This window comes from Anabrus simplex, chromosome 4 (assembly GCF_040414725.1).
Source record: "Anabrus simplex isolate iqAnaSimp1 chromosome 4, ASM4041472v1, whole genome shotgun sequence".
In the NCBI taxonomy this organism is placed as follows: domain Eukaryota; kingdom Metazoa; phylum Arthropoda; class Insecta; order Orthoptera; family Tettigoniidae; genus Anabrus; species Anabrus simplex.
In genome coordinates this window covers 33,132,116-33,204,204 of record NC_090268.1, presented here as the reverse complement: position 1 = coordinate 33,204,204, position 72,089 = coordinate 33,132,116, and the positions used below count along the sequence as shown (strand labels likewise).

Sequence of the window (72,089 nt, the reverse complement as noted above, 5' to 3'; positions counted from 1 at the left end):
TATTAGATGTATGTATTCTCATACAATTAAGCCTATTAATTTTTCAATTTCTCCCTCCCCCCTTCATTGGATTTTCCGAGAATACGTGTTTCTTTACTTTTAAAGCAGATTGCAAATATCAAATTTCACGTCTGTAACGTCTTCATTTTTGTGATATCAGTAGCCTAATTAAAAGAAGTCAACACCATTTTCAGTCACTTTTACCACCCCCTCCACCCAAGTGGTATTTCCGAAAACTAAAAACACACGTTTCCTTATGTTTAATAGAGATAAAAAATACCTTCACTTCTGTGACATGTTAAGTTTTTTTTAGATATACTGTAAAAATTCTCATTTTAAAATTTCACCCCTTTTGAGTTCCCCTTAAGTGGAGTTTCCAAAAACAAATCACCTATGTTTATTTACATTTACAGGAGATTCCAAACACCCACTTTTTACGTCTGTAACATTTTACGTTTCCAAGATATTCAAAAAATTCACCCCAACTTGTCACTCCTGTTTAACCGCCATTAATTGGATTTCCCAAAAACAAAGAATTACGTGTTTCTTTATTTTTAAAGGAGATCCCATATACAAATTTTCAGTTCTGTAATATCTTTCGTTTCTGAGATATATGTATCCCAATTAAAGGCATTCGACCCATTTTTCACCCCTTTTACACCCCTCCTATTAGGATTTACAGGAAACAAAAAATACGTGTTCCAATATTTTTAGAGGAGATTCTAACTACCAATTTTTACATCTGTAAATTTTAAAGTTTTAAGATGTAGACGCACTCATTTTAAAAAATTCACCCCCCCTTTTCACCGCCCAATATTTGGATTTTCCAAAAACGAAAAAATACGTGTTTCTTTACTTTTAAAGTAGATCCAAAATACCACTTTTCAGGTCTGTAATATCTTCAGGTTCTGAAATATAAGTAGCCTCATTAAAGGCATTCAACCCATTTTTCACCCTTTTACACCCTTCCTATTGGGATTTTCCGAAAACAAAAGAATACGTGTTTCTTTATTTTTAAAGGAGATTCTAAATACCAATTTTTACATCTATAAACTTTAAAAGTTTTGAGATATAGATACACTCATTTTAAAAAATCACCCACTTTTCACCCCCCCACCCATTAATTGGATTTTCCACAAACAAAATAATACGTGTTTCTTTATTTTTAAAGGAGATCCCAAACACCAATTTTCAGGTCTGTAATATTTTCAGGTTCTGAAATATAAGTAGCCTCATTAAAGGCATTCAACCCATTTTTCACCCTTTTTCACTCCTCCTATTGCGATTTTCCGAAAACAAAAAAATACGTGTTTCTTTATTTTTAATGAAGATTCTAAATACCAATTTTTACATCAGCAAACTTTAAAAGTTTCGAGAAATAGATTCACTCATTTTAAAAATTCACCCCCTTTTCACCCTCCCATTAATTGGATTTTCCAAAAACAAAAAAATACGTGTTTCTTTATTTTTAAAAGAGATCAAAATTACCAATTTTGAGGTCTGTAGTATCTTCAGTTTCTGATATATAAGTACCGGTATCCTGATTAAAGGCATTCAACCCATTTCCCCCCCATTTTCACTGTTTTCACCCCTCCTATTGGGATTTTCTGAAAACAAAAAAATACGTATTTCCTTATTTTTAAAGAAGATTCTAAATACCAATTTTCACATCTATAAACGTTTAAAGTTTTGAGATATAGATACACTCATTTTAAAATTTCACCCTCCCTTTTCACCCCCTTACCGAAGGAATATCCAAAAATCCTCTCTTAGCGAGCACCTACATCATAATGTGAATATATCCCCAAAATTTCATTTCTTTATGTCCAGTAGTTTTGGCTCGGCGATGATGAATCAGTCAGTCAGTCAGGACAAGCTATTTTATATATATAGATTACCAAAATATGTACATGGTTGCCAAAGTAAAAAAATACCTCGTAATTATGAATAAAATCCGGAATAGTATGTAGAGTTTTGATAAATTTTTATTCCCATAGATGTGGAGTTTTGCAAAATTTCCTAACATGTGAAGCTCTGCTACAGTGGTAGATGTTCAGTTTAGCTCAATTCTGATGAGTGCAATTGATTTCTTTCTTATTAAACACCCTGACCTTATAAAAGGTATATAACTCATTTTTGGAAATGTTGTAGTTGTTGAGCTTTGCTGAATCGGTCCTCAATTTCTCTCCATCATACCCTCTGCAAAATGAAATTATTATTATTATTATTATTATTATTATTATTATTATTATTATTATTATTATTATTATTATTATTATTATTATTATTATTATTATTTGCTAGTGGCTTTACGTTGCAGCGACACAGATAGGTATTATGGCGACGACGGGATAGGAAAGATCTAGACGTTGGAAGGAAGCGGCCGTGGCCTTAATTAAGGTACAGACCCAGCATTTGGCTGGTGTGAAAATGGGAAATGAAATAACAAACAGCCCTGAAATATATGTAAAGATTTGCGCTTTAAATTACGTGATTACCCAGGCTATAATGATTATAGAAATTGCTAAGAAAAAAAATAGTCCGCCTCCGTGGTGTAGTGGTTAGCGTGATCAGCCCCCACCCCAGGAGGCCTGGGTCCGATTCCCAGCTCTGCCATGACATTCGAAAAGTGTTACGAGGACTGGAATGGGGTCCACTTAGCCTCGGGAGGTCAACTGAGTAGAGGTGGGCTCGATTCCCACCTCAGCCATCCTCTAAGCGGTTTTCCGTGGTGGTGGTAGTGATTATTGTTTTAAGAGGAAGTACAACTAAGCAAGCATCCTCTATATAACACTAATCGGAGGGAAAAAATGGAAGGGATCCGACACTTCGCAAATGAAGATATCGGCCAAAGGAAGACAAGGGCCACGAAGGGCGTGAAAATGAAAGACTCCTTAGGCCTCGGAAACCTAATACTGTCGGGGTCGGAAAAGAACAAGAGTTGAACAAGGGAGGTGGGGTAGGATAGATGAAAGCTAGGAGTCTGTCAGAAGTAAGTGGAAGCAATGCCAGGACTCAGCTAATAGCCCCGTGGTCGCCCACCCACGCTCCATAGTTTAGAGCCCATTGGCCCCTTTTAGTCACCCCTTACGACAGGCAGGAGATACCGTGGGTGTTATTCTACCACCCCCAGCCACGGGGGGTTGGTTTTCCGTGGTTTCCCACTTCTCCTCCAGGCAAACGCCGGGATGGTACCGAACTTAAGGCCACGGCCGCTCCCTCTTCCTTGTCTATCCCTTGCAATCTTCCTATCCCCCCACAAGGCCCCTGCTCGGCATAGCAGGAGAGACCGCCTATGCGAGGTACTGGTCCTTCTTTCCAGTTGTATACCCCGACCCGATGACTGACGCTCCAGGACACTGCCCTTGAGGCGGTAGAGGTGGGATCCCTCGCTGAGTCCGAGGGAAAAACCAACCCTGGAGGCTAAACAGATTAAGAAAGAAATAGTATGGAGATATTAAATTTTTATATGTTTATTCCCGTAGATGTGGAGTTTTGCGAAAACTCCTAACATTTGAAGCTCTATTACACTGGTAGATGTTCAGTTTACCTAATTCTGATGAATGCAATTGATTTCTCTCTTATTAAACTCGTTTTTGGACATTTAGTAGTTTGAGGTTTATCCCGATCATACCCGCTGTAAAATGGATAAAATAAAGTAACAAACTACCCTGAATGTATGTGAAGTGGTGGTGATTATTGTTTTAAGAGGAGGTACAGATACAACTAGGCAACCATTCTATATGTAGCACTAATCAGAGAGAAAATGGAAGGGATCCGACAGTTCGAAAAGTGAAGGTATCGGCCAAAGGAAGTCAAGGGCCACGAAGGGCATGAAAATGAAAGACTCCCTAGGGCTCGAGTGCTCTAATAGCCTCGGAGTCGGAGAAGAACAAGAGTTGACCAAGGTAGGTCCGATAGGATAGATGAAAGTGAGGAGCCTGGCACAAATATGTGGAATCTATCAAAGAAACTATTTAAAATAGTTTGTGTTGGGTCCACCTTGTCAATTCACTTTTAATAACTAAAAATTTAACTCAACTATGGGCCCCACGGTCGCCAACCCAAGCTCCCAAGATAAGAGCCCCTGGGGCCCCGCTCAGTTTCCTCTTATGGCAGGCAGGGGATATCGTGGGTGTTATTCTACCACCCCCACCCATAGGGGGATATATGTGCAGATTTGCGCTTTTAACTGTGTGATTATCCAGGCTCTAACAATTATAGAAATTGCCAAGAAAAAGTAACTATAATTAAATCGTATGTTTCTAGATGGCTTCCTGAGCTCAAGAGAGCGAGTTCGATGCCGGCTCACACCGGTGATATTTGAAAGTGCTTAAATACGCCAGTCTCGTGTCAGTAAATACCAGTGCATAAAATAACTCCTAAAGTACTGACACAATCGCAGGCCTATACAGACTGTTTGCAGAACGTAAAACTAATAATTAGTGAAAAGATTTTAACGTGCAGACAAAGACACCTCCGTACCATTGTTAAGCGCGGCACGTGATGGGGTAGAGCGGTTAGCTCTACGCCCAGTCACCTTTGCCCCCAGGAATTCACCTGGTACTCATTGTAGGCTGAGTGAACCTCAGGGCCATATGCACCTCCGGAAGTGGAAATCTTGTTTCTTAAATTTTACGACTTCCTGACGGGGATTCGAACCTACGTCCTTCCGGGCGAACCGTGCACGCCTTTACCGCCTCGGCCAGGCAGCCCCTTTTAACGTGCAGCGCCTTTAAAAAATATAGCTGTTTTCTTACAGACAGGTCAAAATATGTATTTAGGGTCATGAAATGAAGCAAAAACTCAGTTTGTTGAATCAATCAAATAAATCACTACTGATCTGCATTTAAGGCAGTCGCCCAGGTGGAAGATTCCCTCTCTGTTGTTTTTCTAGCCTTTTCTTAAATACAAAGAAATTGGAAATTCATTGAACATCTCCCTTGGTAAGTTACTTCACTCCCTAATTCCCCTTCCTATAAACTAATATTTGTCATCATCATCATCATCTGTATCTGTTTACCCTCCAGGTTCGGTTTTTCCCTCGGACTTAGCGAGGGATCCCACCTCTACCGCCTCAAGGGCAGTGTCCTGGAGCTTCAGACTCTTGGTCGGGGGATACAACTGGGGAGTATGACCAGTACCTCGCCCAGGCGGCCTCACCTGCTATGCTGAACAGGGGCCTTATGGAGGGATGGGAAGATTGGAAGGGATAGGCAAGGAAGAGGGAAGGAAGCGGCCGTGGCCTTAAGTTAGGTACCATCCCGGCATTCGCCTGGAGGAGAAGTGGGAAACCAAGGAAAACCACTTCCAGGATGGCTGAGGTGGGAATCGAACCCACCTCTACTCAGTTGACCTCCCGAGGCTGAGTGGATCCCGTTCCAGCCCTCGTACCACTTTTCAAATTTCGTGGCAGAGCCGGGAATCGAACCCGGGCCTCCGGGGGTGGCAGCTAATCACGCTAACCACTACACCACAGAGGCGGACACTAATATTTGTCCCCATTTAATTACTGCGTTGGGTAAACAAATAACAATTGGTAGGGTATGTATAGGCACTTTAAGACAGATACAGGTTCCAAGGATGACATTCCAGGAATAATTAATGAACAAGGGGAGTATGTATGCGAGGATCTTCAAAAGGCAGAAGTATTCAGTCAGCAGTGGCACCTTTCTTGTGAGATAACTATATTTTGCCGTATTTTCCCTTCTATTTCTTGCTTCAGCATCTTTTACCCCAACATTTTTATGGGCGCTTTTAAAAGATTATACAGAATCTTTTTTTCTCTTCTTGAACAGATTTTTAAAAATTTTATTTAATCAGAACTCAACAACAGCCAATAAATAAATATTAAAATATAATTTATGGAAACCACAATTAATTCATATCCCAGCAAGAATGGCAACCTGCTGCTATGAAATCAAATTAAAATTTAAACAATGATGCTGCAACAGTTTAAATTAAGTCTAGTTAGTACTGGCATGTATTTTTTTTTTTTTTACAATTTGCTTTACGTCGCACCGACACAGATAGGTCTTACAGCGACGATGGGATAGGAAAGGGCTAGGAGTGACACCGCAAGCCTCACTGCATTGCTACCAGGTTGTAGTCCTTATAGACACTTCCTGTAATACGGTCGCTTCCTTCCTACTCGTAAAACTACAGTATAGCATTTGAAGAAGCAATACGCAAATAACGTTAATTTCAATTCGAAGGTCACATACTGAACCCTTGAACTTACCGTTCCATCGTTGGTCGTCTGCCTCGGCTGCTTCGGTAGAGCAATGTGTACTCTCGGATCTTGGAGTCGTTACGAGACAGGTTTAATTAAGGTTAGCCACTAGTCGACTATCATATCGGATACTGAAACATCCCCCGAATGGATCCTTAATCGAACCAAATCGACTATCAGTTGCTTTGGATGGGTTGCGAAACATTACTTGAAAAGCATGGTGTTCATTACAAGTTAAGAGCAATTGTCACAATCAAAAATAAAATTAAACCATGTATTGTCATCTCGAGATTTTTCTGTCGTTTCATAGACCAAACGATAGTGTTCAGAGAAGAGCATAACTATTTCAAATGAGGAGCAACATTGTGCTTACTAAAATATTTATTCAATGTAAATCACGATAATTTGTTTATTAAATAGGAACGAAAGGTCAGTTAAATTGTTCACAACTTGTTATAACGCTGTCAAAATCCATAAACTGAGTGGCAAATATATTTTTGAAATTGTTTTTATTGTCTTCCAAAGAATGAAAATGCAATGTAAAATTCGTGGACAGCAAAAACCAGAAACAAGAATAGAAAAACCTGAAAATCGGGCACCATTGATCCAAACGATAACTGAGAGTTAACCCACACGATCCGTGGAAAATCTGACCTTTAACAATTAGAATTCCAGATTTACATTTAATTAAGGTTAGCCACTAGTCGACTATCATACCGGATATTGGAACATCCCCCGAATGGATCCTTAATCGAACCAAATCGACTATCAGTTGCTTTGGATGGGTTGCGAAACATTACTTGAAAGCATGGTATTCGTTACAAGTTAAGAGCAATTGTCACAATCAAAACTAAAATTAAACCATGTATTGTCATCTCGTGACACCCTTCAAGTTACAGAGGAATCCCAATGCTGAAACATTCATCACCCCAAACAGATGTTCAGAAGGAACCAACAACACTTGATCCGAGAGGATCTTACGTTACATCGTTCTGAAAGAACAAAACTGCGAAATGCAGGAGAACAATTATTCATTATGCATTTAGAAGAAACGCCAAACACTGAAGTTAAAGAAAAGTGATAAATCACTTGAAAATGTTCTTACTAAACCAACATTCAGGTTATGAAACAGTTACGTCGTTAAATTCATTAAAATACAAATCCACAATATAAAACAACAGGAAATCTTTCCAATTTTCTATAACTACGACTACAATTACAAATCGGTCTACCTACACTTTTCTCATTAAACCAAACTACAAGCGATCGGTAAATCAACGTCTCACAAAAATAATGTGAATTAAAAAAATGAAAATAAAATATTTTAAGAGCTGACGAATCGAAACCATATTCGTACTATAAATCCTACAAAAATCATGTAAGTGTCAACACACGGCACTATCATAATATACCAGACACCCGAACAAAGAAATCTTAAAGTAAAGAAAAGAAACAAATAGAAACGAAAGTTCATTGAACTTTAACACACGCGGCTAAGTAGTAGGGATCAGTCTCCTGCGCCCTGGTGGGGGTGTGATAAGCGTCATGCAATTATGATGAATTATTGAAGAATATATATTTCATTTTCAGAATAAAGAATATCTTACTGTACATACAGTAAGAGCAGGCCAGGCCGAGATGGTATGGTGAAACCTGCCACAGACTGTTGTCTCCAATAAGATTAAGAAACACAATGAGTGACAGAATTAGAATTCTCAGAAATTGTGACGACGAGGAAAGAGAGAGGATAATTTGTTGCCAAATTTTTCATAGCCCCAGGCAGAATTGGTAGCGGCAACAACGCATCGGGTCGTGCGGAAAATTCTGAGAAATGACGTAGGGGTATCTCCATGTACTAGCGGGAGTTGAACGCGAGGTTGGCACTTGGTCCCGTGGTTTATGTGGACCAATAGAAAAATTCATCGACCAGTCGCAGGTACGCCAACTTCGTATCGTAAGAAGCACGAGAAACCTGAACTCCACGGATTAAATTTATAAACGAAAGTGAATTATACATTCGAAATCAGGTGGAATTTATAAGCATAAACGTATAATAAAACTTACTGAAAGTTAATAATTGAGGGAGATTGCATGGCGTAATTCTAAGAATTAATGAATGCTATCCGCTGATTGGCTGAAGGCAAGGGACGCCACAATATAGCGCGAAGTCCCGAGCCGGGAGACGGCAGCTAAATTCGCAAATATATCAATTACCAGCGAACGATAATAGTTGAGAATTGGTATAGAGCCTTTGAGAACATAATTACATCATTGAATCCCATATTTAAGCCACGGGCCGAACCGCAAATTGTCGTATGAAGATATCTGGGCTGCGCGTCCTATGATGACCTCCCGTGAACTCGGAAGAGAGGAGATACAAGTAGAAATATAAGGTCGTGGACAAGGACTGACTACTACTTTTGACAAAGTGTTCGGGCTGATACCACGCCTGCGGTGCGTGACAACTTCTGATATTCTGTTCGAGCCGTGATTACGCCAGGGGTGCGTGTGTGTACTTACTCGTGGAGTAGGGTTCGAAGTATTATATTGTTACATAGTACAGTGGTTCATGACGTGATGTAGCTCATATTACAGTCTTGAGCAGTATACTAGTATGAAGTGTTTCAAATAGACAAGACTCAATAAAGCATAACTTACGGAGTGTGAGATACTACCAACAGATTAGGAAGTACGTTACGTGAGAACGGTCACGAGTGTTCGATATATTTCACCTAGTAATAGTCGATTATAAACTGATACCTGGTCAGCTACGCGGACGTGAGACGGGAAAATCAAGTGCGCGCCGGGCCGTTTGAATGTGATATCGAGGTGTCACCAGTTCCTTAGTGCCGGGGAAGGAATGAAGAATATGTGTATGAATTATGCGGGTCAGTAAAAGGCCAGAAGTGTAAAGTTTCAGTTCAATATTAGTGTGTGTAAATTTGTTAAAATGTTAAAATTTTAAATCTTGAAAATGAATGTGTAAATCTGAAAAGTGCATTGGATTACTTCTTCAAGCTGGCATGAAAACCAGCAGGATGCAGGGCTAAGACTGGACGGGGCCTGTGTTCCTCGTCCGGCTTAGCAGACTACAAAAAAGAGATGAGTAACCTTTTGAGATATTTGTAGATTGATATCGTTAGGAGGAGGGAATCATATTAATTCATCATGTAAATTGTGAAACGAGCCGATTCCGGCTCGTATAAATTCAAAGATAGATAGACAAAGGGACAAATTAATATGTACATAATTAGATCAAGCACTCATCATAATTTTGATTATTTAATAGAGTAGAGTAGGGTTTATTTGATCATTCAAGTGCTTGAGTTGTTTGATATGATATGTAGCACGTTAATGTTAATATTCATTTAGAAGTGCTTCCAAAGTGTTTTTCCGTTATCGGAAATTTTATAGATATTAAGGCATGTTGTTAAGATAATCCAGAGGTAGGGTTGCCAAGTGATTTAAATTGTTGTGGGACGGAATGAAGTCCATTGATTTGTTTGTAAACATCGCGAAGTTCGCCAGTGGACGAAATAATAATAATCGGTAGAAGTGTCGGAGTAATAAGTTAATATTGGGTAATGTGTAAAGGCGTGTTTAATAATAATCTTTGAGAATAAAGGCACGGGCCTAGTTGGATAGAATGATTGCAAATTAAACTAATTTAAATGTGGAGATATTATGTGGCATGAATATTTTATTTGGGCAGTGAATCCGATTTTAACACTAATTGTTGATTTAACGTTTTTGGACTCCATAATAATCATAAATAATTTTGGTAGAAACGAGATAGGCATTTTGATAATATGGTCACGCTATGTTTGGGGCCCAGAGTGATTTGAGCCAAAAGTTGAGATTTGGAGATTTGTGGGACAGAAATCCGGCCCGAAATGAAAGTGAATTGTACTGATGTTGATGAAGAAATAGATGGATCTTAAGGCCTACATAGAGGTACCTCTATGTAGGCCTTAAGATCCATCTATTTCTATACCGGTGATATGAGTGGTAGAAGAGAGTCCACGCACCGAGGGTTAATTAATGAAAATGTTTTGAAGAGTTCCGATGGATAAATGGACTGCAAAATGGAAAAGGAAGGAATAATTTAACACTTGCAGAGATTGGCGATATTTGCTCAACTGCGAGGTGTTATGGGATTTGAGAATCGTCTTAGGAGCATACGGTCTCCATGAATTAACGACACTACGAAAATAAGGTTGCGGGTTCGAACACTATTATGTCCCGACCGATGTGAATTCGGATCTTGGTGATTTCTGTTTGGGAGAGAACGTATGTGACTAAATTATAAAGATGGGGAATACAAATAAAAATTCTCGAAAGAATAAGAATATTAATAATAATAATAATAATAATAATCCAAGTAAATTATGTCTGGATTGATTAGTGCCAAAATAAATCGAAATTGTAAAAGGGGTTATGCGGTATACATATATAGAGTGGGCTACCGTGTAACAAGTGAAATTAATTTTTTAATTAAATAATGATAATATTTGAAGAATTAGAAGAAGAATTTTTTAAATTTTTATTTATGAACACAATAATGATGGTGGGAATTGAATTGAAAATATTGAAATTTTCAAACCACTTTAATAATAATATTTGAAGTATAAAAAAGGAAGCTACTTTTTTATTTTTTATTTTTTCTCAGATGAGAATAATAAGAGCGAGAAGCTGAAGTATTATAGCGAGGATGATTACGGGTTACGATAATCACGATCTCCACTATTAATAATAATGTTGATGATGATAATAATAATAATAATATTTTTTATTTATTTTTAATTTATTTTATTATTTCGGATGCTGATGATGAATGATACTAGGGAAGTCAGCTGGCGAATTAACGTAATAATGTCAAGTTGTTGTAAATAATAAGTTAAGTTAATAGTTGTAAAATGAAGGGAAATCCCTACATCTGTACCATTAGGTTATAGTCCCTTTGTCGTTTCCTTCAACTAACGATTAGCATATCTTGGTTAGGAACCCGGGGAGAGTTTGTAGTTTCCCGGGTTGGTCTCATCTCAATCAAAGTGGAGGCGATAACATGGTCCATGTGATCGCGCCTACTTAGCCAACAGGTAATTGGTCCACGACTAAATATGGTCATGGTGTTAACGAAGGTAAATCTGATACCTTCAGATATCAACGGTTCCACCACCCAAATGGAAGGGTGGTTAAAAGTGATAAATATTATGTAATCATTTTCAGGAATAATTTGCCAAATTACCGACAAATCAAGGATCAACAGATTTTGTTGTGTGTAAAAATAATTTTGTTTACTTAAATAAAATGCTCCTTTAGCATTTGCAAGGAAACAGTTCCAGGTTCTTGTTCTTGTAGAATAGTAAACCCTCGGTAACCATTTAAATATCCGTCCCCATTCCTAGGAGGAGCCTTCATAATTTCCCTTTGATCTGAATATACATATAATTTGTGTGTTTTATGATGAGGCTTAAAGTTAAAAATTAGGGTGTCCCGTTCAACCCTGTAGTACTGATTGGATGGCGCCATTACATTTAGTTTGAGATCTTATATCTCAATATATATTTTTATTGTTTATGAGTTGCGATAGATTCGGACCGTAACACTCCCTGAGATAAATACTGGTTGGGACTCAGGCTTTGAGCGGGTACACTCCATTAGCCAGGTTTCCACGCGAGACAACCCTTACATTCATGCCGCTCCTGATGAAACGCTATTATGTGAGCACCTTACGGCTAGTAAGGATTATGCCGAAACATGGCCTAAATAGTACCTGCTAATATCTTCCACACTCGTATCCACTACTACAAACACTAACATCGTTCAAGTCGATTCGAAAAAATGCCTACCTTATGACTTGGCTATGTGCTGGCAGCGTCCTAATCCTGTCGTTGAATGAACATTACTGAACTACTCATCCTTAATGATAATTAATATACACGCGACATCTTAAATCTATCGTTGAGCCAACGTTATGGTATCTACACATCACTCATACTGCAAGGCGAACTCGAAACTTTAACACCAACCTCGGATATTTAAATCTGATCCTCGTTGAAACGCTAACACATGAAGTGAAATTCGCTACAAAATGAACTCAAATCTGGAAATATTACTGTGTCTATTTCCTGTGATAAAGCGTGAAATCGAAATTAAACAACATGTTCGAATAATTTAATCTATTCCTCATTACAATTTAAACATATGTGGTGAAGTGCGCTAAATAAAAATAAACTCAAATCTCGTTTGCTATTACGTAACATCACTGACAACAATAAGCACAACCATCACGACATTCACGGCATAACTCGAGTGTGAGGTTCCAACTGACTTGCCACATCAACACTCCAAACATGAATCATCGTGAACTGTCCAGTGAAGTAACTTCTCAACAACCTACGCAAACTAAACTCTCATTCTAATAAAATTCGTTTTCGCACCCGCAATGTTTCTAGTCAGCGATGTTTTCGCCTTTTAAACATGCAGAATAGAATTCAATTTACAACAATTAAGTATTATCTTGACCGTGTGTCAGAATGTATTTTGTTCATGAGGTCGGCTATCACAAAATGCACTTCACTGGGATCAAATAGAATCGTCACCTAGATTTAACTGCCGTTACCTACGGTCTTACATAAAACAGTAATCATGAGAGAACATCAACTTGTACTTAAATAGGCGTTAAAACGCACTCACTTGGTTTTGACAACCGTTACATTCTTTTGTCGTTCTGGATTGCTACCGGGCATCGCTCCTCTTATACAGCCTGACTCAGAAATATTACACATTAACTTATACATCATGTCACAAAAATTCCTCCCAATCGAACTCTAGGGCCTCTTATTCTCGGCGTCCTGCTTATTCTGCATCACTCATAAAATACAGGCTTACTCTGCCTTTAACATCTTCCTAATTATTCTCATAATATTTCATTTCCATTACAATCCATTTTCTCCCTGCTTGAATCTTTTTAAACACAAGCGATTCCATGGCCAAACTACTTTATAATAATCTCACAATTAACTTCTCGAAAATTTCCGGACCTCAGGAGGAAAAAACATGCCGTGATTTTCTATATCACAAATACACGGTGTCACAACATTTAAATTTCCCAAAATGTCAACTTTATCATACTTCACTGGATTTCGATATAAACTGCAAATCTCGCTTACCTAACTGTTGAACGCATTGTTATTGTTACGGGGTTACCCGTAGACCAGCAGAGGTGAAAGAAGTTGCCGGGATGAATGGGTCTAACTACAAAGTCAAAGTTAATTTAAAATTTTAACAAAAGGTTATATTTTTTGAATTTCAACAATCAACAACAAAACTTTAACAACTTTTCACTTAGTGAGATAAGGATGACATAGCAAATTAGAAACAAGACTTAGAAAGATCCAAGTTTTCTGAATTTGAACATTCTTGGGCTACAAGCCTCTAGTTTTACAATTTTTGGGTACCCAGCTCGATTTTACAAAGAATATACATTTACCCAAAGGGCTAAAATCCCCTAATAACTGGAGCACTTGCTCCCAAAATTGCAATATCAGGCCTCCCAGAGGCAGTTTTACAACACTTGAAAAGAGCTGACGTGCTCTCAGTATTCCCAGCCTACTCAAGGTAACACAGTGTGAAAGCCTAATAATCACTGGCCTTACAAGGCACTACTTACAAATAGCAATCTTATTACACAGAGGTATCTAGTAGCCATCCTACGGGGCCTTAGTAAAAAAAGAACAGGTTCAATAAACGACCCGAGTACAACAGGAATGGAGTCGAAGATTGAGCTCCACACAAAAAAAAGAAATTACAGACCTATAGGGTACTTAACCAACGAAACAGGGGCTAATCCAATCTACTGAGGTAGCGCGGATGGAAATCACTTTAATACATTGCAGAAACAAATGCGGTACCTCAAACCAAGATGAAGGGGAGCTCGAGAGGGTATATCACTCTCTATCCCCGAATTACAGTTAAAGATTTATGAAATTTCACATGAACCTAACGGAGAATTACATTTTAAGGAAGTTGGTTACCTAGTTAAAGTTTCGAACCTTTCCTTCGGGGTAAACTGCGGAGCTAGCAAAAGTGAAGATGTTAAGTGGCCATACCTTGTCGGAGAACTGTTGCCTGATGAAAGAGGCGCCTCCCGCCCCCTGCTTGACACACACACTTTGTTAGCTGACGATGAAAAATGGCCAAGAGACGAAAAAATCCCCAGTTTATAAACCCTCGTGGAAAGTTCGAGACCTTTCACGAATGAAACAGCCACACCCTCACAATTTTATTGGTGAATGAAAAGTTTACACTCAAAATCGAAGAAGAAATACGGGATTGGTTGAAAATAAATTACAGAGATTCTTGATTGGCTAAATTCAAAACTGGCGGAAAGAAAAGATAAATATTGCCAACCCAAAGATGAATGAACAAAATTTAGTATGAAAAAACTTGTGAATAAAAAATTTCTTCAAAAAGGTTCTTTCACTTCGCACCAGGGTGCATGATCATAGTTTTATAGCAGTGATATCTATGGGAGAATGTCCCAACTTCTTGATGAATGGAAAACAAAAACGAGTTGAAATTCACACAGTACTGGAAACTTCACAATAACAAAATTTTAGTGGTGCCATCTTCAGAGAAAATTTATAAGTTGGACCAGTTTCAAGTTCACTCTTTCTCCTGTAGAGGCGTTCTTTAAGGCGCAAGATTTAAATGTGCGGCGTAGAGGCGTGCCTCCCGGTACAGTTATCATCTCTATTTAATCCTGTCGTGATTATTATTATTATTATTATTATTATTATTATTATTATTATTATTATTATTATTATTGCATACGTTGTCATTTGACTTTATCACACTCACAACGGTTATTTTATCGTTATCATTACTATAACTTTTACTGGCCCGAACAATATTTGATTGATTTTCATTGTAATATTTTACTTCACTTTTTTAAAAAGAAATTTTAACACAGTTTAACGTCTAGCGCGCTGACATAAATAACAGACAATTCACTTTTACAATGGAATAACGACAGTTCAGAGGTGGCTGGCGCAAGATGAAGCCAAGGTAATGCTATGCCAAGCGGCACAATTACAGATACGTCTAATTCAAATATTATGTTTTGATAGTTAGAGATGTAAATGTTTGTCCCTTTAAATTAATTAATTAATCATTACATTGCGTTGTATATGTGGCGTGTGTATAATTAAGTATGTTGCGATGACGATGATGTGTCTTGTCGTCATTCGAAACATAGTGGGTTCAAACCCCACTGTCGGCAGCCCTAAAGATGGTTTTCCGGTCAACTCGCCCGGTACTCTTCAAGTTTAACAAACCCGCAACTTAATTGAGTGACACATCATTAATTGCACCAATATGTCAATTATTTACATGCCATACCATCGGTGTAATTTCGTTGAAGCGGATATAATTTATGCAGTTGCAAAACTGTCTAGCGTACTAGTACTCAATCGAGGGAATGAAGGAATCAATAAAAACGCATAAAAATGATAATGCAGAGTGGGATTTACATTTTATTTAAAAGTACATATTACACTGTATATTAATTCCTATACGAGTAAATTATGACCCAGTAATCTTGACAAGATATCAAGACTGTTTACATCTGAGCACGGCTCGGCTTTTATCGGCCCTTGATTGACAGAGGAAAGTGCTTGCGGAGGAGGTGTTGAGCAATTGTCACTTCCGTCGCAGAGACTGCGGCCGCCAGCACTGCTCACTGCACCAGTGTCGCGGCTCAAGCTGCAATCGCCGCGAGTCGCAGACCAAATTCAAACTGCGCATGCGCGGAGATGGAGACTGCTGTCGCCGTGCGGCTACAATCGCAACGACTGGGGTCGCCATATACGTTGGTGACAGCAGCCGCAAGCGACGGGCACGTGGGGTGTTTTCTTAGACACGACTCCAGCCGCTAGTCCCGCAGTCCAGTCCGTCAGAAATGGACGAGAGCACGGGCGATTTCGTTAGTGGCAGGCATTTCCTTGACATTTTAATGGAAGAAGAAGAATAAGAAGGAGAAGAACTGTCAATGTGGTATCTCGGCCCAAACAGAAGGATAGACAACAGTATATTTGAATCCACTATGAGGAAGGACGCTATAACAATTTAATTAACAGGCATCTGTTCAGTGATGAGACAAAGTTCAAGAAGTATTTCAGACTAAGTGTTTAGTTACAGTACAATCTGTAACTTTTAAAAAGTGAAATTTTGAAAACCCCGTGCAATCGGTACAAGAAGCCTATCGGCCCAGCTGAGAAACTTGCACTCTCTCAGGTACGGATATTTTAATCTTATTTTAGCAGTGTTTAGCTCAGGTGAATAAGTGGTCGTAATAGACTTCAAGATTTTTTTGCTAGTGGCTTTATGTCGCACCGACACACATAGGTCCTATGGCGACGATAGCATAGGAAAGGCCTAGGAGCTAGAAGGAAGCGGCCATGGCTTCATTAAGGTACAGCCCCAGCATTTGCCTGGTGTAAAAATGGAAATGGTTGAATAAGAGGAGCAGCAACAGATAAGTAGTGCAGTGATAAAGTTGCAACGTGAGCAGAATACGTAGTAGCAGAATGTGAGTGCAGCGGAAGTATGGAATCAGCAACCCCGAGGGAGTCAAGTAGAGGAAATGTAGGAGGAATGGAATGTGAAAAGGTTTGCGTGTATACTCAGCAGGGGCATCAAGGTCTGTGACATTCACAATGCCGCTTAAATTGCATATCCGGGGAAGACAATAGAAATCTTCAGGAGAGAAGTTGGACGTGACATGGAGAGGCCTAGGATGACTACCGTGGTGACCTGCATTTAGGGGGTCAGGTTTCCGGAGTATCCGAGGGGATTCATGCCATGCCCAAGGAGTATCATTATTTTACTAAATTGTTCTATTCATTTTTTGTTCAGTGCGTGTATTATTTTCTTTTTTTCTGTACAGTACATGGAGTGTGAATTTTGGCTTAGGCTGGACATTGTTATTTTTCTCTTTAACTGATCAAATGGGTATTGTTACTGTAGATCTGAGAAAAATAATAATAAATCAATGGTAACCATCGTCTCAGAACGAAATAGATGGAGACAACAATAAAAAATAAAATTATTCAACGGAGGTACTTGATAATTAATTTAAAAATAAAACAAAACTATTTTATTAAGCCGTAAAGGACACAAAAGCATCAAATGGGAACGTACGTTTTCTGAGTCGCTCAGCCACGAAATTTGAAACATGGCACGAGGACTGGAACGAGATCCACTCAGCCTAGGGAGGTCAACTGAGTAGAGTGGATTCAGTTCCTACCTCGAAGTGGTTTTCCGTGGTTTCCCACTTCACTTCCAGGCAAATGCCGGAATGGTACCTATCTTAAGGCCACGGACGCTTCCTTCCCTCTTCCTTGTCTATCCCTTCCAATATTCCCATTCCCCATAAGGCCCAACATAGCAGGTGGAGCCGCCTAGGAGATTTACTGGCCCTTCCCCCTCAAAGTCTTACGCTCCAACACACTTCCCTTGAGGCGGTACAGGTGGGATCCCGCGCCGTGTCCGATGGAAAAACCAACCCTAGAGGGTAAACGGATTGAGAAAGAATGAAAATATTTTATGGCAGCATGACTATTTTACAAGTATTATTGTTATAATATTTGTGATATATAAGCATGACTATTACCATTAAGTGTATGATATCATAACTCATCGTCCTACCAACTAATCGGCCTAGTCCAACGCAACCAGTTCTCGTGTTAGAGGTGCAGCTAAATATTTTTCAAAAGTGGTTATGATATATTTTGTTCCTACGGTATACTTGGGTACCAAACCCTGATAAGGACTCTCCGACCTCCCTAGATAACCCGAGTTATGATTTTGATATAAAGAAGTACACGATATTAGCATGGGTTAACCACGTTCAGACCGACAGATGCTACAAAATTACCAGAATAAATATTGCGTGAACTTCCTAAAACGGCACTTCATAGTGAAAAATGAGAGCGACGTAAATTCGACGTAAACTTGTGTTAACTACTGCTATTCTCCATAGAGAGTTGAGCTTTAGGATATTCGAAGTTTATCTTATAAAACCGAATAAAATCAGTTAGCATAAGCTATCACCACTGATCTGCATTTAGGGCAGTCGCCCAGGTGGCAGATTCCCTATCTGTTTTTACGTAGCTTTTCTTAAATAATTGCAAAAAATTGCAAATTTATTGAACATCTCCGATCAGTAACTCCTCTTCCTATAAATGAATATTCCCCCCAATTTTTCGTCTTGAATTCCATCTTTATCTTCAAAATGTGATCCTTCCTACTCTTAAAAACACCACTCAAACTGTTCGTATACTAATGCCATTCCACGCCATCTCTCCACTGACAGCTAGGAACATACCATTTAGTCAAGCAGCTCGTCTCCTTTCTCCCGAGTCTTCCCAGCCCAAACTTTGCAACATTTTCGTAACGCTGCTCTTTTGTCAAAAATCACCCAGAACAAATCGAGCTGCTTTTCTTTGGATTTTTTCCAGTACTCGAATCAAGTAATACTGGTGAGAGTTCCGTACACTGGAACCATACTCTAGTTGGCGTTTTACCAGAGACTTATATGTCCTCACCTTTATATTCTTACTAGGTGCATATGGCCCTGAGGTTCACTCAGCCTACACCAAAAATGAGTACCAGGTTAATTCCTGGGGCAAAGGCGGCCGGGGCGTAGAGCTAACCACTCTACCCCATCAAGTGCCGAGGTTACGAATAGTGGAAGCCTTTACCTTCCACCACTCCCAGGGCCTTCATGGCCTGTACGGAGATGACTGTTTTTTTTTTTTTAATGTTCTTACTACAACCCCTAAATACCCTCATAATCATGTGCAGAAATCTGTACCCTTTGTTAACAATACCGTTTATGTGATTACCCCGATGAAGATCTTTCCTTATATTAACACGTAGGTACCGACAGTGATCCCCATAAGGAACGCTCACCCCATCAACGCAGTAATTAAAACTGAGAGGACTTTTCCTATTTGTGAAACTCACAACCTGACTTTTAACCCCGTTTATCATCATACCATTGCCTGCTGTCCATCTCACAACATTGTAGAGGTGTTTTTTGCAGTGTAACCTACCTATTACTCTGTACAGAAAAACACCATCTGCAAAAAGTCTTACCTCTGATACCAGTTCTTTACTCCTATCATTTATGTATATATAAGAAAACATAAAGGTCCAATAATACTACCTTGAGGAATTCCCCTCTATTATTACAGGGTCAGATAAAGCTTCACCTACTCTAATTCTCTGAGTTCTATTATCTATTTAGTCACACTTTTCTTTAGTCCAGGACCACTAGTCTAGTCTAGGACTACTAAGAATGTGCTGCATTAGAACACTAAAGTGGAAATTCACAGACGTAAGCCAGTTTCCAGCTGCACACGTCGTCATAGAGTTCTGCGGTGGAGCTTACACTCGCGCAGTTCTGATCTTTGTTGGCATTCGGTTGCCCAGGTGCCCATCGCGTATAGCCGGAAGCAGCTAGAGGCTCACCTGAAAATACATATACACATTTAATTATTAATTCATTTATTCATTAAAATGGAAAGTAACTGGCATATCTGTCTCCAGTTAGAACACATTAAGATGGTGGTGATTACTGCTTTATGGGGAAGTACAACTGGAGAACCAACATCTCTTAATAAGAATCAGAGGGAAAATGAAAGAGGTCCCACATTTCGAAAAATGATAGTATCGGGTAGAGAAAGGGAAGGACTCGAGTGCTCTAATACTGTTTGGGGCCGGAAAAGAACAAGAGTTGACCAAGGGAGGTCGGATAGGATAGATGAAAATGAGGAACGTGGCTCAGCGCATCATTTCAATGTGAGCGAACCGCGTGAGCTTGCATTCGGGATGCAGTGGGTTCGAGTTCCACTGTCCGTTGCGTTAATGATAGCTTTCCGTAGTTTTCCATTTTCATGCCAGACATACCCTGGGGCTGTATATTAGTTAAGGCCACAGTCGTTTCCTTTCCAGTCCTAGGAAGAGAATGTGGTACGGTATTCTCTCATTGCCATAACAGAAAGAAAGAAGGAAGAAGAAAATATTAACGCATGCCGTAGTAAGCACTTCCATCCCCAAATATACTTTCTTCATATCTGATATTATTCGCCGCGTATCGGAGCACATCGGGAATTTGTCCGTCTCCCTTTGCACAGGACGGAAAGAAGCGTGCCTAAATGAGCACAACAGTGCCATACTACAAGGAGTACAGTATAATTTAAGACTTCGCACTTCAGGTCAGAGGCCGCGGGAATCCTCAAGCGAACGCCATATGGCTTGTGTCAAGCTTGGCGTGATAAGAAGACGTGACAGTTGACGCAACAGTTCGCTAGTAACTGTTGGACTTTTAAAGTGTGTTGTGATGTTATTGTCGCGATGCTTAAGTACACTCAGCGCAGATAATATTTTTGGTTGAGTGTTATTTACAAAAAATAAGAAACCAGTTAAAATGTGGCTTCGAAAATTCCGTAGACAGTTACCCGATTCTGCAGTACCGTTACGTGCAACAACTCTTTCATAAGTGGTGTAGTTCTAGCTCAGTAACAATAAGCAAAAATAGCGAAGGAGAACAGCTCTCAGACAAGAGACGTCAGAAGATATACAGGGAATACTGCAAGTCAGTCCACATAAGACGCGTTAGAAAGTAGATCAGGAAATTGGGATTTTACGTTCGTCAGCAAGTAATAATACAAGTAATAATAAAAAATAAAAAAAAGCAGTATTATATTTACGATCTTACCGGACTCATCTAGTGGTGAGGTCAGTTTCATTTACTAGTTCATTTGTCTGATTTATTGATTTACTTATTTGTCCTGAGCATGAATATAGCTGGTGAGTTCAGTTTCGTTTAGGTTCTACAGGCGTAATCATGCCGCTTCTTTGAGAAGACCACGTCCGCTCACCCCTGCGAGCAGTGCTTCTCTGTCCTCATATGCCTCGGTACTTCTCTATGAAGTCTTGAATTAATCTCCCTGTACTATACCACCGCGTGCTGATCAGTTCTGTACTTCCGCGGTGATAACAGGATTTCAAGGAAACGGTCTAATGTACGTGTGTGTTCGCCAGTGCCTTATCGTATAACAAGAATACGTCAGTTATTAAGAAGCATTTACAAACAAAGCATTCCATACATATTGACTTTAGTGGCATGATACATAAAGGAAGTGAATTACACGGTCCAGAACTTCACTCAGGTAAACATAGTAATTAATTACTTTCAGTCTTACTGTAAGAGTGTAATGTGGAATTGCCACTCATACTAGAAATGTGTCTTTGTTTCAGAGGACTGTGCTTGTCACAAACTGCTAGATGAGGCTTTGGTCAAACCAATTACCGATGTTTTACAACCCTTATCTACTGTAGAAGACAAGCGATTTCGAATTGTTGGGAGTGCCACGTTACGTTCTACTTACACGAAAAAGATTAAGGCAGGCGATTGAGAGGTGGTGGTGATGGTTATTGTTTTAAGAGGAAGTACAGCTAGGCAACCATCCTCTATTAACACTCTTCTTCTTAAGCCGTCGTCTCCAAACGGAGGAAGACGATCCACACGGCCAGCTCCGATCTTGACGTTGCAGCCATGCCATGTGGATTTATTGGAATATCTCTCAGGATCTTTAATGCAATGGTTTCCCGTTGCCTTCTGCATCCTAATGCCGTTGACCAAACTGGTTCCTCCGCCTTTGGGAACAATTTCTTGTCCCCAGGACAATAGAGTGCCCTTACCCATACCCGCTCATCCACTCTCAAAGAGACTGTTGGCACTTGGTATAGGGCAGGGATGGCGAACCTTTTCCAACTAGTGTGCCATTTTAAGTCTGCTTTATTATTCTCAACTATCAACTGTGCCACTTGTTATTTTCCTTTAAGAAATTGCTACAACCTACAACCCCCCTCCCCCAACCGCGACTTCCTTTCCAAATTCCAATTATGTTTCATAATATTTATTTATTTTATTTATTTACTGATTTATTTACTTTTAGATATATATTTTGTAAATACATTTGATTGCATGTTCCGTGGTCCTATTTTGCAAATACCGCAAAAATATATTTTTTTAAATGTAAGTTTTTAGAATACCTAATATTTGTAAAAATATAAATAATAAGCTTCCATTGTAACACACTTCGTCAATAAATATTATTACCGGGCGAGTTGGCCGCGCGTTTAGGGCGCGCGGCTGTGAGCTTGCATCCGGGAAATAGTGGGTTCGAGACCCCCTGTCGGCAGCCCTGAAGATGGTTTTCGTGGTTTCCCATTTTCACACCAGGCAAATGGGGCTGTACCTCAATTAACGCCACGGCGGTTTCCTTCCTACTCGTAAGCCTTTCCTCCCCTATCGTCACCATAAGACAGGGCCTCTCAAACGCCCAAAATCTCACGCGTGCAGATAGAGGCGCAAGAGCTCCGTGCACTGTGCATCGCTGCCGCTCGGCATGGCTCGGATCAACGCTTCGTCTCTGGGCTACTCGGCTAAGCTCAGCTTAACTCGCCTATGCTCGGCTCAAGTCAGCTTGGATTTGGAGCGCCACGGCGCAAGTGGGGCAGAGGGAGACAGGCGGAGCGAGCGAGACAGGCGTGAGGAAAGAGAGAGTAAGCGCTATTGCTCCAAATCGAGGAGTGGGGGGTCTGCACTCTGGTCAACCAAGCCAAGTCGTCTCTTGCACCGTGCACAGTGCATGCACCACGCGCATGCACCCTGAGAGGCCCTGCCATAAGACCTATCTGTGTTGGTGCGACGTAAAACAAACTGTAAGAAAATAAATATTAGATATAAAATTGAAAAATACTAATATTGCCAATGGACTTCACTTCCTCCTTTAGCTTCATTATCTTTCTATGTTTATAGTTCTTATGCTCAACACATCTCCACAAGAAAACCGAAAAAACAGCTTTCATCAAAACATACTGCATACATCTGGGAGTTATCCAAATCAACTTTCAATTGCTCAGAAACTTCTTCACTCATTCTTATTATTATATCCTTGACAGCAGTTCAGCTGGCTGGCATTCCTTTAATTCTGTTAATTATTTGTTGTTTGTTAGGGAAGTTCTCAAATAATGTGTCGGACGTTTTTCAAGAACTCACTGTCAGAAAGCGGTTTTCCATGCATGCTGTACTATCCAGTGAGACAAATATAACAGCCGCACTGATATTACTCCTAGGGTGGATGTATGATACAAAAGAACTAGTTTGTTTTGTGTAGAGTTCGATATTTTGTGAAACGAACTTTCTTCATTTGGCATGGAACAAACATTTGAATGATTAGTCTCGAAATGGCGCTTTACATTAAATGAGGGGGAATACAATTGTTTTTGAACGCATGGCAATACATCTTTCTATTATTCCGAATTCCCTTGTCCACGGTTCTTGAAAAATCCGGTCATTACCTTTAAGTTGCTTTTCTTTTCGGCACTGAAAACATGTTTGCAAGGTCCGTATACAAAACCACCAGAAAACGACACTAATCTCACTTGACTTTCAGATCTATCATTGTAGCAGTGTTGCCATATTGCACGTCCGAATGGAACAAGTATTTAGATTTTCGATATTTATTTCTTACTCGTGAAGCACTATAAGATATGTATTGTCTGTAGAACAAGACGTATATTAAAACATTATGTTCATGTGGCGTGCCACCGAAATCATGTTCGCGTGTCACCTAGTGACACGCGTGGCATAGGTTCGCCATCCCTGGATAGGGGATCTCCTTATACTGGGAGATAATCGGTCCCTTCATTCGTTAGCCGCCTGTCGTTGCCCCCTCTCTACCGCGGGGAGGTGAATGTCAGGATTTCACCGTCATTGAAACAAGGACCAAATGGCATTTCCTTGTTTCTCTGGTTCTTTAGAGAGGTCTATAAACACTAATCAGAGTGAAAAGTGAATTGAAGGGATCCGACACTTCGAAAAATGAAGGTATCGATCAAAGAAAGATAAGAGCCACGAAGGGCGTGAAAAAGAAAGACTCCCTAGGCCTCGAGTGCTCTAATACTGTCAGGGTCAGAAAAGAAAAAGAGTTGACCAAGAGAGGTCTGATAGGTTAGATAAAAGTGAAGAGCCTGACACAAGTAAGTAGAGGTAATGCCAGGACTCAGCTGAGTGCCCCGTGGTCACCAACACACGCTCCCAAGTTAAGAGCCCCTGAGGCCCCTTTTAGTCGCCTCGTACGACAGGCAGGTGATACCGTGGATGTTATTCCACCGCTCCCACCCACAGGCGGGAAGATGATTGAGAAACAGGACAAGGAACAAGTTAGTGAGATAAAAAACTTGACCCAGTGCAACATTATTTTTAACAATTTGCTCTACGCCGCATCGACACAGATAGGCCTAATGGAGACGATGGGATAGGAAAACATGGATAGGATAGATGAAAGTGAGGAGCCTGGCACAAGTGGAAGTAATGCCAGGACATGGGCTGAATTTTATTTTCAAAACAATTAGAGATCCCCACGAAAAATGAAATAATGTAACCCAAGGTATAAAAAAAATTTCCTGGTGTGAAGATGGGAAACCAAGGAAAAAACACCTTCAGAGCTGCCGACAGTGGGGTTCGAACGCACTATCTCCCGAATGCAAGCTCACAGCTGCGCGCCCGTAACTGCACGGCCAACTAGCCCGGTAAGTGCAACGTGTAAACTCAACGAGTGATCTACGGACTTCTGTGTGTACAGAATCATATGTCGTCACTTATCATTTTGTTCATTTGAACTTCGAATTAGAAGCTGCTAACAGCGAGATTTTCAATACCTCTGTAAATATTAGCACAGAGCTATAAGTACTATTTCTGACTGGGATTTGAATGGAAATGTCCTTCGCATTGTCTATACTAATATTATCAAGAGAAAAAGATGTGTATGTTTGTATATTTGTTTGCATAAACTCAAAAACTCCTGAACCGATTTTAAAAATCATTTCACCTATACCAAGGTACATTACCAGTAACATGGGCTGAATTTTATTTTCAAAACAATTAGAGATCCCTATGAAAATTGAAATACCGTAATATAACCCAAGGTATCAAAAATTTGCCTATAAAAGTCATTATAGGCCAATATAGTCCGCCTCTGTGGTGTAGTGGTTAGCGTGATTAGCTGCCACCCCCGGAGGTCCGGGTTCGATTCCCGGCTCTGCCACGAAATTTGAAAAGTGGTACGAGGGCTGGAACGGGGTCCACTCAGCCTCGGGAGGTCAACTGAGTAGAGGTGGGTTCGATTCCCACCTCAGCCATCCTGGAAGTGGTTTTCCGTGGTTTCCCACTTCTCCTCCAGGCGAATGCCGGGATGGTACCTAACATAAGGCCACGGCCGCTTCCTTCCCTCTTCCTTGCCTATCCCTTCCAATCTTCCCATCCCTCCACAAGGCCCCTGTTCAGCATAGCAGGTGAGGCCGCCTGGGCGAGGTACTGGTCATACTCCCCAGTTGTATCCCCCGACCAAGAGTCTGAAGCTCCAGGACACTGCCCCTGAGGCGGTAGGGGTGGGATCCCTCGCTAAGTCCGAGGGAAAAACTGAACCTGGAGGGTAAACAGATGATGATGATGATGATGATGATGATGATAGGCCAATATAGACGAAATATCGAATTTGTCGCATAAAAACTAACCAAAGCTCATTTTAAGAACCAAACTCGGTTAGGCCATACGGGCCCAGAAAATAATGTTTTAAGGGCCTAAAACCAACCGATATGTAAATATTGACATCACACTACCCCACTCTAGGAATCGGATGAAGAAATGACCAGCCGTAACCATGGCAGCGTCAGCTCAAGGTTTCTACAGTAGAATAAAGGCCTGCGGTACGAAGTAGGCACCTGCGTAAATGTAGGCTAGACCAAGGAGAGATTCTGCTACTCCTATGACTGTCAGAAGATAAAAGTACTGTGGGGGTAAGCCACCCTATGGGTGGAGGTGGGACGGGGCTGGCATATAAAATAATCGAAAATATTGTCGAATTCATGGGTTTTGGGGTCGCTGAGATGAACAGTCACACTCCGCATGTCGTTTAAGTCCAAGTTCATCCCCATCGGCATGGGAGGAGGGGGGTGGGGTGAGAAGGGGTGAAAAAGTCCAGAATGGCCCAGATTATGGATTTATGTGTGTGCACCCCTCTGAGCGGGGATGGAAAGGGGCTGAAGTATCAGTCAACGTCACAATAACGAAATCTACAAAAATTCGCTCCACTCGTAATTAACAGGTAATAAAATACCTAAAAGTATACAATCAATTACGTGCCCGTGCAGCGCCGGGCAATATAGCTAGTTACTGATAACGCAGCAAATATAATAGTATCGTTGAACTTGTTACGTAATAAAGTAGCGCACATATCTTGCTTGGCACATACGATAAACATAACTGTAATATGTGTCCGCCTCTGGCGAGAGAGCCAGAAAAATGAAAAATAAAAATAAGATAGTGAAGGTAGAAATAGAAATTAAGAAAAAGAGCATAGACACCTCTCAGGAAATTCGGGACACACACCTTGTCAGTGTGTTCCTTTTTATTTTTAATGCTATTTGTTCGGGCCGTCGAACCATGTGGATCTTTTGCCCCTACTGGCACCATATTGTATGAACCTGCGCGTAATTGGAATGGCGGTAGTGTGGAATGTTGTGTGTGAGGAAAGGAAGATTAAAGACGTCACAAACACCCAGTTGCCAGGCCAGGGATATGAATCATTACAATTAAAAACCTCTGGCCCGGCTGTGAATCGAACCCGGAGCCGCCGGGTAAAAGGCGGACGGGTTGCCCCCTACACCGCGGGGCCGGACCAGTGTGGCCCTACTCCGAGGCTAATCCAGCATGGGTAACCCTGAGCTGACTCAGCCCTCGGGATCAACGATCTTAAGAGCCCCCATACAGACGTCAAGGTCTTGGCGTTCCTAAAGGATGTATACTTATGCAGATACGTAGAACTTCAATGTGGAGTCTGAATTTTAGATTGTAAGAGTTTCTGCCACAAAACAACATTTCAAACTGACACTGACTTCTGGTAATAAAGTGCATATATTGAATAGAATTTCTAGAGATTTGTAAGAAACATCGACATAGAATGTAAATCGTACATCTCTTACTTCTCAAATCATTCACCATTTTTCAATAAACTTGTGAAAATTGCTCAAAATTGTGCAAATGAAAATGTAAAAGAATAAATAAAACTATGTGGAAATGTTAACTTGTTTATTATTTCTAATTACAATATACCATAGACGTTTCATTTAAATAGCTCCAGCAGCAATTATAATTATAATAGAGTCTAACAGGCCGTTTATCCTGTTTCGTTTCGATAGCTGCAGTCGCTTAAGTGCGGCCAGTATCCAGTATTCGGGAGATAGTAGGTTCGAACCCCACTGTCGGCAGCCCTGAAAATGGTTTTCCGTGGTTTCCCATTTTCACACCAGGCAAATGCTAGGGCTGTACCTTAATTAAGGCCACGGCCGCTTCCTTCCCACTCCTAGCCGTTCCCTGTCCCATCGTCGCCATAAGACCTATCTGTGTCGGTGCGACGTAAAGCAACTAGCAAAAATATATATATATATATTTTTGAATTTCTGAGCACTTTATCGTTCTCAATGGATTTCATTTCGGTGTAATTAAATATAACACGAGACACGTTCACTTCCTTGCACAAAACTACTTTATTGTCACTGAGTCTATTCCTTACAACACACAGTTCCCACTCGGTTCGATTTATGACTACACAATGATACTAATAAGTTAAAAGAAAGTATAAAATGGTTCAACCTTTCAATACTATTAAAATTAGAAATGTAAGTTTACACTCCTGCTTAATTAAAACTGGTACCGGTTTCGACCAGTATTTTTGGAAATCATCAGCCGATCACAAACACGTGTAAAACAATGCACAGATAAATAAATTGTGAAGTATGAAGAATTCTGGAGGTTGCTGATAGTGAAACACTAAAACAGTCTAACCTAGTCAGCGTTCGGTGACAGACGTATTGTGTGGAGTTGTCAGGAGAGCCGGCGTGGAATGTGAACGGTGGCCAGTAAAGTAATTCGAGAGGGAAGAGGAAGATGATTGGCGTGGATCAATATCGTGTGGCTATTGGAAGATGGCAGATGAAAGGGAAAAAGGAGATAGCTAGAAATAAAGGAAGTATAATGGAAACAAGAATGATGGACGAGATGATATTGGCGGCAGTGGTGATTATGATATTACTAGTTATAGGAGGAGTAGAGGTAAACCCTGGCCCGACTTCTAGTGGCAACATGAACTGGGAAGACGTGGAGATCATTAGAAAAGTGGTGAAAGAAGTGCTGGAAGAAGTATGCCCGTTTGAGCAGATTAAGAATATGATGAAAGAGCAAATGAAAGAACTTGAGCATATAAGGCGGGGGATACAGGGAAAAACAGACGAGATAATGAGTAGAGTAGAAACCAACGAGAGAGAAATCATATCACTCAAGTCAAAAATAAGGGAGATGGAAGGAGAGGTGGTGAAGTTGCGAGCGGAAATTGAAGACTGTAACCGAGAACGGAGGAAGAAATGCCTATTCATATATGGAGTACCGGAAGATAAAGCAGAAGATAAAGTACTGACAACATACAAAGTTGTGGAAGTCATCCAGAAAATGATGAGAATTAATTTTAGCGAAGTCGATATTGATGATGTAGAAAGGATAGGTAAAAAACGGGGTGATAGACCGATCAAACTGAAGCTATTCTCCACCTTGATGGCGGAAGTAGTGAGAAGAAGTGCAGATAACATACGGAGTACAAAAATTTGGATTAAAGAAGACATTGGTAGAGAAGGGGTAAAGAACATAAACACTCTGAAGAAACATTTGGCCAGGGCTAAATTACAGGGGTTAAGAGCTCATATTAAGGGTCAAAAATTAGTAGTGACCAACGGTATTTGGACTAGAACATGGAATGCGAAGAAATTACGAGAAATGGAAGATGACAGGAATGACGAAGTAGTAGTGGGAAAGAGAGTGGAGGAAAGACAAGCCAGAGACTGTAAAGTGGGGGATGAAGGACAGGGGGGCAAAGAAAGAAACAAGGATAGTAAGGTAAAGGAACCAAGCTCGCAGCATGAAGGAAGTAACTTGATAGATTTGTTAACCATAGCGAACAGGGAGGTAATGGCAGAGATGAGGAATGTGACAAGGAAGGAAACCAGGGAGACCTGGGCATTAACGAAGGAGTCCAGGACGGAGGCCAGTGGGAGAAAAGATAGAAGGATACAGGGAGAGATTGTGGGAGTAGAAACACAAGACGTAACAAGAGTAAGCAAACGAAGTGAAAACACGTCTGGGAAGCAAGAAGAAGAAGCAAGAGGTGCCCTAGTGAGAGGGAGAAGTCTGAGCCTAAGAGAGTTATGGGGCAAAAAGAACAGAGTAGACGAAGGCATTGGGACAAGAAGCAAAAAGTTAATGTGTAGTGAGAAGTAAATGGCTATATACACGATAAGAGTGGAGTGTGTGCGTGTTATTCATAACTTTGTTAAGAGCGAGTAAACGACGGGTGTGATGGAAGAGAAGTTTCCAGGTGGTCAAGTGTGTAGTGAATGAGGAAGAGGGTGTGATAAATTGGTCAGATGATAAGGAGAAAGATAATATCTGGTGACGGTTGGTTTATGAGCTGGGGTCCTAGTTATCCCAGTTATCAGTGAGTGAACATGGCTTCATTTAAGGTGGTGAGTTGCATGGGTTCTAAAGTTAACAAATATAGTGAATTAATAGAGGTTGAAGAGTGATCAACAAGAAAGAAATGTGAAGTGTAATAACTGCACATCGGCACTACGGTGGAGATAACACGTAGTCAGGTTAGCAATATAAGTAGAATATAAGAAAGGTCAGTGTCTAAGAGAGAATGTGCTGAGTGCGAACCCGGCCGGAAGTGGAACAGTCAGTGGTCTAGCGCAGACTCAGCCCGACACAGCACTGTACTCTGCTCAGTTATATGTTGCCAGTTTTAGCTTCACATTGCCAATAATGCCATACAGTCTATAGATGGAATTACCCTGTTGCAATAGTTCTTTTAGTCTTCGTTTTATCCCTTTTCTTAATAGCAATATTGAGTTTTTACATTTTAATATTATTATTTTCAGTACTACTAGCTTTCATTTATCCCTGGTCTTAATAGCAATATTGAGATTTTTTGAGGTTTTGTTCATATCTGAAAAGATAACATTGACTCATGGACATTTGATTATTATTATTTCCAGCAACTTTGTTTTTCCACATTTGGTGTTAGCTATGTTTACTATACGAGCATTATTCTATGTGTATAGCCTAGTATTTTAAGCTGTCTAGGTTGGGCACTATTATTTTTCTCCCTTAATGGATCAATAAGGCCTCACCGCTGTAGATCTGGAAAAAAAATAAAGGCTTTACTTACTTACTTACTGAAACACTAAAAACTTTAGGGAGTACTGTCCGTTGAAAGATGCACAGATAAAAATATGAAGTTTAGATGATATTGTCCGATGCAGTTTTTAAGGCACTGTACAATTTTAAGGATACTGCGTGTCAATCATGAACGTTTGTAAGACATAAGCATTAGAGAGCACTGTACAGGAAGAAGTCCATAATCAAATACGTATCCAAATATAGTACTGAGCAAATTCTTGAAGAGTTCAATTGCATATTATGAGACACGTATAATTTTAGGGAATAGCACTGCCCGTCGATAGACCCAAAAATTATGAAGAGTGTCGCAGATTAAATATATAAATGTATTACGGAGCAAGTTCTTGGAACTAACACATCTAACTAGACTTTTAAAAACACAGTGCTGATCTACTCTTCGGAAACTTGCTCCGTAGTACATTTGCGTGTTTGATCGGCGACTTCTTCATAACTTTGGATCTATCGACGGGCAGTGCTATTCCATAAAATTATAGTGTCTCATAATATGCAATTGAACTCTTCAAGAATTTTCTCAGTTCTAAACGAGGGTTAGGGAAAACGTCATGGCAACTATTTTTTTCTTGAAGATACCAGTCCGGTTGGAAAATGTAGCATATACAGACGGACAAGGTGTTAACTACATGTGTGGACAATGAATAGCACTGAAATATCGTAACACACTAATTTATTGCGGTAGTATACAGGGCAATATGGCCTACCCGGTGCAAAAGAATGACAACACAGTACACATAAAGTTGACATGACAAACCTGGGCTTAAAGACCCTCAAAGTAGTCCCCTGCTACTGACACCACACGCTGCCAACGATGTGGGAGGCGCTGAATACCATCTGCCTCAGCATTTGCCGCACCATGTGTGAATCGGGTCACCTGTTGGCACACAGCATTAGCAATGTCCTCTCGTGTTGCAAACCGCCTACTACGTAGTGGTTCCTTAATCTTTCGAATGAGATCAAAGTCACAGGGCGAAATGTCGGGAGAGTACGGTGGGTGCTTCAATTCTTCCCATCCCCAACGTCGCAGTAGTTGCCCTATACACTCTGCTTTATGTGGTTTTGCATTGTCGTTCAGGATTATTGCACCGTCCACAAGATCCGGACGTTTCTCCCGAACGCCACGTCGTACCTGTCGCACCAGGAAGTCCCTGTAGTACTGTGCAGTCACTGTTCTGCCATGTGGAACAAAGTGGCAAACAATGACACCCCTGACGTCATACGCCACGATCACCATCAATTTGTCTGGGGAAGGATTCTGACGGACCTTCTGCCTCCTTGGTGATCCAGCATGTCGCCACTCCGCGGACTGACGTTTCAGTTCTGGTTTGTATGCCCTGGCCCAAAATTCATCGATGGCGATTATTCGTGACAAGATCGCCGTCCTGTTGCCAGCGTGCAAGGTGGTCAGAGCATACTGCATAGCGCACCCACCTTTGAACTTCCGTCAGTGCATGCGGTACGGTACCCAGCGCGATGCGATTTTGTGCAGTTGCAGCTCACTACGCAATATCCTGTGGACGGTCGTTTCTCGATGCCACTTGCCCTCTCTAACTCCAGTGGCGTCCATCGTCTGTCTTCATCCAAGAACTGCTCGATGACGGCACGTGCCACGTCGGTCCGCACACTGACAGGTCGTCCTGAACGTTGCTCATCACTGGTTGACACACGTCCTTGCTGAAACTTTCCCACCCACCGTGCTACTGTACAGTATGGTAGGGCATTATTCCCAAGGGCTTCCACTAATTCACTGTGACATTCCATCGCATTTCTCCCTCGGAAAACGGCTATTTTGATGTAAGCGCGCTGCTCAACAGGGGTTACTTCCATCTCGCACGAGACCCACCAAGTGACTGATTTCACAGCCCTCGCTGCGCTACTACCAGCTATCACAGAGCCATCTGTTGTTCTGCATACACAGTATGCCTGCAGAACTTCCACACGACACATACACGTTTGTGATCCGTTCACATATCTACAAGAAAAAAATAGTTGTCATGACTTTTACCCCCAATCCTCGTATTTGGATACGTATTTGATTAAGGACTTCTTTTCCTCCCGTGCTCTCTAACGCTTATGTCTTACTAACGTTCATGATTGACACTCAGTATCCTTAAAATTGTACAGTGACATTTAAACTGCAACTGATAAATACGTGTGTTATAGTGTTTCATAAACTGCATCTGACAGTATCATCTAAACTTCATATTTCTACCTGTGCATCTTTCAATGGACAGTACTCCCTAAAGTTTTTAGTGGATTCGAGACCCACTGTCGGCAGCCCTGAAGATGGTTTTCAGTGGTTTCCCATTTTCATACCAGGCAAATGCCGGGGCTGTACCTTAATTAAGGCCACGGCACTTCCTTCCACTTCCTAGGCCTTCCCTATCCCATCGTCAACATAAGACATATCTGTGTCGGTGCGACGTAAAGCAAGAAATTTTTTAGTGCTTCACTATCAGCAACCTACAGAATTCTTTATACTTCGCAATTTATGTATATGCATTGTTTCACCAATAGTTGTGATCGGCTGATGATGACCAAAAATACTGGTCGAACCCAGTACTAATTTAATTTAAATAGGAATGTAAACTTACTTTTCTTATTTTAATAGTATTGAAAGGTTGAACCATTTTATACTTTCTTTTAACTTACTGGTGAACTCACTTCAATACGGAACAATACGAAATTCTTATCTCTTAATTACACAATGATACACAATTTAACACTATTAAAGGAAACACACTGAAGCAATGTACTCTCGATTCTGTCACGTACTGTACAGATATCAACAAGTCCACGCACTGATTATTCACTTTACCATAACAAGGCAAGACTGAATACTCTCTAACTCACTCAAGTCGATTCTGACAACAGATATCAACCAAGTCCTCGACTCACTGTACCACCCACTGCAACCCACACTCTAACTCTGTCACTCACTCTCCAACACCCACTGGCCTCTCGGCCTGTCAAATCAATACATATACCATTCGACAAACAATATATAAATATCGACTTCTGTAAATGTTCTTGCAACACTCTAAATGGAACACATCCGACCATACAATTTACAAACACAAGCGAGAAATATATAACATTCCTAAAGTTTCTACATGTATCTGGATAATAAATCATAACAGTAAGTTTCCAAAAATATCCATATGCATCAAAAGTATGGTGGATTATGTCCAATATTCGAATATTACAGAGTTTTCTACGGTTTTCAACTACACGGATTTTGAGGTTAAACGTATTTTTTCTTCTTATTCCGCATTTCCCACACCTTGTGGGGTCGCGGGTGCGAACTGTATCACACATGTGGATTTTGCCTGTTTTACGACCGAATGCTCTTCCTGACGCCAACCCTATGTGCAGGAATGTAATCATTATTATGTGTTTATGCCTTTGCTGGCAGGACCTAGTGTTTACAGTGCACCGTGTCTTCTGGCATGGGCTAGAACAATTTTGTTACTTTCATTGCCCTGTCTCTGTCTTATCTTTGGCTTTGACAATATGAAAGTGACTGAGGTATGAGCGATGCTAGTAATGCCATTCCTTGCGTACCCAGTCCCTGCTATGAATGGTATGAACATTTCGCTCATAGGGTCGGTTGGTGCATGCATTTCAGTGGGCTTGGCAGACTGATATGTAATAGCAACTTCTAGCTCGGTGAGGAAAGCAACGGGAAACTAGCTCACTCCGCATTTCCCTAGTATGCCTCTTCAGTGATGTCTAGGCCATCTATGACAGCTGATGGCAGAGCTGTTGAGGATCCAACCAGCCTTATGGCTGAAGACTGAACATACATTATGTGTTTCTGTGATGGTTGGGAGTGTGTGTGTTGTCTGAATATGAAGAGGAGAGTGTTGGGACGAACACAAACAATCAGTCCCCGATCCAGAAGAATTAATCACACGCGACTAAAATCCCTGACCAGGCCGAGAATCGAACCCGGGACCCTCTGAACCGAATCCCCCATCGCTGACAATTCAACCAAGGAGTCGGTGGTGGTGGTGGTGGTGGTGATTATTGTTTTAAGAGGAAGTACAACTGGGCAACCATCCTCTATATAACACTAATCAGAGAGGAAAAATGGAAGGGTTCCGACACTTCGAAAAGTGAAGGTATCGGCCAAAGGGAGATAAGGGCCACGAAGGGCATGAAAATGAAAGACTCCCTAGCTCTCGCAAACCTAATAGCGTCGGGGTCGGAAAAGAACAAGAGTTGACCAAGAGAGGTCGGATAGGATAGATGAAAGTGAGGAGCCTGGCCAAGTAAGTGGAAGCAATGCCAGGACTCAGCTGAGGGCCTCGTGGTCGCCAGCCCACGCTCCAAAGTTCAGAGCCCATGAGGCCCCTTGTAGTCGCCTCTTACGACAGGCAGGGGATACCGTGGGTGTTATTCTACCGCCCCCACCCACAGGGGCACCAAGGAGTCGGACATTAACAATGCGTATTTGAGGTTATAAAAATGTACAATACATATGTACAGGGTATAGTCGTACATAGCATTTAATAAAACATTGTAATGAAATGAAATGGCGTATGGCTTTTAGTGCCGGGAGTGTCCGAGGACATGTTTGGCTCGCCAGGAGCAGGTCTGTTGATCTGACTCCCGTATGCGACCTGCGCCTCGTGAAGAGGATGAAATGATGATGAAGACGGCACATACACCCAGCCCCCGTGCCAGCGAAATTAAACAATGATGGATAAATTCCCGACCCTGCCTGAAATCGAACCCGGGACCCCTGTGGCCAAAGGCCAGCATGCTAACCACTTAGCCATGGAGCCGGACAATAAAACATAGTAACTGAAGGTTTTACAAGAGTTGGGTTATGTATAGGATGACGTACATACTACAACTTCCTCAATCTCTCGTAATTTCTATGAATGAATCCACGCGAAGGAATGATTCGTTTAATATTTTGAACTCAGCGTTATGAAAGTGCGCAGAACAATACTGTTACAGTACTGGTAGACTCACCTGTGATCGTAAAATATTCTCCTTCGCGATACAGGTCATGGAAGCCAATGTGCATGTAGTCAGTGTAGTCCGCGCCAACTATGCCTGGATTCTGAGCAAAAAAGTTCCGCAGAGCCTCAGCTTCTTTTTCGGAATTAAGGACAAGCATATGACCACCTTCCTTTGCACAGTTAATCACAGCATCCAGCCACGTAACTGGCACCTTGTGGAACTTGTAGTACCCCAGACCTTCAATGTGTGCGTAGTCTGGCGGTGCGTAGGAACCTACAACAAAACCAAAACTTAACACTCAGATGCATGGCAAGAGTGATAGTTACCTTTAATTTTGTCTAACGAATCAATGAAGATAAGCAGTCCTTCATAACAATAATTGAATAGTTTCAATGTGTACGAAAGGTGGTGGTGGTGGTGGTGGTGGTGGTGGTGGTGGTGGTGGTGGTGGTGATTTTTGTTTTAAGAAGAAGTACAACGAGGTAATCATCCTCTCTGAACAATTTAGTGCAAAAGAAATTTAAAATAAAAACAAAGTTATTTTCAACAAAGAAATATGGAAACGCAGTACAAAGCAAAACAAAAATTTACTGAATTAGGCCCAAAACTACTAACGAAGAAAAAAGGAACGTGTGTTCCCTGAGCTTTTTTTTTTTTTTTTTTTTTTTTGCTAGTTGCTTTACGTCGCACGGACACAAATAGGTCTTATGGCGACGATGGGACAGGAAAGGGCTAGGAGTGGGAAGGAAGCGGCCGTGGCCTTAATTAAGGTACAGCCCAGCATTTGCCTGGTGTGAAAATGGGAAACGACGGAAAACCATCTTCAGGGCTGCCGACAGTGGGGTTCGAACCTACTATCTCCCGAATCGTTCCCTGAGCAACAGTACACTTGTAATTTATATACCCTTGATTATTCCAGTGTCGCACATAAAGCGGATGAGGAGATCAGCAGTAGTCGTGTCATCAGCTAGTATGCGTTCGAGTGTTTCCTGCAGGCCGAGTGTACAAAGAGGGCATCGGCTAAAAAAAAAGGAAGGAACATCAAAGGTAGTGGTGGCGATTATTGTCTTAAGAGGAAGTACAACTAAGCAACCATCCTCTATATAAAACTAATCAGAGAGAAAAATGGAAGAGAGCCGACATTTCTAAAAATGAAAGAATCGGCCAAAGGAAGACAAAGGGCCACGAAGGGCGTGAAAATGAAATATTCCCTAGGACTCGAGTGCCCTAGTACCGTCGGGGTCGGAACAAGAGTTGACCAAGGAAGGTCGGTTAGGATAGATAAAAGTGAGGAGCCTGGCAGAAGTAAGTGGAAGCAATGCTAGGACTCAGCTAAGGGTCCCGTGGTCGCCAACCCACGCTCCCGAGTTCAGAGACCCTGGGACCCTTTTAGTCACCCACCTCTTACGACAGGCAAAGGATACCGTGGGTGTTATTCTGCCCGCTCCACCCACGGGAAGAAAACTAAGTGTGATATCGATTGTCTTATGTGTCCCTGATTGCTGGGAATTACGAAGGGCATACTGTATTGTTTTACACTTTATTTTTTTTCTACCCAAATGAAGTACATTACACATCAGTTGTTACGTCCACCTTCTTAACATAATCTTCTTGTAACTGTATGCACTTTTGCCATCTCTAGACCTTCCTGAAACCATTCTTTCGGAGTGCTACATACCCATGCCTTGACAGCTGTGTCCGGTTCTGCAAAATCCGCAAAACGGCGACCATGCAGAGGTTTCCTCGTGTTTCTGAATAGGTGATAATCACTTGGTGCCAAGTCGCGAGAGTATGCTGGGTGTGTTGTAGGGGTGTTGTTTCGTTTGTGGCTCATGGCAATGGAGCCATGTCTCATCACCAGTCACAAGCCTAGCCATGAAGTCGGCTGGATCTTGATCATGGCGTTGCAAAAGTTCTCTGCACACGTCCACACGCCTCTGCTTTTCGACTGCAGACAAGAGTCTAGGCACCCATGTGAATGACACCTTCTCCAACTGTAAGTAACCATGCACGATCCGCTGCAGGGTGTTTCGGCTAATTCCCGTGGCTGCCTCCATTTCCGTAAATGTGATATATTTGTTTCCTTGGATGGCCTGTTCGACCCGGGCAATGTTGGCAGGTGTTGACACTGTCACATTCCTTCCAGAACTGGTTCCCTTGTCCAGCGATGTGCGCCCTGTTTTACAACCTTCCACCCAGTTGTGACGGTACATGTTCTCCACAGGCTGCCACTAAGCCCCGATGAATTTCTGCAGTGGTCACTCCTTCTTTCCATAGGAAGCAACTCGTATAGCGCTGTCCCTGACGGTTGCTTTCCATGTTGTCTGCACCTACGCTGACAGTGTTGTTATTAAATGGCTATGACGATTGCATTCCTTGCCCTCTGTGCGTGTGCTGCTACCAAACGGTGCAACAAGACACTAGTTACACGTCACCACCTTCAAAAGTGAAATGTGAACCATACCCGGACGTACAAAAAATAAAGTGTAAAACAATATAGTATGCTCCTGGTATATAATTTGGATGCGAAACTTACCTGCTGTTATTCTCATGTATAAGGACGACCGATTTCGAGGCCTATGGCCAGGTTTTGCGAGTACATTGTCGCATCAAAGCAATTCTCTCACATTCTGAGATGTAAATTCATTCCTATAAGAGTTCGAGACTGGCCGTCACTTTGTGACCTGCATTTCCTTTGTATAGTTTGTGTTGATTTTTCATTGGGGATTTCGATCCGCATTCTATGTTTTGGTCGAATAAACCTGCTTTACCCCCTATCTACACAGTTCTTATTCACGTTTATGTATTTAGATCCCTGTCCTTGAATATTAGTTATTTTGGGGTACCCACTCCGGACGCTCCACGCTCTCTACCGTTGAGATAGCCAGGCGAAATTTAGGACAGGTGATATGGTACATTAAAATTAACTGATCTGAATTTTAAGGACTCCAGACAAACATGAAAATTTTATAAGAAGACACTCTTCAAGTTATTAAGAATGAATGTTCCCTAATTTAAATGGGAGAAAGTACCGACGTCTACTTTGTTCATACTCAAATGTTGGTGGATATCTACTTGGATTGTAACAGAAAGGATTGTAAATATTTCGCAATGGACAAAATAAAGAAAACTAAAACTAAAAAACAATCAAGCCCGCCTATTCTACAAGAGGAATCCAGCATTCAGATGGTCTGTGAATCTCGTACGTAAAAGGGGTGGTGGTGGTGATGGTGGTGGTGGTGGTGGTGGTGGGGGTAGTGATTATTGTCTTAGAGGAAGTACAACTAGGCAACCATCCTCTATACAACACTAATCAGAGAGAAAAAATGGAAGAGATCCGACACTTCAAAAAATGAAGATATCGGCCAAAGGAAGACAAGGGCCACGAAGGACGTGAACACGAAAGACTCCGCAGGACTCGCGACCTAATACCGTCGGGGTCGAAAAAGAACAAGTGTCCACCAAGGGAAGTCGGATGGGATAGATGAAAGTGAGGAGCCTTGCACAAGTAAGGGGAAGCAATGCCAGGACTCAGCTAAGGGACCCGTGGTTGCCAACTCACGCTCCCATGTTAAGAGCCCCTGGTGCCCCTTTTAGTCGCCTCTTACGGCATGCAGGGAATACCGTGGGTGTAATTCTACCCCCCCCCCACCCACAGCGGGACGTACGCAGTAGATGTTCTGGTGCTCGGAAAATTAAGGACGCGCATCGACAGATTACCTGACTGTTGGCGTGGGTACGACGTAGTTCGCCATGGCAGTTTTATGCATTGAATTGAAATATCCAATGACCACTTAGGTTGAAATGCTGTGGGTATATCTCAAGGAACGGAAGATTCAATTAAATCTCCACAAACATATGTATCGGAAGTTTATTTTACTTCTGTAATTTCATAAATGGAAATTATCACTACGATGTCCAGCAGGACAATAAGGAGATCTCTTGGACTGGGCACCGTTATCCAACCATTTGGGTCGAGATGAAACTGCCAACGTCAAAGTAAGTGCACACGCCCATTTTTCTTTTCAGTAGTATGTTGTGTTTTCTTCTTAACTTAGATCAATTAAGTTAATGTAATAGGTAGGTGCGACATGAGAGAACCGTAGGGTCATCTTTATCTTAATAAGGGAAGGATTAGTAGAATTAATGCTCTCCAGACTCGAGATTAATGTGAATAGATCGTCAAATTAAATCATCAAAAGGAAATAACGCTATACGTGTCTAAGATTTAGAATGAATCATCAGAATTGAATAGTGATCATCTGTGCATATTACAGTTCCTAGCTAAATGCGCGATTTTATTGTTGATGCCTGTTGTGCGTGTATTTAATTGTGATATTCAAGCATAGACAGATACACATGGCAGAGTCATCAGAAATAAACATGTTTAATAAAGTTACTGTAAATGAGATTGTTTTAAAGAGATTGTATATGAAATCGGAGAGACGAGCTTCTGTGAGAAAGAACTGAAGGCTAGGATAATTCATGTTAGTATGATGTTCAATAGGAGAAGCCTCCGTGGCTCAGGCGGCAGCGCGCCGGACTCTCACCACTGGGTTCCGTGGTTCAAATACCGGTCACTCTATGTAAGATTTGTGCTGGACAAAGTGGAGGCGGGACAGGTTTTCCTCCGGGTACTTCGGTTTTCCCTGTCATATTTCATTGCAGCAACACTCCCCAATATCATTTAATTTCATCCATCGTTCATGAATCATTGCCCCAAAGGAGTGCAACAGGCTTCGGCAGCCGGCGCAATTCCTATCCTCACCGCTGGAGGGGGCTTCATTCATTCCATTCCTGACCCGGTCGAATGACTGGGAACAGGCTGTGGGTTTTCATTTTTATGATGTTGCAGTCTTCGGCATCCGGCACAATCCCTATCCTCGCCGCTAGATGGGGGCTTCATTCATTCCATTCCTGACCCGGTCGAATGACTGGAAACAGGCTGTGGGTTTTCATTTTCATTATGTTGAATAGGCAGATTATAGTTGCATACGTCGTGAAGATAGGAGTAAATCTTCGATAATGTGCCATTGAAATGAGATGATATACGGAATATTCTGTTAATGTATCCTTGATATGATGATTTTATCAAAGGCAATGGTTCTTCGAAATGAGTTAATGAAGGTGATAATGCAGGGTAATGGTATTTAAAAATGAATCTTGGAAAGTATGTTGATAGAGATGATATAATTCTTCGTGTACTGTACCGTATCACCAGATCACGGTCCAAATAGCATCAATTTACATCATCAGTACATTCAAATATTGCACTATGCAGAGCCCGAAATCCGCACTTTAGGAGGAAGCGACCCCATAGCGCAAGCTCCAGTCCTTGCAATTACTTGTGGAGACCCCGAACGGGAAGCAAGCTTTATTTCAAACTTACTCGTGAAGACTCCGCAAGCCAGGGAGAGTGAGAGAAAGGAGATCGCGAGAGGGTGACAGAGATGTTTGAATTTGTCACGTGTAGTGCCAACTACACGTAGCCGAATATGAGCACTTCAGGCCTGGCAGCAAGCTATTAGACAAGTTATTTCCATACGAGTGCCAGTTCTATCATTTGGTGAACACTAAAACATATTGATTCAATTTATGGAGAGCTACTTGCACCATTGCGATGACAAGCAAGCAACTTAGTTTCCTCACTCAAATTCAAACGGCCGTTGACGGCACGAGGCCGGGACACAGACAGTCTGTAGAGATAACGGGGATGCACCGACCCTAACAGACACGGACTTTTACTTAAAAAGGAGCCATCCGAGGAGCAGGGAGCTTGTGACTGAAAGACCGGCATGGAGTGCGTGTCACTCGTATCGAATCTCGAGACAATGTGCCTAGAACATAGTGCCTTAAACAAATAAATTCTAAAGTTTTAAATAGGAAATCTCGCCCGAGCGTGTACTGTGAGTATACGATATCTAAACTAGATCAAGTTCTGACATTTTAGTGCGGTTCGTGGAAAGTTAGCTGCCTAATGAACTTGTTGTGACCAGGTATTCATACCATAATATGCTCTACTCGTGATCGGACTTATACAAGTAAGAGATTTACCTAAACAATCTCGCCCAGGTCGCAACGCTGTGCGCATATACATATGAGGCAGTGAAGAGGAATACTTGATTGCAGCATCCAGTTTCCAGGAATTCCAGTGGAGCAAGAGAGAAAAAGACGGCAATGATGACGTTCCCAGGAGTCGAGTGCCAGGCTTCCAGATTCAACGTCCGCAGCTCTAGGATGGGCTAACTCTATAACGTAGCCCCGGGTGGTGGGCTGAGGCAATGACGGAGGATATCAGATGAGTTAAACTGCAATTTTAAGTACACTGACTGACAGAGCAAATGCAACACCAAGAAGGAGTGGTCAGAACTTTATGCCAATTGCAGGGTAGACTGACGTCACTGAGGTATGCTCATGATGTGAAATGCGCCGCTGTGCTGCGCACGTAGCGAACGATAAATGGGACACGGCGTTGGCGAATGGCCCACTTCGTACCGTGATTTCTCAGCCGACAGTCATTGTAGAACGTGTTGTCGTGTGCCACAGGACACGTGTATAGCTAAGAATGCCAGGCCGCCGTCAACGGAGGCATTTCCAGCAGACAGACGACTTTACGAGGGGTATGGTGATCGGGCTGAGAAGGGCAGGTTGGTCGCTTCGTCAAATCGCAGCCGATACCCATAGGGATGTGTCCACGGTGCAGCGCCTGTGGCGAAGATGGTTGGCGCAGGGACATGTGGCACGTGCGAGGGGTCCAGGCGCAGCCCGAGTGACGTCAGCACGCGAGGATCGGCGCATCCGCCGCCAAGTGGTGGCAGCCCCGCACGCCACGTCAACCGCCATTCTTCAGCATGTGCAAGACACCCTGGCTGTTCCAGTATCGACCAGAACAATTTCCCGTCGATTGGTTGAAGGAGGCCTGCACTCCCGGCGTCCGCTCAGAAGACTACCATTGACTCCACAGCATAGACGTGCACGCCTGGCATGGTGCCGGGCTAGAGCGACTTGGATGAGGGAATGGCGGAACGTCGTGTTCTCCGATGAGTCACGCTTCTGTTCTGTCAGTGATAGTCACCGCAGACGAGTGTGGCGTCGGCGTGGAGAAAGGTCAAATCCGGCAGTAACTGTGGAGCGCCCTACCGCTAGACAACGCGGCATCATGGTTTGGGGCGCTATTGCGTATGATTCCACGTCACCTCTAGTGCGTATTCAAGGCACGTTAAATGCCCACCGCTACGTGCAGCATGTGCTGCGGCCGGTGGCACTCCCGTACCTTCAGGGTCTGCCCAATGCTCTGTTTCAGCAGGATAATGCCCGCCCACACACTGCTCGCATCTCCCAACAGGCTCTACGAGGTGTACAGATGCTTCCGTGGCCAGCGTACTCTCCGGATCTCTCACCAATCGAACACGTGTGGGATCTCATTGGACGCCGTTTGCAAACTCTACCCCAGCCTCGTACGGACGACCAACTGTGGCAAATGGTTGACAGAGAATGGAGAACCATCCCTCAGGACACCATCCGCACTCTTATTGACTGTACCTCGACGTGTTTCTGCGTGCATCGCCGCTCGCGGTGGTCCTACATCCTATTGAGTCGATGCCGTGCGCATTGTGTAACCTGCATATCGGTTTGAAATAAACATCAATTATTCGTCCGTGCCGTCTCTGTTTTTCCCCAACTTTCATCCCTTTCGAACCACTCCTTCTTGGTGTTGCATTTGCTCTGTCAGTCAGTGTATAACTTATAGTTATAGACTCGACTCAGGGCCTTTCCTTTTTCAATTATGGGAATATTTAATTACGTAAGCTCAATCCCTTAAGCATGTTCTTTCTTGTGTAGATTAATTAAATCAACTTAGGGCTAACGATACGCGCCAGCCTTCTGTTCTTTTTAGCTTTGCTTAAGATGGTATGAAAGTAACAATAGTTTAATGGTTTTTACGTGTATTTATATGTAGTTCCTTAGGCGCCATTTTGGACGCTATGGTTATTGATGTTATTGTCTTCGGAGGACAGCTCACCTCTAGAGTTACGAACGGGAACCCGGTATCGAATACAATATAGTTAATACTGTCAAGATGTGCGTGATTTGCATGGAGCATATTTTTCAGCTTGGAGCGAGACCAGTGAGGTATTTCCACCGTTGTAAATGAGCAAGGATCTTTTAGAATCATATGCAACCGACTGGCCCGTAGCCGAGTGCGAAATTTGAACCCAGAGAGGGTAGGTGCGAGGCCAGAATGAGCCTAGATGTGTGTGTGTGTATTACCCCCATGCGATATTAATAACAAGCCGAGAGCGAGCCGAGGTATTAATGGAATTAGCCGTGAGAAGACTGGCTGAGTCAACAAACAGGATGCGTCTGGATGTGTTAGGAGTTAATGCCATTCGAATAAGGGAGATAATGAGGAAGAGGTAGATTATAAACTGTACTTGACGGGTGTAAAAAGTGAAGGACAGAGTTTGGGGTAGGACTGTTCATCAGGAATACTATTGCACCCAACATGGTTTCTGTTATGCACGTAAATGAGCGGATGATGTGGGTAGAGTTGGCAGCTGGAAGAATTAGGAGGAGAAATGTCTCAGTGTGTTCACCATGTGAGGGTGCAGATGAGGATGAAGTTGACAAGTTTTATGAAGCAATGAGCGACATCGTAGTCAGGGTAAACAGCAAGGATAGGATCGTGCTAACGGGCTATTTCAATGCGAGAAGCGTTTGCTGGACTTGTGTGCTAGTATGGGACTAGCAATGACGAATACATTCTTCAAAATATAAGGCCATTCATCCCTACACATGGGAGAGTAGGGGTATCAGATCCACAATAGTCATATCATAACCAAATTTGGATTCACGAAATCTGTAAGGAATGTGCGGGTTTTTCGGAGATTTTTCGATGATACAGACCACTATCTGATCTGTAGTGAACTAAGTACCTCTAGGCCTAGGATAGAGAAAGTGAAATCAGTCTTCAGACGAATAAGGCCAGAAAATCTCCAGGACGATGAAATTAAACAGAAGTATATGGACAGTAAGCAGGTTCAGGATATAGAAAGACAATGGGTGGGATACAGGGGTGCTGTAGTAGAAAGAGCAAGGGAATGCCTACGAACAACTGAGTGTAAAGATGGAAAAAGCTAATATCTTGGTGGAATTGTGAAGTGAGAGCAGCTTGTAAACGTAAAGAGAAGGCTTATCAGAAATAGTTACAAACAAGGACTGAAGCAGACAGGGAGCTGTACGTAGATGAAAGAAACAGAACTTTTGAATCCAAAAAGAAGTCATGGGCATATTTTCGTAATAACCAGGTACGACTATGTGAAGTAGTGAGGAAAACTTTCTGGTTAGTAATAAAGAAAGGAAGGTAGGGAAAAAGGAAATGAATAGTGTCTTGGATAAATCAGGTGAACCCAAAATAGATCACAGGGAATCACTGAACAGGTGGCGGGAATATTTTGGAAATATTGTCAACGTAAAAGGAGATCTTCATGGTGACGTCGCGAACAACGGCGCTCATGGAGAGGAAACTAATGGTGTTGATGAAATTACACTTGATGAAGTGGAAAGGATGGTAAATAAACTCCACTGTCAAAAAGCAGCAGGAGCAGATGAAATTAGACCTGAAATGGTGAAATCTAGTGGGAAGGAAGGGATGAAACTGTCTTCATAGAGTAACAAAATTAGCATGGACTGTTGGAAAGATACCTTCTGACTGGACAAAAGCAGTAATTCCACCTATCTATAAACAAGGGAACAGGAAGGATTGCAACAAATATCGAGGTATCTTATTGATCAGTATACCAGGCAAAGTGGTCATTGGCATCGTGCAAGGGAGGGTGCGAGCAGTGGTTGAGAGGAAGTTGGATGAAAACCAGTGTGGTTTCAGACAACACAGGGACTGTTAGAATCAGATGTTCAGAATGCGCCAGGTAATTGAAAAATGTTACGAGAGGAATAGACAGCTATGTTTACGTTTAGCGGATCTAGAGAAAACAGATGACAGTGTACCGATGGAAAAGATGTACACCGTACTGGGGGACTATGGGATTAAGGGTATGTATGTATGTTTGTTTAGTCCTCAGCCCAAAGGCTGGTTGGATCCTCAACAGTTCCGCCATCAGCTGTCATAAACGGCCTAGGCATCACTGAAGAGACGTACTAGGGAAATGAGGAGTGAGGTAGTTTCCCGTTGCTTTCCTCTCCGAGCCAGACGTTGCTATTACATATCAGCCTGCCAAGCCCACTAAAATGCATGCACCAACTGACCCTATGAGCAACATTTTCACACCATTCATAGCAGGGACTGGCTGCATAAGGAATGGCATTACTAGCATCACTCATACCTCAGTCACTTTCATCTTGTCAAAGCCAAGGATAAAGCTGAGACAGATCAATGAAAGCAACACTATTGCTCTAGCCCATACCAGAAGACATAGTGCACTGTAAACACTACGTCCTGCCACCAAAGGCATGGGATTAAGGGTAGAATATTAAAATACCTCAAAGGCATTTATGTTGACAATTGGGCTGCAGTGAGAATTGATGGTAGAATGAGTTCTGTTCAAGGTAATTGCAGGGGTTAGACAAGGCTGTAATCTTTCACCTTTGTTGTTCATAGTTTACATGGATCATCTGCTCAAAGGTATAAAGTAGCAGGGAGGGATTCAGTTAGGTGGAAATGTAGTAAGCAGTCTGGCCTACGCTGATGACTTGGTGTTAATGGCAGATTGTGCCAGAAGCCGGCAGTCGAAAATCGGTGCAAGGTATATGGTATGAAAATTAGCCTTTCTAAGACTAAATTGATTTCAGTAGGTAAGAAGTTCAAGAGAATTGAACGTCAGATTGGTGACAAAAATCTGGAACAGGCAGATAATTTCAAGTATTTAGTATATGTATTCTCCCAGGATGGTAGTGAAGTAAGTGATATTGATTCAAGATAGAGTAAAGCCTATGCTGTGAGCTCGCAGTTGCGATCAACAGTATTCTGTAAGAAGGAAGTCAGCTCCCAGACGAAACGATCTTTACATCGGCCTGTTTAAAGACCAACTTTGCTTTACGGGAGTGAAAGCTGGTTGGATACAGGATATCTTATTCATAAGTTAGAAGTAACAGACATGAAAGTAGCGAGAACGATTGCTGGTACAAACAGATGGGAACAATGACAGGAGGGTACTTGGAATGTGGAAATAAAGGATAAGTTAGGAATAAACTCGATGGATGAAGGTGTACGCATAAACCGGCTTCGGTGGTGGGGTCACATAAAGCGAATGGAGAGGCTAGGTTACCAAGGAGAATAATGGACTCCATTATGGAAGGTAAGAAGAGTAGAGGGAGATCAAGACGACGATGGTTATATTCAGTTTCGAATGAGATAAGAGGTATAAATTAATAAACTAGGCCACAGTATTAGTTGCAAATAGAGGATTGTGGCGGCGTTTAGTAAATTCACAGAGGCTTGCAGACTGAACGCTGAAAGGTATAGCGGTCTATAATGTATGTATGTATGTATGTATGTATGTATGTATGTATGTATGTATGTATGTATGTATGTATGTATGTATGTATATATGTATGTATGTATGATGCCCATGAACTCCAAATTAGCTGTGCTACTCAAGTTTACTACAGAGTGTAGAAACCCTTTATTAATCAAAGTAAATTTATCAAACCGAAATGTTTACAAAAATTGGCAAACCTCACAGGTATTGGCTGTCCAGATCAATCAATAAGCCTATGATCTCGTTAAATGGTAACTGATATTTGAGAATGCAGAATATTATATATTTATAATTTTATACCTCTTTCCTTCACTGTAACGGACACACCCATGGAAATTCTGGCAAACTTGTCGTTGCAGAAAAAGCCCATCTTAGTCACGTCCAGAGAAATCCGGTCATGTGGCCCAGTCGCCCGATCAATCTGCAGATTCAAAATTAAATGTGTTAGGAACAACAATTTCAAAACAGAACCTTCATAACTGCTTTCAGACACATTTTGGAGGAGATAAAATGCCCTCTATAAGTATACTTTTATAGATACAATATCTGGAAAGCAGAGAAAGTGAACATTACCTTCACTGTACAAAAATACTTCGAGGATGTCTGAGGAGGGAGGTGGTGGTGGTGATGATTAATTTTTTAAGGGTAAGTACAACTAAGCAATCATCCTCTATATAACAATAATCAGATAATAAATGGCAGAGATCTGACACTTCGAAAAATGAAGGTATCGGCCGAAAGAAGACAAGGGCCACGAAGGGCGTGAAAATGAAAGGCTCTATGGGCCTCGATACCTAATACCGTTGGGTTCGGAAAAGAACAAGAGTTGACCAAGGGAGGTCGGATAAGACAGATGAAAGTGAGGAGCCTGGCACAAGCAATGCCAGGACTCAGCTGAGGGTCCCGTAGTCGCCATCCCACGCTCCCAAGTTGAGAGCCCCTGAGGCCCCATTTAGTCACCTCTTATGGCAGGCAGGGGATACCGTGCGTGTTATTCTACCTCCCCAACCGGGAATCGAACCCGACCCTCCGGAGGTGGCAGCTAATGACATTACACTACAGAGACGGCCGTGATCTTTTTAAGTAGGCATTAAGAAGATATAATCATTAATATCCTTACCACGAAGCCTGTTTCCTTTTGGGGATTGCTGTAACTGGTGATGTTGAAATTAAAGACCTCTTCAGCAGCTTCACCGGTGGATATGATGACCAGCGGAACCAAAAGTAGAAATACAGTCTATGAAACAAACAAATTTAGATTTCATTATAACAATGCCGTGGTTTATGAAACAGATGATGTTTCAAGTGTTGTAAGAAAGCTGAATTAAATATATTCTAAATCCTCAAGCCAGTCTTAGATTAATGGCAAAACTAGAATTGAACCCAAGCACTATGGACACGGCTATCGACACCACCGCCAATTCAGATAGATTTTACAAATTCTGAAAATTCTGATATCATCCGTTGCTAACTGGTTATCATGCTGGACTACATGTTCGATTCCGGCACGTCCGGCGATTTTAACCTTCAATGGCTACTACCTCTGGCTCTGGGACTGGGACTGGGGGTTTGTACCGTCTTCAGCTTTATATTTCATCCTAGGTAGATTCCAATCCTCACAGAGGTGTAGTTCGCCCATGGGCGTCAGCTGAAAAGACGTGCATCAGGCCTCTTCGGAGGCCATACGCCATTATTATTATTATTATTATTATTATTATTATTATTATTATTATTATTATTATTATTATTATTATTATTATTATTATTATTATTATTATTTCCTTGCTGGGTGTTTAGGCCCAGGCAAAAAATCAATTGCAGTGTACAGAAACTTTAGAAAGTCTTCTACAAATAAGAAAAATTCAGAATCATTGATGTCACCTTGTAGCCTTTCCCTCCATATCACCATTTGCTCTTGGTAGTACGAGTTATGTGTGTTTTATTGTTTTATTTCTTTTCTACATTCATGCACTTGTTCTACAGATGTTCCTAAATTTATTTCAGTATTTACTTGGTGGTTCGATTCCCCAGCTGTCTGTCTATTCACTAGCCGTGTTCGGTGCTCATTAGGATGTGCTTTTGAGATATGAATATTGACCCCCCGAGTGGACTTAAACACTTGCCCGCAATGGTTATACACAGGCCGAGAGGAATTACTTTTGTCATTAGCTGAAATATTACTTCTGTTGAATCATCCATCTCAATGCATGATGTGTCAGCAGAGGTATATAAACTTCGGTTAACCTTACTTACGTGATCACCAGCTGATCATTCAATTGCTATGGTAACCAAGCACTATAAGTAAATAAACAAATATGGCTTCCCAGACTGAAGATGTACACACATTCAATTTGAAAAGATTATATCAAAAAATATACTGACGAAAACACAGATAACATAGTATCGTATAAAAATCAATATAAATAACCAAAATCACAACCCTATTATGCTGAAGAATACATCACTTAAAAGATTAATCCTATAAAGACCACATGCAATATCCTTGGCTAATAGATTCTCCATGGTCGAATCGAGCGTAAAAAGAAATCGTATGTTAATACGGAAAAAGGATATAAACAAAGTTCAAATCCGCAAAGGTCCGCTAATAGGGATAGAGAAAAAAGACGAAGTAAATATTTATATCAGTTGACTCAATTTCAGTTCCACAATCAACGTAGGAAAGCAGTTAGAACTGTCCTTCATGAAAACAATGAAAGATGTCTGATTAATTCGCAACATGTAGCCTATATGGCTATTTCCATGAAATATTAGGACATGAAAATAATTCAGTGAGATAAAAGTATCCCCCAAAAGTGAGTGAAGCTACACAAACGGTTTACAATGACACGTTTAATGATGTTATATCTAAAGATGAAATACAGCTTGCAACAAGTAGAATTGCGGTGGACACTTCACCTGGACCTGATTACGTCATCGTTAGAGCTATTAAAAGTGACATCGCTTCCGAGATAATTGCCACAATAGCCACTCGTATGCTTCAAACAGGACAAGTACCACCGTGTTTTAGAAAGGCAAGAACCGTTCTTATACACAAGGGAGGTGACCCTGATGACATTGCAAACTGGAGACCAATCACAATATTTTCTGTTGTTAGGAGACTAATTGAGCGAGCTCTTGATAAACGCCTGAGAGAATACGTTGCTTTTAATCCACAACGGGGATTCATATCTTCAGCCGGTACACATATCAATACTTCTACACTCGATTCGGTTTTAAATTCCGCGAAACTGAACAAAACTGATCTAACAGTGATTTTTCTAGACGTCAGAAAGGCGTTTGACAACATTGGGCACCTTCATTTACATGAGACCTTGAGGACATTAGGGATACCTGAGAAATTAAAGGAACTAATAGTTAATCTCCAGACAGGAAACACTACAAAAATAGAAACTGTAACTGGAAAGACAGTCACCTTAAGCCTAAAAAGGGGTGTTATGCAGGGATCACCTCTTTCTCCCTGTCTCTACAATCTAGCAACAGATCATATTTTAAACGAACTGAAGACTCTCTCACAAGCCACTATGGATTTTCTTTAGTACCGCATCTTCCACCTTTAACGATCATGGGTTTCGCTGATGACTTGGTTGTCATAGGAAATAGTCGAAGAGCAGCACTTGAGCTCTCGAATATAGTCACAAGGAGATTTCATGAAATAGGGCTTTATATCAACCCAATGAAATCTACGGCAATCTGCATCGAACGCGGAAAGTTAATCGAAGACCCAGCTCAATTTAAGAGCTATGATATATCGAGTTTGCGACGTGGGGAAACAATCCGCTATCTGGGAGTTAACTTTTCAAATGAAATAATTTTTCAACCTACACAGGAGCTTAAAAAATTACGGAATAAAATGGAGAAATTGGTTTCTTCTCCACTATTACAGGCTGACCAGAAATTTAAAGTAATAAACACAGTTATATGCCCATCTCTCATATACCCATTCCAAACTATCAAGTCAGAGAAGATTCCGAAAAAGTTCCTTGCTGATACAGACATACTAATTCGAAGTGCTCTTAAGGAAATTCTTCAAATACCTATAATACCTATAAATATAAGGGGTTGGGACTCTTCTGCGCCACTTGGGAAGCTCATTTTCAGCACATTAACATCTGTAAGGTACTATTAAGCTCAGGTGACGAATACATCCGTGCTACAAGAAATCTGAAAGAAGAAATAACTCTCTCACTACAATCCCTCAATGTCCCTCCATCTGACAATTTGCTGCATCCACGCCTAGAAATAACAGATGCCAGGAAAGTGAGAAGAGTACTGAGAGAAAGGGCATTCAGTGAGTGGTGTAACTTGCAGCAGAAAGGAGAGGTGTATGTTTGTACAATGAATATACTCCTACCAACTCCTGGATTCGAGACCATCAAGGCTTATCATGTAGTGAATGGCGTGAAGCAATTAAGATGACAGCAAACATTTCAGCAGTTAGATCGGTACCAGGAAGATCTCAGAACGATTCCCTTTGTAGGCGCTGCCTCAAGGAGATTGAAACTCTTGCGCATGTTCTGGGATCTTGTCCTCATGGTGAACTTTTAAGGAATACGCGTCATCATAACATTCGCTCGTTAATTGCGGCAACGCTAAAAGACCATGGTTTCCAGGTATTTGAAGAGGTTCATGGCTTAGCGGACAACGGAAGCCACAGAAGGATTGACATCATTGCTTTCAAGAATAAGAAGAGAGGTTACAACATCGATCCCACAATTCGCTTTGAAAGCCATAAGTCGCAGCCCTCAGATGTTAACCTAGAGAAAAGGAATATTTACTTACCAACAATTCCTTACTACAGGGAGAAATACCAGATAGAGGAAATCGACATAGTAGGTCTGATGATTGGAGCAAGGGGAACGATTCCCGCTTTTGCCGCTAATTTCTGGAAACAGATTTCTCTGCCAGTTACAGCGTTACGGGAGATTGCCATCATAGCCTTAAGGGGCTCACTGCTAATTCTAAGAAATCACTGTTACAATTAGATTACCTTCAACATTAATCAAGTACAGTATATCTATTTATCTTCTAAAAATAAATGTAAAAGTATACTTTGTCGCAAGGCAGCCTCTGCATGAGAGGAAGTATTTCATAAAATAAATTATTATTATTATTATTATTATTATTATTATTATTATTATTATTATTATTATCATATTTGTGAACATTACTTCTGAGTTTGAGTTATCGGTTTCCACATATATGATAAATATGCGCGTGTTCGCAACCAGTGGCGTAGATATGGCTTTTCTTTGAGGGGATAATACAACGTAATAATAATAAAGCATACTTTTAAATTGATGTAGAAGCTTACCTGTAGCAAAAGACACCGACACTCGTCGTACACTACCTATCAGACTAAATTACAATGCACCATTTAAGTGATGGAAAGCATGTTATATACTGTCGATTGATAGATAGATAGATAGATAGATAGACAGATAGATAGATAGATAGATAGATAGATAGATAGATAGATAGATAGATAGATAGATAGATAGATAGATAGATAGATAGATTTATCATCAACAGGTCATTTGCCCAATTAAAGATGATTCAATAAAACATCATATACAACAAATACACCATATTTATTTCTTTATTTATTTACCACAGCAATTGCAACGGCCCCAGAGACTTCCTCCCCCATCTACACCGCAACCAAATTATCCATCGATCCAACAACGTCAGTATATTCCCCCACATTTGCCTGTAACACCAATTTCCCACAACCCCTATCCCCCCAACCACATAACATAATGACAACCGCCTCCCAAAATTATGAGCATTTGATCGGAAAGATATTTAACCTTATCATGCTCCTCCTTACTCAAGCTCAATCTACAACGCCCGAGGCCTTTAACCCGGCTATAATACATAACATGATCGCAAGTATATTTACTTCAGGTAATGAATAAAATACTCCAATGGAACGCACGTTCCGTACTTGCGAATAAAGAGACCTTACGAAGAGTTTTATACACTGAAGGTATTGATTTCGCCACCTTGAGTGAAACCTGGCTTAAGAACGATTCTAATCTAACCATTCCTGGCTATCATGTCATCCGACAGGACCGAGAAGACGTATATGGAGGGGTAGCAATATTAATAAAGAATACAATTCCATACGTAGAAGCAGTTACTGATCACTCGCAGATTGCAAGCTTTCAGGCCGTTGCCGCAAGAGTTCGCATTAACAACCAGGATATTACATTGGTCTCATTATATAGCCCACCACGAACAAAAATTCAACTTCAGGAATGGTATCGGCTTACGCAACAGATAGAGCCACCTTTTCTCTTTTGTGGTGATTATAACGCACATAGCACAACGTGGGGTTGCGAGATAAATGATACATATGGTGAGGCTGTCTTACAAATAGTGGATGAGTTCAATTTATTTGTGTTAAACGATGGATCGGCTACCCTGTTACCAGTACCGGGACAACGTCTCTCCGCTGTCGACCTAACCATTTGTTCTTCTAATATCTCATCTGATTTTCATTGGAAAATCTTGCCGTATCCAATGGGTTCTAATCATTATGCTATCACCATTTCGCCTGTTTTACCATTTCGTTCTTCACCGGTCAAACCCACTATTAAATGGAACGTCCAAAACGCTGACTGGGTCAAATACAGAAGGGTGATAGACGCAAATATACACTCTGTGTTACATCAAAACACCACGCTTGATAAATACAACGCCTTCGTACACACCATTAATTTAGCTGCCGCCATATCCATTCCTGAACGAAAACAAACCAACATCTCAAAAAGATTCCCTGCTCCATGGTGGAATTCCGAATGCAGTCGACAGATAGCTAAGAGAAATCAGGCCCTCAGCAAGTTAAAGCGAGCAACTACAATGGAAAATTTTCTCAATTACAAGAATATAGATGCAGCAGTCAAACGCTTTCTGAAAAGGGTAAAGAAGAATAGCTGGTGATCCTATTGTGAAAAACTGAGCAAGGATACACCCCTATCGCAAATATGGTCGATGGTTAACAAAATGAAAAAAACGCCAACCCCTAAAGCACTTAAATGTTGGGCAGAAGAGTTTTCAGATCTTATTGCTCCACCTACGGCCTCACTTCCTCCAAAACAACGTCCACCGTTCGAACTTTCCCGGCCTACGCAAGATGTTCTCACATCACCTTTCACGCTACATGAATTAGAACAAGTTTTAAAAACTACTGCTAACTCTGCGCCTGGATATGACCATATACATTTATCTCGCAATGCCAAGGAAATATTGCTCTTACTTTTCACATATATTTGGAATTAAACCAATTTTCCCGACGACTGGACGACGCAGATTATTGTCCCAATTTTAAAACAAGGTAAAGATCCTAACGAAGCTGCTTCTTACAGACACATCGCTCTATCTTCATGCATAGCTAAAACTTTTGAATGGCTGTTGAAACTAAGACTGGAGAGGTGGTTAGAGTTTCACAATTTATTGCCTCGATCTCAATATGGGTTCCGGAAAAGTCGTTCTACTTACGACCATCTTAGCATTCTGACTACGGACATTGAACATACATTTCTAAACCATGGTTACCTTACAGCCATATTTCTCGATATATCTGGGGCATATGACAGCGTTAGTATACAAGTACTTTCTGAAAAGCTACATGACCTTGGTCTTCCCGAAATATACGTGCGAGGTATATATAACTTATTTTTCCGGCGGACAATCTATATTCGAACCCAAGATAACACCTTGTATGGGCCCAGACTAGTAACAAAAGGACTCCCTCAGGGTGCTATACTGAGTCCTTTACTGTATGCCATCTACACTGCAGATCTCGATCACATGTTTAAACAAACAGTCAAAGTTCTTCAGTATGCAGACGACGTATGTATCTACGCATCATCGCAATCTCTTTGGTTAACATGTTTATGGCTAGATGACGCTGCAAGGAAACTCCACGCCTGGACATTTCAAACAGGTCTTAATTTATCCCCCAAAAAATCCTCTATTATTGTCTTCACTCGAAAGCAATTCCACTCAATATCACCATCTGTACATCTTGGACCATACTCCTTCTCTTTACGGACTTCAGCCAAGCTACTAGGCTTACACCTCGATAGTAAACTTACATGGAGAACCCACGTCGAGTACCTGGCAACTAAAGTGGGCCGAACGTTAAACATAATCAGAGCATTATGTCGAGTATGGTGGGGAGCTGACCCATCTGTCCTATTACTATTATATAGATCGTTAATCCGATCTGTACTAGATTATGGCTGCATCTTTTTCGGCAACGCACCGCAGTATGTTCTTCGAAAACTAGATGTCCTGCAGTTCCGCGCACTCAGAATATGTCTCGGAGCCATGAACTCAAGTCCTACTAACGCACTACTGGTAGAGGCTAAAGAAATGCCCCTTCAGATAAGTCGAGATCTGCTTGCCAACAACTTTCTTCTGCAACGCTCGTCCATAACCAGCCACCCTATAACATCTAAACTGCGCCGTCTCCTTCCACTGTGTGACAGAGGAACAAACAGAAGACTACGGACACCTCTATTGGTCAAAAGTATCAAGAAATTGCAGCACATCTTACCTCTTACTCTTCAAGATACATCACTTCCAGTATTTCGACAGAGGTATGAACTTTCAGTATTTCAAGCATCCACATTTCATCTTCCAGATTTTATAATCTGCAATACCAATATCAACGAAAAAGTAACAAATTTTATCGATGCATATTGGGGCAGTTATACTAAAATATACACAGATGGGTCTAAGACCAATGAAGGAGTCGGATATGCGTACTACTGCCCTGCACTCAACACTAGCAAAATGTTCTCACTTCACCACGAAGCTTCAATATTCACAGCTGAAATACTTGCCATTAAATCAGCCATCACGTACGGAGTCCAGCACTTCAGCAGTATATTAATTCTCACGGACTCCAAGAGTGCACTTCAAAAACTAGAACAACCAGGCAGGAACACGCGTTCGAATAAATACATCATGGACATCCTAAGTTGCATATACCAAGCTAAGGAAAACGGAAAAGAAGTTCATCTTATGTGGATCAAAGGTCACACTGGAATTATACACAATGATACCGTAGACCAACTGGCAAAGCAGAGCATTACAGAAGGCCAGTTCCAAGCACTACGCCTACCATACACGGACTTCCAAAGCCACATCAAGAAACAGGCTTACAAAGAATGGTCAAATTACTGGGCAACAACTCAACGCATCAAAGGCAAGCATTACGCCGCTATCCAGAGACACATCCCACAGAAACCATGGTTCAGTCTACTATCTCTCACTTGCCGCCATATGACATCAATTATCAGAATGCGACTTGGACATGCATCTTACCCCAGTCATCTGTTCAGACTCAAAGTCATAGACTTCCCAAATTGTCCCTCTGACCCCAATCAAGAAGCAGACCTCAACCATACAATTTTAGGATGCACTAGATACAAACCACAAGTGACCAATTTATATCAAACGCTTATACAACTGAAAGTTCCACTTCCCACCTCCGTTTCGTCGTTGTTCAGCGGCTATGACATCCGTATATATCAAGCAATAGCCAAATTTTTAAGTGAAGCCAATTTAACACTGTGATATGTTTGTTCTGTAGTCTGTAGTTAAACTGTTCTCATCCAACCAAAGTTCCCGTACCGTGGCTTTCCATCACCAATTAGTCACAATGCCATGAACGGTCCATGTTGTAAAGATGTTGTACTTTGACTTTCCTGTTTTCTAAATGTACAGAGCTGGCAGCATGGTCTTACGGACCAAATGCCAAAAAAAAGGACGTCGAATACGATAAATGAGAGTGAGGAGCCTGGCACAAGTAAGTGGAAACAATGCCAGGACTCAGCTAAGGGCCCCGTGGTAGCCATCCCACTCTCCTTAGTTGGCAGTCCCTGGTGCGACTTTTAGTCGCCTCTTTCGACAGGCAGGGGATACTGTAGATGTTATTCTACCGCCCCAACCATAGGGGGTTAAAATTAGAGATCCTGTGGCTATGATTACAATATAAAGTCTCATAAAGCTATAAGATGCTTACAGGGGCTAAAAAACTCGTTCTCTTCTTATCAGCACCACGAATCCTGCAACCTAACTCCATTGTTGACAACTAGACACAAACACTTAAAGTGAGGTCTGTTGGGAGACATGTAGTGAAAAAACTAGTACTTACTTGATAGGTGAAGTGGAAATTCCAGACACGACGCATTTCCGACATCATTTTAGTGCGAAGAAAGATTCGCACGACGTCTTCTATATTTGGTGTCTATTGATGTAATCAATATCAAGACGTATTTATGAAACTTCCGTTCCTGAAACAGACACAATGCAAATTAAATGCTGTAGGCCCTGCTGTAGGTGTAATTAGTTTGTGTCTCTAACTACTTAAATTGTTTTCATAGTCGTCGAAGTACCGGAATATCTTCCTGCAGGAATTAATCCTATGTGCCAGTAAATCTACCGACTCGCGGCTGGTGTATTTAAGCATCTTCAATTACCATCGTAAGAACCAGCATTTACCTGGTTTGAAAATGGAGAACCACGGAAAAAGGTCTTCAGGGCTGCCGACAGTGGGGTTCGAACCCAGCTAAAACCTGCGCGCTGCTAACCGCTCGGCCAACTCGCCCGGTATTTTTAATGCTTTTTTTTTTTGCTAGGGACTTTACGTCGCACCGACACAGATAGGTCTTATGGCGACGATGGGATAGGAAAGGCCTAGGAGTTGGAAGGAAGCGGCCGTGGCCTTAATTAAGGTACAGCCCCAGCATTTGCCTGGTGTGAAAATGGGAAACCATGGAAAACCATCTTGAGGGCTGCCGATAGTGGGATTCGAACCTACTATCTCCCGGATGCAAGCTCACAACCGCGTGTTTTTAATGCCTGGGTCATGAAACGTATAGAGCGATGAAAAAAAAAAAAAAAAAAAGGATGCATGGGCATCTACTGTATGACGTTGGGGAAAGTGTTATCGATAATTTTCGAGAAAGCGATGCCTTTTGACGTACATAAACATCACCGAGCAAGTGGGCGCGCAGCTTTGAGCTTGCATTCGTGAGATAGTTGGTTCAAACCCCACTATCGGCAGCCCTGAAGATGGTTTCTTCGTGGTTTCCCATTTTCACACCAAGCAAATGATGGGGCTGTACCTTAGTTAAGGCCACGGTCGCTTCCTTCCCACTCCTAGCCCTTTCCTATCCCATCGTCGCCATAAGAACGATCTGTGTTGATGCAACGTACAGTAAAACAAATTATTAAAAAAAAAGAAAACATAAACATGTAGCTGACACATCCAAGAAAACTTGATTAATAAACTTAAAACAGAATAAAGTCCGCCTCTGTGGTGTAGTAGTAGTAGTGTAGTTCGATTCCCACCTCAGCCATTCTGGAAGTGGTTTTCCGTGGTTTCCCACTTCTCCTCCAGGCAAATGCCGGGATGATACCTAACTTAAGGCCACGGCCGTTTCCTTCCCTCTTCCTTGTCTATTCCTGCCTATCTTCCCATCCCCCCGCAAGGCCCCTGTTCAGCATAGCAGATGAGGCCGCCTGGGCGAGGTACTGATCATCCTCCCAGTTGTATCCCCCCGACCCTGAGTCTGAAGCTCCAGGACATTGCCCTTGAGGCGGTAGAGGTGGGATCCCTCTCTGAGTCCGAGGAAAAAAGCCAACCCTGGAGGGTAAGCAGATTAAGAAAGAAAAAAAGAAAGAAAGAAAGAAAGAAAGAAAGAAAGAAAGAAAGAAAGAAAGAAAGAAAGAAGAAAACAGAATAAAATTTAAAAGTACTACTGTTAATGGGAAAAACAACACGAATAAGGGAAGGAAGGGTTCCGCTGTCCCGAAGTATGAGGTTATCGAGTAAAGTAACAGAAGTATCTTGAAGACTAAAAAGAAAGACTCCCTACACATATAAAACTAATGGTGTCGGAAGAATATGTGTTAATTAAGGGTTGTCGGATACGGAAGTTGACAGGAGGAATCTGATACAGATAAGATGAATTCTGTTGCGTGAAGTTCAACTGACAAATAATGAGATCCAGGGAGCTATAAAAAGTTTTCAGTCAGGTTGATGATAACTATGAAAATGCTGGCTCTTTTCTTTACAAAACCCTTTCTCGAGACAAAATTCTGGAACATGGGCGTCTCCCCAAAAATCACAAGTAATTTAGGAAGTGTGATCACTGGCATTAATACGCATTCCTGTTTCAAAATCAATTACTAATTTTTCAAGTAGTACTATATTTCAACGTTATGATAAAATATGCGACCGTCTTTTTTTTAATTTTACAAACACAGGGTTCTATATTATACTAATACAGTACACAGCCGTACTGGGTAGCTCAGCGCTGACCTTCTGAACCCAACTTGGCCAGTTCCATCACAGCTCAGTCCGGTGGTACATCAGCCCAGTGTCGGTAGATTTACTGGCACGTAAAAGAACTCATTCGGGACAACAATTCGGCACTTAAGGTAAGGCATAACTCCCTATACCGCCAATGTTAAATAGGCCAACTTTCGGTGCACATTACATAAAATGTACTGTAGTTACAGACTCAACATTTTCTGAGGTTGTTCTATATATTTATATGTTTAGTAATAGGGAACAGTTTTTTAAATGCTCTTAGTTTTTAATTTATATAGATTTTTGTAAACATAAAAAACATGAAAACCAACAACAAAATACAAACTACTAACAATGGAAAAATAATCTTTCCTATTATTACTCCTAGAGACGCCAGTAACATCAGTTTAAAGTTTCATAGCTTTAGGCTTGATAGTATTCGACTAACGTGTACCGAAATTTTGAAAAATCTGGAACTGAGAAAATTTGAATTAAAGTTTTACTTGAGTTTTTTTAAACCTTAAAACATTCCAGCTCCATAATCTTCATCCTCTTCACCTTCCTTCTGCCTCTCCTCATTTCTCTTAAAATTTCTGGCCTTGTTTACCATATTTTCAACCACCAGGCCGGCTTTGTAGATACGTAAATTGTCCAAATCCTTCATGGTGGTTGTGTTCCATCCGGGTTTTATGCCTAACATTTGTAGCACTTTTCCTCTACCGACATATCCATCATTGAAAGTTATTATAGCATCATAAAGTCCTAATTTAAGGGTTTTTGTCCCAACAAACACACCTTATATCTGCCCATATAACTAGAATATGACTATCAACAAAGAAAGTAAAGAAAACTTGTGGTAAAGAACGCTTGTGGGGCACAAAGTAAACAAAACTATTTACCGCGCTTTTGAGGAACAACGGAAGGTCAGCTGGACTGGAAGTTAGCAATAGTACCGACAGGTAGTGTTAATAGTGCAGTATAGTAAATGGGTTTGATTCAGAGCCATCTACAGTAACTGTAGTCGGCTATGGTTTGATTAGAAAAAATGTACTAATACGCGCACTTTTTCTTGAGCCCGACTTTTACGGGGTGAGGAGCAAGGAGGGAGTGCTGCCAGTTCCGGTTATACTGCCAACTGGATGGAAATGAAATCTGAATTGAATCGATAATATGATCGATCTATATGAATTTTCTAAACATTTATTATCTTACGTCAACAATTGTGTCGCACATACATTATTTAACATGATATAGCATTTCTCAATGCGAATCTTGTTACTAGCATGAATTATATAGTTTGGCTTAGCTGTGTAGTAAACAACAACAGTACTAGTTTGCAAAGTGTACGCCAGATGTCGCACAGCGATGAATAAGCGATTCATAGTTTGTGTTTCAAAGGTTGCCGATATGGATGTCGAAGATAACCGAGGTCTACCGATTCAGCACTAGGTAGCTCCGGGCTCAAGAAAAAGTGCGCGTATAGTATATTTGGCAGTTTGCGGTTCAGAAATCCAGAAAAGCAACCTTGCACAAAGAGGCGTGGCATATTCTTGCACATGGTTTTACTTTATAAGCGAGATAGGACCCTATTTATGCTTCAAATTGATTTTAAACTGCCGTGTTTTACAGACACAAAACTTTAATTATGACTGAAAAATTAAACAACGGTAAAATAATTTCGTGTGGCTATTTCTAGCCGAATGTAGCCCTTGTGAGGCAGACCCTCCGATGAGGGTAGGCGGCATCTGCCATGTGTAGGTAACTGCGTGTTGTTGTGGTGGAGGATAGTGTTATGTGTGGTGTGTGAGTTGCAGGAATGTTGGGGAGAGCACAAACACCCAGCCTCCGGGCCATTGGAATTAACCAATGGAGGTTAAAATCCCCGACCCTGCCGGGAATCGAACCCGGGACCCTCTGAACCGAAGGCCAGTACGCTGATCATTCAGCCAACGAGTCGGACTTTGATCTCCGGTTGAGTTATGTCTTACCTTAAGCGTTTCCGAAAACCGTAAATGTAGTTAGTGAAACGTAAAGAAAACAACAACATTATTACTACTATTAGAAGTGTGGATCTCACCTGTTACGTCGACTGACTGGGCAGGTATTTGAAGAGTACTTTCCTTGAAAGAACACAGTTTCATACTGAATGTGAATACACGGAGCTCTATCCTCCTGCATACTAAGAAACTTGTTTCGATTACTCAGCATTGCAAATGAAAAAGTCGTTCTACGAGTTTCCTTAAAGGAAGGTATAACCTTGAAGCTTGAGGCCGATGGTCTGAAGATCATCATTTGATTACGAGGAGGAAATGAGTGAAGGGCAAGTAACTAATGAACAGTGAGATAATTCATCGTTAATCTCAAAAAAAAAAAAACTTTCTCAAGACTTTATAAAGTACAGGGTTCAGTCTAGTTAATGAAAGGCCTAGTCTCGAGTCGCTGAAGCCCCGCGGGCTTGTGGATAACTGATGTATGAGTGTTTACATCAAACGGTGAGGCCACATTTGGTACGTTCTTGTAAGATTGGTTTCAGGTATTGGAACGGAGTGCAACCACAAGGGAATGACGAAAGCTGATCATGTCGATAACATATCCCATTTCTTTTATGATGGTGGTGGGTGTACTGGTAAGGGGAGATAATGGCTGTGAACTTTGAAAAGAATCATCTATATAAATCAAATCGTAACGACCGTGTGTCTGTACATTGGCTATTTTGGCGTAATTTCCGTACAGTTATCCATTTCAGGTGTAATAATGACCATCCATATAATTTTTAGCTTTGGTGTCTGTCTGTTTGTGTGTGTGTTTGTCTATAACTTGAAAACTACTGGATATATTTCTACCAAACTTCATATTTAGAATCCACCTGTCCTTGAGTATATTTTAGGGCCATTATTGTTTCTAAATCCCTGAAATGACTAGGGGTTTATACGAAACCGAAACCGTAATTTTGCACTCCCATAAAACATACACAACCGAACTTAATGGAATTGCACCTGCTTTAATGGAGATCAATTTCTAAACCTCTTTTCTCGTATGCATCATTTCGATACGAGGATTAATAAGGGAGATATCATTCACGGACCGTTTTTCGGTACAAGTCCCACCGGACTTAACAGTGGGTGCGTATAAAGCCTATTTCTTATAACTTGAAAACTACTGGAGATATTTCAACCAAACTTCATATTTAGCATCTACCTGTCCAAAGGTAGGTTTTAGGTCCATACCATGTCAAATTCCCGAAATGGACTTGGGGTTTATTGGGAACCGGAACAGTGATTTTACTCTCCCACAATATATACAAGACCAGCCTGACTGGAAATCAACCAATCTTCATTGAAATCCATTTCTAAAACTTTTTTCTCATGTGCATTTTTTCGACAGGAGGAATAATAAGGGGGATATCACGAACGGTCGGTTTTGCAGGCTAAGTCCAGCGGACATAGCCCAAAAGGTGCTGTACGTGGAGCAGATTCCTTATCTATCTATAGGCCTATAAATAAAATCGTAACGACCGTGTGTCTGTGCATTGACTATTATGGCGAAATGTTCGTACAGTTATCCATTTAAGGGATAATAATGGTCATCTGCATATTTTTTAGATATAAATTCCTGAAAGTCCTAAATTTTACCACCCTCGCCCAAAATAAAGATTGTGGCACAATCCGCCAGACGATCCAGAAAATTGAAATTGGACGAAATTATACGATTTAGCCTGTAACCGACTGAAAACTTCCAAGATCTTTAAAATATTCCCTTTTTATACCCGAAGAATATCGAAATATGGAAGCAATTTTAATGACGGTGCAGACCTTCTTTTCGAGGTACTTTGCGGCTAAACGGTCAGTCGTATCAGAAAACGGATGGCCCAGTCTCAGTTCAACTTGGAGTGATCTACAACTTTGGTCCTTTGACGTTTCGTCGTATCTCTGTTCCTTATATGTTAGATTTGTCTCAATTTCTTGATTATACCTACATTTTGCTCTTTGTACACGTTTAATTCTTAATTCTAATCACTTATGAAAGATAGAAGCATCTAATTCTACACGAATATTGGCCCACGCAGTATCCATACGTGAACCAAATTCTATGTATGTACTGTAGCTGTCACATTCGTACTAAAAATTAATGCACTGTGAGACAACGTTACGAAACTTTCACCACGTTCAACGTCCCTAACTTAATTTACCCATAAATAGATGAGACAGGAGAAAATATCGTAAGACCAGCCATTTAGGCCGCTAAATGAGGCGTCTTGTAGTACAATCCGTTTGTCGATATCATGTATCATTTAGCAGCAGTTAATCTGAAGGTTTGCAATATTGTAAACATATTGTAAACATATTGTAAACATATAGGCCTACTTCGTATGTCGATCTATATATATTCATTGAAGTCGATTTGTAGCGACGCAGAAAGGGTGTTTTTGTCATTATAATTAATATTTTACATCGATAGTGACTCTCAGCAGGATGGCGTCTGCTATTGTAATCATTACTCTCCACATCGACTTTGACTGGCAGTAGAAATGGGATCCTTCTCCAACTCCTTTGTAACTAGCATTAGTAAGGAGGGACTGCCATTGTAATTAATAATTCCCTACTCGATTTGACTGGCAGAACTCAAGGGAGCATGTAGTTATGTTCAAAACTCCCCTCTACCGGGTGAGTTTGCCGTGCGCGTAGATGCGCGCGGCTGTGAGCTTGCATCCGGGAGATAGTAGGTTCGAATCCCACTATCGGTAGCCATGAAGATGGTTTTCCGTGGTTTCCCATTTTCACACCAGGCAAATGCTGGGGCTGTACCTTAAATAAGGCCACGGCAGCTTCCTTCCAACTCCTAGGCCTTTCCTATCACATCGTCGCCATAAGACCTATCTGTGTCGGTGCGACGTAAAGCCCCTAGCAAAATAAAACACTCCCCTAACCGATTGTGTTTGGGAGTCGGCAAGTGTGCCTGTCATTATAAACAAATTTACCCATCTAAAATGTGACTGGCATTAGGCATAGTTACCCTGCTATTGTAATAGAAGCTTACTAACTCGGTGTGACTACCATTACGAAGCGGGGCCTATCATTATAATGATAACAGCACAGCTCAATTTTGACTGGCAGTAGGGAGGGTGCCTGCTATTATAATAAAAACTCCTCAGATGTAATCTGTCTGGAAGTAGGAAAAGGCGCCTGCCGTTGTAACGAAAACTTACCAAATCGATTGCGACGGCGCAGTAGGTAATGGAGCCTCCCATTATAATGAAAACTTTCCTACTCGATTGTGAATGGCGATAGACAAGTGAGCCAGCCGTTATCATTACAACTCCGCAACTCACACCTTACATTGGAAACAACGTATGGGAATCTCCCCCTGCTGTTTATGGATAACGCTAAGAGGCATGCAGTTGAAAAATATCTTATTTACTGCATGTACAGTAATTTACTTCGATAACCGTATACAGTGTAGAATATCGTAGCGAAGCATGGGTACATTTGCTAGTTTTTAAACATATCCATTCGAAAGGTCTATGTTTAATTCCTGAAATAAAAATATAGAGTGGAAAATCGTAAGGGACAAAATATCGTTTTTTCCAAATAAACATTTAATTGCTTTAGAAGGGTCTATGTATCATTGCCAATAGTCAGCATAAACCACTACGTTCAAACCTCACTGCAAATATCCTGTAAAAACAAATTAAAAAGCAGACGCAACAAGTTGTATGTTCAGCAAAATTGGCTATTTGTTTTAAGCTGTTCTGCAATATTCATATAATAAAATGGTTGGTGTTGACAGTGACAGTGATATATCAGAATTTCACAAGGAAGGCGCATTCTGATCTCGCAGATTGGAGTCGTTTCTCTGTTTTTGTTTGTTTTTTAAGCAGTGAACATTAATGATATTCAGTTCACCTTTTTTGCAGGCTAAGACATTTGTAAATGAAATCTGTGCTAAGAAGAATGGCAACTTAGCTGGGCTGAGAGACTCAGGCGATAGAGGAGCTGGTCTTCCCAGCTCAAGCTGGCGGGTTGAATCCCGGCTCACTCCGGTGGTATTCACCAGCCTCGTGTTGGTATAGTTGGGCCCACGAGAGTTGAATATTTAATCAACTATGCTGGCTTAATGCAATTCAATAAACTCTGACACGTCCCTAAACTCGTGCTAATAACTGCGCATTTAAGACAGAACACGTCATTGCCGATAAATATGAGATTTCATATTCACTAACTGACAATAACCTCAACAAATACACATGTTAAACAGAGAAGAGAACTGTACAACTAGCCACTGATTAACTTTAAAAACTAAACTAACAACGAAAATAGTATTCAGGAAACAAACACTTAAATTATTACATAAACCAGCAACAACTAACACAGCTAGCACACTACTTTTTTTTGCTAGGGGCTTTACGTCGCACCGACACAGATAGGTCTTATGGCGACGATGGGATAGGAAAGGCCTAGGAGTTGGAAGGAAGCGGCCGTGGCCTTAATTAAGGTACAGCCCCAGCATTTGCCTGGTGTGAAAATGGGAAACCACGGAAAACCATCTTCAGGGCTGCCGATAGTGGGATTCGAACCTACTATCTCCCGGATGCAAGCTCACAGCCGCGCGCCTCTACGCGCACGGCCAACTCGCCCGGTAGCACACTACTATTCCGAATAATATCACAAAAAGCGACTTAGAGCAAGCCAACCCACGTGGTGATAGCTTCCTTAAGTGTGGCATCTCTGTTATCGTTGCCATAGCAACAGACCATTTTCGAGCAGCGTTAGTCAACTTTTTCTATCCGGTGGCGCTAAACGTCAGACTCCTCGTGGACCCAACTGTAGATATACCGGCACATAAAACAACTCCAGTTGGACAAAATTTCGGCACGTCGACGTATCCAAAATTCGTGCAAAAATAGCCAGCGTGATGTAAGATTATTATTATTATTATTATTATTATTATTATTATTATTATTATTATTATTATTATTATTATTATTATTATTATTATTATTATTAAGTTCCTTATCTAAATGGTCAGCATACAAGCTTTTTGTTCCGAGTGGTGGTGGTTTTAAGAGGAAGTACAACTGGGCAACCATCCTCTACATAATACTTAACCAGAGGGAAAAAAATGGAAGGGATCCGACACTTCGAAAAATGAAGATATCGGCCAAAGGAAAAAAAGGGCCACGAAGGGCTTGAAAATGAAAGACTCCCTAGGCCTCGAGTGCTCTAATACCGTTGGGGTCGGAAAAGAACAAGAGTTGACCAAGGGAGGTCGGATAGGATAGGTGAAAGTGAGGAGTGTGGTATAAGGAAGTGGAAGCAAAGCCAGGACTCATCTCAGGGCGCCGTGGTCACCCACCCACGCTCCCAAGTTAAGAGCTCTGGGGCCTCTTTTAGTCACCTTTTACGACAGACAGGGGATACCGAGTGTGTTATTCTACCACTACCATCCACAGGGAAATCGCAAGTTAAGAGACCCTGGCTCTCTTTTTTGTCGCCTCTTATGACAGGCAGGGAATACCGTGAGTGTTAATCGACTGGCCCCCAGCCGCACGGGGGACCCCCCTGGGGTCCCTCTTAGTCACCTCTTACGACAGGCAAGGGATATTGTGTGTGTTTTTCTAGCTCCTCCACCCATAGGACGTTTTTTGAGGGCGGCTGACAGTGGTGGTGATTATTGTTTTAAGAGGAAGTACAACTAGGCAACCATCCTCTATATAACACTAATCAGAGAGAAAAAATGGAAGGGATCCGACACTTCGAAAATTGAAGGTATCGACCAAAGAAAGGCAAGGGCCACGAAGGGCGTGAAAATGAAAGACACCCTAGGCTTCGTAAACCTGATACCACGGGGTCGGAAAAGAACTAGAGATGACCAAGGAAGGTCGGTTAGGATAGAAGTAAGTGAGGAACTTGGGATAAGTAAGTGGAAGTAATGCCAGGATTCATCTAAGGGCCCGTGGTTGCCAACCCACGCTCCCAAGCTGAGAGCACCTAGGACCCTTGTAGTCGCCCGTTACGACAGGAAGAGGATATCGTGGATGTTATTCTACCGTCCCCACCCACAGCCGGACTAGTACACATGAATGGTGGCAGTGGTGGTTATTGTTTTAAGGTGAAGTACATCTAGGATTCTAGGTAATCATCATCTATACAGTGAGTGGCCAAAAGTCACAGGAAGCGGTGTCCCATTAGAAAATGTGTCCTGTATGACCCCTGAGCGTTGCGGCGTAGCTGAGCAGTCTGTCATAGACACCAGTGTCGTGAGGTGGTGGTGGTGATTATTGTTTTAAGAGGAAGTACAACTGGGCAACCATCCTCTATATAACACTAATCAGAGAGAAAAAATGGAAGGGGTCCGACACTTCGAAAAATGAAGGCATCGGCCAAAGGGAGACAAGGGCCACGAAGGGCGTGAAAATGAAAGACTCCCTAGCCCTCGCAAACCTAATAGCGTCGGGGTCGGAAAAGAACAAGAGTTGACCAAGAGAGGTCGGATAGGATAGATGAAAGTGAGGAGCCTGGCACAAGTAAGTGGAAGCAATGCCAGGACTCAGCTGAGGGCCCCGTGGTCGCCAACCCACGCTCCAAAGTTCAGAGCCCCTGAGGCCCCTTTTAGTCGCCTCTTACGACAGGCAGGGTATACCGTGGGTGTTATTCTACCACCCCCACCCACAGGGGGGCCAGTGTCGTGAGAATAGTAGCACGTCACGACTTAACCGACTTTGAACGTGGGATGATCATCGGAGCACGGCGCATAAGTCATAACTAGAGCCCGGATTTCGATGCACTATCAAATCTCAAAATATGCATGCATGCATGTACTACAATATGGCAAAACATTCACAATAAACTGAAAAATATGCACTATATCAAAATTCAGTTCTTTTGGAAACTTTGTACAACTACCGTAATTTCTCCAAATTGTCTTGCTTTAAGCTCATCCGTTTATCTGTCAGCACATTCTTAAGGACACAAAATGATCCTTCTACGTCACAAGAAGTGACAGGTGCATACTTAAATGAAGACATTTGGGACAAAGTGAAGTCAAATTGTACACCTCTTGCATTTTCACCAACGTGCGTCTTTTATAAGGTTGACGAATTCAACGTATTTCAACGGATCACTTTGTTCGACCTACCTCCAGCTGCCGCAGTTACTTCTCCATGCGATGACTGCAGACACATTTGAATGTCCTCAATCACTGGTAACGATTGCCTGCTGCGATATCAAAGACGTGTGACGAGTGAGAGTTCCGGGCAGGAAATTCGCGGACAACAACGGAAGAGTGTTCAGTGCAAAACCAAGGTTTGTAAGTCGCTATCTCGTTAACCCGGCGTCGCAGAAGTGGTATACAAGTTTTGTTTTGTTCGTCTAACATAGGTGAAAAATGAGCCATTAATGAGTAACGCGCAATTTACGGTTCAATTTATAGCAGTGTATAACTGGAACATCTTATTTCTAAGAATTACAGAGGTCGACGTGGAGACTTCCGGCTTACGTCAATATTTACCCAAGCAAGAGATAAGAAAATTCTTGGTTAATTGGATTATAGAACCTCTACCGTATATACTAATTTATTTTGGTTGTCTCATAGGATGCCAGGAATACATTCTTTCTGTCTCTCTCAGTAATAGACACACTGTATAACGTGGAAAAATGGTCCCGAATTATGGAAACCAACATTCATAAAAGGCACTATCATGCAAATTAACATTATATATGCGCCAAAGTCAGAAGAACAGTCATATTATGCAATATAAACGTCCAAATATTCGCTATTAAATAAAAAAAACCTTCAAAATATGCATTATGCATGAATTTTCACCTGTAAAAGTCAAAACATGCAAACACGCAGGGAAAAAGAACGGTTATTTCGAATCGTTAAACCACAAAACGCATATTTGCGAAGTTTCAGAACTGTAACCAGCTTATTTAAAAACATGCATTTGCATGGAAATCCGGGCTCTAGTCATAACATTGCGGAGATTACACGCGAATTCGTATTTCCGAGGCAAACAGCGTCGTGGGTGGATCTTCAATATCGCAGGGAGAATGTTTAGCCTACCACCTGCGTGAACCGCCGCACGGGAAGACCACAGGTGTTTAAAGAACGGACATCGCGTCGCCTCTGAAGAACGATACTGGGCGCTCGACGGTCTATTGTGAGTCAGATCACCGCCCATGTGAATGTTGGGAGTCAGGAACCCATTTCTACCAGGACTGTAAAGAGGCAACTGCACCTCATAGGCTTTCCCAGCCGACGACCAACTCGTGTCCCTTTACTGACACCTCGACACAGAGCTCAACGACGAGCATGGGCCCGAGAACTTCGGTATGATCCGATGGATGCCGGTTCCAGTTGTATCGAGTTGATGGGCGCGCGAGAGTGTGGCGTATGCCCCATGAAGCTATGAAACCTGCGTGTCAACAAGGTTGTGTCCAGACGGCAGGTGGCTCAGTTCTGGGCTGGGCGGCGTTCTCTTGGTCGCAATTAATCCCTATTCTCCGGCTGCAAGGAGCGCTGACTGGTGCACGATATGTTGACATTCTTTCAGACTATGTGCATCCCTTTCTGGCCCTGGAGTACCCTGTTGGATATATGGTGATATGGCGTATGGCTTTTAGTGCTGAGAGTGTCCGAGGACAGGTCTTTTGACTTGACCCCCGTAGGCGACCTGCGCGTCGTGATGAGGATGAAATGATGATGAAGACGACACATACACCCAGCCCCCATGCCAGCGAAATTAACCATTGATGGTTAAAATTCCTGACCCTGCCGAGAATCGAATGCGGGACCCTTGTGACCAAAGGCCAGCACACCCTGTTGGAGATGCCATGTCACCGCTCTTTGGAGGAAGGCTGGCAGTGGTGGTGGTGGTGATTATTATTTTGAGAGGGAATACAACTACGCAACCATCCTCTATATAACACTAATCAGAGAGAAAAACAGGAGGGATACGACAATTCGAAAAATGAAGATATCTGCCAAAGAAAGACAAGTGTCACGGAGGGCGTGTATATGAAAAATTCCCTAGCCCTGGAATGCCCTAATAGCGTCGGGGTCGGAACAGACCAAGAGTTGACCAAGGGAGGTCAGATAGGATGAAAGTGTGTTAAGAGACCCTGGGGTCTCTTTTCGTAGATTCTTACAATAGGCTGGAGATACCGTGGATACCACCCCGTCCAACCCTACCCACAAGGGAGACGTCTCCATCCGACGTTCGAATCACCTTCAGCAACGCATTATGCTCCGACTCCATATGAACATTGCGAACAGGTCTGGATTTGAATCCAGGTTTTTGTTACGCAATCTAGTAATTATACATGGTGTACTACCACCTCTCCTACCCTACCTGCGAATATTCTGATGGTGAATATTTTTTCGGCCAACGGGTTTGTAACCGGCTAGATGTGGTGTCGATTTTAAGAGGCAGTACAACTGGGCAACATTCTCTATATAACACTAATCAGAAAAATGGAAGGGATCCCACACTTCGAAAAATGAAGGTATCAGCCAAAGAATGACAAGGTTCACGAAGGGCGTGAAAACAAAAGACTCCTTAGGCCTCAAGTGTTCTAATACCGTCGGGGTCGTAAAAGAACAAGAGTTGGCCAAGGGAGGTCGGACAGGATAGAGGAGACTTGCACAAGTACGAAAAAAGGGCAATGCCAGAACTCAGCTCAGGGCACCGTGGTCGCCAACCCACGCTTCCAGGTTAAGAGCCCTGCGATCCCTTTTTATTTGCGTTGGTAGTAATTTTAGTTTTAGCTTGGAGAACATAGGATAGAGGGATATTTCAGTTTACTGGTGTACTTGAAAGGATTGAACAGACTCAACACTTGAACACGATTGTTCTGCAGCGTGAGTGACAGGAAATAGAACACTGTTAGTGCGACCAAGAAATGTGCTAGCATGCAGGGACGTGCTCTCTCGCTACCATAACACGATAATGATGTGATGGCACATTACTTAACGTCAGGACCTTGAACAGCCCACGTCACACAAGTAGAATTCCTTACACAGAGCTGTTCGTCTGATGGAAAATAGAACGCGGAACGAACCTACTCTCCCAGTGAACTGCACACACCTACCAAGCTTCAGAAAATAATACTCCACTGTTTACTAGTAAAAAATATACAGCGTAGTGCACATAGGTGGTTGTGGCGGTGGTGATTATTGTTTTTTTTTTTTTGCTAGTTGTTTTACATCGCACCGACACAGATAGGTCTTATGGCGACAATGGGACAGGGAAGGGCTAGGAGTGGGAAGGAAGCGGCCGTGGCCTTAATTAAGGTACAGCCCCAGCATTTGCCTGGTGTGAAAATGGGAAACCACGGAAAACCATTTTCAGGGCTGCCGTCAAGGGATTCGAACCTACTATCTCCCGAATACTGGATACTGGCCGCACTTAAGCGACTGCAGCTATCGAGCTCGGTGATTATTGTTTTAAGAGGAAGTATAACTAGGTAACCATTCTCTATATAACACTAATCAGAGAGAGAAAATGGAAGGTATCCGAAACTTCGAAAAAAACCGAAGGTATCTGCCAAAGAAAGACAACTACCACAGAGGGCGTGAATATGAAAAACTCCC

General features: G+C 41.7%; 1 protein-coding gene across 2 annotated transcripts; it reads right to left on the bottom strand.

Moving 5' to 3' along the window:
* Positions 1 to 16,578: 16,578 nt before the first annotated feature.
* On the bottom strand, positions 16,579 to 68,744 carry LOC136872371 (hemolymph lipopolysaccharide-binding protein). Of its 2 annotated transcripts, none has more exons than XM_067146182.2 (6): positions 68,634 to 68,744; positions 57,336 to 57,474; positions 48,267 to 48,383; positions 47,447 to 47,567; positions 35,658 to 35,921; positions 16,579 to 19,771 (listed from the first exon to the last, which is right to left on the bottom strand). In XM_067146182.2, the coding sequence occupies exons 2-6, from the start codon at positions 57,381 to 57,383 to the stop codon at positions 19,617 to 19,619; spliced, it is 705 nt and encodes a 234-aa protein (XP_067002283.1). In that variant the 5' UTR covers positions 57,384 to 57,474; positions 68,634 to 68,744; the 3' UTR covers positions 16,579 to 19,616. The 2 variants fall into 2 exon arrangements, with proteins under 2 accessions (XP_067002283.1, XP_067002282.1); XM_067146181.2 differs by lacking the exon at positions 68,634 to 68,744 and adding an exon at positions 61,576 to 61,799.
* Between the last annotated feature and the right edge of the window lie 3,345 nt (positions 68,745 to 72,089).

What these genes read in the sequence shown, in the direction of transcription:
- LOC136872371 (XM_067146182.2), bottom strand. Translation starts at nt 57,383, where the DNA reads ATGATGTCGGAAATGCGTCGTGTCTGGAATTTCCACTTCACCTATCAA. An exon ending in AAAAGGAAACAGGCTTCGTG is followed by an intron (nt 47,568 to 48,266) that starts GTAAGGATATTA and finishes TTGAATCTGCAG; the next exon opens with ATTGATCGGGCGACTGGGCC. An exon ending in AGAATATTTTACGATCACAG is followed by an intron (nt 19,772 to 35,657) that starts GTGAGTCTACCA and finishes ATGTATTTTCAG; the next exon opens with GTGAGCCTCTAGCTGCTTCC.